The 71,796-nt window shown below is 47.5% G+C and overlaps 2 protein-coding genes across 2 annotated transcripts; both read right to left on the reverse strand.

Moving 5' to 3' along the window:
• Positions 1–1,269: 1,269 nt before the first annotated feature.
• LOC144150204 (putative transporter HI_0519) lies at positions 1,270–23,238 on the reverse strand. The gene is made up of 3 exons (XM_077682050.1): positions 23,087–23,238; positions 22,119–22,299; positions 1,270–1,590 (listed from the first exon to the last, which is right to left on the reverse strand). Exons 1-3 carry the CDS (start codon positions 23,216–23,218, stop codon positions 1,520–1,522), a joined length of 384 nt encoding a protein of 127 aa, XP_077538176.1. The 5' UTR covers positions 23,219–23,238; the 3' UTR covers positions 1,270–1,519.
• A 34,945-nt stretch (positions 23,239–58,183) lies between these two features.
• LOC144149338 (uncharacterized) lies at positions 58,184–62,752 on the reverse strand. Its single transcript, XM_077680893.1, has 4 exons — positions 62,490–62,752; positions 62,006–62,092; positions 60,988–61,111; positions 58,184–58,383 (listed from the first exon to the last, which is right to left on the reverse strand). Exons 1-4 carry the CDS (start codon positions 62,703–62,705, stop codon positions 58,334–58,336), a joined length of 477 nt encoding a protein of 158 aa, XP_077537019.1. The 5' UTR covers positions 62,706–62,752; the 3' UTR covers positions 58,184–58,333.
• Between the last annotated feature and the right edge of the window lie 9,044 nt (positions 62,753–71,796).

A 71,796-nucleotide genomic window follows, 5' to 3' on the forward strand; every position in this document is an offset into this window, starting at 1 on the left:
CTCGCGGAGTGGCTAGATATCGATTGCCGCTCTGGCCGCCAGCAGTGGTGTTGCTAAAAAAATGGCTGCTTGAGATTTTGCAAAGATGATCGCCAATTTAATGAGGGTACCAAAAAAGACGTATATCCGCTGCCTCTAAACGACAACTCCCTTCACAGCCTGTGGTACCCTGAGACTTTTTCAGTATATATTTCAAGAGCGGTTACCGGCCAATAGCGGTACACAGGCTTTTTTTAGGCTTTAGTGCCTGCAATGTTGCGCTCATGGGGGACACCATTTTGTCTGACCTGAAGTGGCAAACGTGCGTAGTGTACCTAGATGACGTTGTGCTGTTTTCGGCTGCCGTCCGTGCCCCAGGCTCAGGCTCAAGCCTCACGCCAGAGAAGTGTCATTTCGTCTATCAGGAACTCCTGTTTCTCGGCCACGTCACTAGCAGCACTGGCAACATCCCCGGCCGGACCAGCTAGCAGCAATTTGTCACTTCGAAGCACCTACTCACAAGTCTGTTCCGTTCGTTGGGGCCTCTTTGTGCGTTGGACGATTAATTGCGAACTTCATCCAGATTGAAGGCTCTTTTACGTGCTTTACTCCTAATAACGTGACTTATCTATGGTTCGGTGAACAACACAACGGCCAAACGTATGTTTGACAACAGGATACATGTAATTTTACAGTTTTAAATATTAATACTGTCTACCTTGCGTCCACTTAAAATTTCCCGAAATGACCACATATTCCCCTTATATTCCAAATGGCGGAAGGGGGCGGGGCGTAAGCGAAACATGCGTACGAATGGGAGGGGTGGTTGAAATTAACTTGAGACGGTGGGGTGGAGACTTCACAGAAGTTAGGGTTTGTTTCCGTTGCTAAATTGCCAAAGCGAACCAATGCAGCAATAATTGAAGCTGTCAGACTAAGCATAACACCGGAAAAAGGGCATCGCAGTGGAAAAACTTGTGCTGCGGAATGAGTAAAGCATCAAAGACAATTCGAAAACATGTGTGCCTTTAACAGATTTTACTGAGAAAACTCTCGGTGCTTTAAGATGCAAGGCTCAAGAAGGCTAACAATGAACTTCGATCTCTTTTGACACTTCTGGCAATACATCTTCTAGAAAAATATATTTTAGGTTTATGAAAGATTATTAAATATGCGAAAAGATTTTCAAACTTACTAATAATGGTGCATACTTTTTACAGCCATAATTTAAAAGGGAAAACGATTGTACTGCTCGGAAACCTAACAAGGGTACCTAAAGCTCCAGACAAGCACATCATATCAAACAATAACAAGTGCTCTCAAAGGTAAAGGTCCGTCCTTTTGGGACTAATCGTTAGCACAGGACACAGCATTCTACAACTACAAGGCCCAATATTAGGAAGTAAAAAAATGAAGTTTTACTCCGCAGCTAAAATAACATTTTTGCCGCAGTCCCACTCAAAACAATATCAAAAACAGGCTCTAATATAGAAATCTTGGCGTAGGGTCCTAGGATCCTGGCGTAGGGTCTGAGAAATCTTTAGCCATCCAGGAAGAGCGATCCGTCGAAAGCAGTGGCTTCTTGCTCTGCGGGGACTGGTATCATTGATGCTGCAAGGATAACAAAAAAATATACGACTGAAGTTAAGAGAGCAGTTGTGCTCGACATTTAAGACCACGTGAACCTTGGCATGGGCATTCGAAAATCTAGTTCATAATTAACAACACTAACAAAAGTAGTGTTACTAACGCTTTAACATTTCTCCCCTTTCATCTGCACTAAATTTAGCCCATTACATGCGCAAACGCCACAGAAGTTAGAATATGCTTCCTTAGCACTGGACTCTAGCCTCAATCCCAGTACAACTAGATCAGCACGTCTAAATGTTTGGCCAAAAAATCTAACCCTTTAATTTACAACACTAACAAAAGTAGTGTTACTAACGCCTTAACATTTCTCCCGTTCCATCTACACTAAAATTAGCCCATTAAATACGCAAACACCACAAAAGTTAGAATATGTTTTCTCAGCACTGGACTCTAGCCTCAGTAGCCGTATTAGAACAGCACAACTAGATCAGCACAAGTCTAAACGTTTCAATATTAGAAATTAAATCTGCGCTGCCGGTATATCTATAAGACGGATCCATTTCTTACTTCTGTGGAATCTCGCTGAAACTTTTTCCGCCTAGGCACTTTCATAAATTATACCGGCCTCCTAAAATACCGGCAAGCTTTCTCCGTGGCCGCGCTTTTTTACATGGCTTCCATCATCTAAAAAGGAATTGTGGTTTTTCAGAGCGTAACAGCCGCGCGCTCCTCCTTGCCTATCCAATTCCACGTAGAGGACAACTTTCTTAGAATGATTTAATAAGAAAACGCGACTTTTTCGAAATAACCAAAGCTGAAAGGCATACAGCTGAATAGTTTACCCAATCTTTTATTTTTGTACTTGGATGGACTGCTTTTATGCAGGCTAACCATTCAACGACTTCCTTTTGCGTTTGTGCGATCTTTGCAAATACAGTGCAGGTAACCACTATAACCACCTTCATATATTTATTAAATTCAACCTGTTGTGTCGATGCACGGCTGGTCTGGGCGCTCTCGGGTGCGAGTGCTGAGCTCGCGAGCATGTGCAGACCGGCCGTGGTCCATAAAAGCCACTGTACTCTGCGATACAGGTTGGCAAAGTGGCAAACATTCAAAAATTAAAGCAGTTCCACTGAACGTGAAAACTGTCTGAATTGCAGAGCAGTGATTGGTCAGAGAGGCTGTGGCGCCGTTATCCGCTCGTGTACACCGCCGTGGACTGGTGCCCTACAGCTTCAGGGGAATGAGCGCCGAGAGTTGAGTTGGTTAGTCGCGGGAGGTGGCGGCCAACAACTACACCAGGGTGGCCAGATAACCCAACGAGCTTTCCTAACTAAATGAACGCGGGGCTTCCGGTTAATTACACAGATTTTGCCTCAATTATACCTGCTGTTTTCTCTGCGCTAAATAATGGGTATTTGTATGACAAGCGCCAGCGTTTCAGGAGTTTCGAACGGTTATGACTATATAAACGGCTTATTTTTCGAAGCTTCTGTGATACGCCGTTACGCCGTGGGGCTCTGTTTGGGTACGTTATGTCGCTCCTTCGCCTGATTGCGGCGGTGGCTGGACATCGTGACAGAATACGAGCTACGATGACACGGCGGGACCCTACCGTGCTCTGCATTAAAAAAAGAATACATATATACATCCGTCGTGGTGGTTCAGTGGCTAAGGCGTTGTGCTGCAGAACCCAAGAACGCGGGTTCGATTCCCAGCCGAGGGGGCCGCTTTTCTGATGGAGGCGAAAACAAAAGCGCCTGTGTGCTCGAGATTTTGGCGTACGTGAAAGATCCCCACGGGTTCGAGATTAATCCAGATCCATCCACTACGGCGGGCCTCATCGCCTCTGTAGCATCGGCGCGTTGCGCTCGATAATCAATGAAAAAAAAATGTAGTTGTTTCCTCTTCCATAGGAACCGGTAAAACACGAAAGTGAAATGTGCATTCACAGGACCAGCTGAATGTTTATTGTGCATCGATATGAACTTGCACGTCGCTATTTGTATTTAGTCAGAATGGCACCGTATTTCGTCAGAATGGCATCTGCTGCCGCCGGCGCGCCTCCGGCAGCAGATCGCGGAGGCTACGCAGCACCATCTGAAAAGAAGGCTATAAGGCGCATTCGCCGTCTTGTTCACGCGTCAGCTCGTAGCGCGGTCATTGAATGCACCATGCTTCCCACGAGTGGCGGCGTCCTCGGCGTCCATGGAGGCGTCGCTTGGGGAGCCGTCGTCAATACTTGGCAGCGGGGTATCTTGCGGCTGCACCTCCGGTGCCTGAGCTGCCGCTGTTTCTTCCGTGCCCGTCGTCCCCTCAATAGCACTACCTTCGTCAATGTCCCCTTCTTCTGCTGGCGTGTCCGCCGGGATCGATGTATGCTCGTCATCCAGACCCTTGACGACCTCCTCCGTCTCCGCTTCGTCCATTATGTGCTTTCAACGCTCTTCTGTTGCTCCGGGTCCGGTGGCCGCCGCATACGTTTTCACGCAATTGGCGCCATCATGTCCGAAACGCCGGCAGACGTTGCACTTGGGGACGCGACACTCCCTCCGAATATGCCCAGTCTGTTGACACCGAGGGCACAGCGGTGGTCTTCCCGGCACGGCGACGAGAGCAAGCTCGGTTCCGATACGCAGCTGGTGCGGCCAATCGTCCCTTGCAACTTCCCCTTTCAGCCGGAGAACAACGATGCGTGTCATGGTGCTGAAATTCGCACACCCTGTCGCACGCCACTTTTCTTTCGTCACTTCAACCACAGTTCCGCACGGCGCGAACGCTTCCAAGCGGCCACGGGAGGACAGTGCTGCGGACGCTGACGCGAAGAACCTGGTGGGTATTGCCTCGAATGGGCCCACAGCGAGGAAAAAGCGCCCTGAACCAAAGACGAACATTGACGTCGGAGAGAGGAGGCCGCCAAAGCCCCCCTCGTAGCGAGATTTATGTGTGCCCAAGAACGGGGCGAACGCCTCATGCCGCATTGACCTACGCTAGCGGACGCTCACCCGCGCATTTGTCATATGTCCGAGGTGAGCGGCATGCGGTCTAGTTTTTCCAAATGGCTGTACGTTTAGAAGCTGCAATTAAAGTTGCCACGGTTGATGTGCGAGGCCCGGCAGCGAGACGGAAGCAATGCCAGCTTAGTAGGCTGTTAGCAGACCGAGAACTGGATATAATTGCGGTGCAAGAAACTAAAGGGATAGCCAGGAAATGACAGACCGCATGTTGTAACCTTTTAGAGCAAATTTTAATGTGTGTGTGTCTCGCACGCCGTGGGAACATCGGCTGGGTGTGCCCTTTTTATCAGGCGATCACTAGGGATTGTTGAACAGACCGTTGTAGCTGATTCGAGTGGCCGCTATGTGTATTGCGACTTTTCATTTTGCGATATTGAATGCAGAGTTATATGTATTTATGCACCGAACAGACAGGGTGAGCGGGAGACCTTTTTCCAAACTATTAATTAGTAAGCACCTTGAGTGCGAAAGGGTTGTTATCTTGCTTGGGGATTTCAACTGTGTGTGCATGACAGAGGACAGAGCAGCCCACGAGCGGGTTAGGGATAAAAGCGTCGAATGCTTAATGGACATAACTTCAAAATATTGTTTGGAGGACGTAGCTCTCTGTACGACTAGAGATCCAATCTGGTTTACACACTTTCAAGGTGCCAGTCACGCGAGGCTGGATAGAGTGTACATATCAAGTGAACTTGTGCCACTGTGTGACAGTTATAAGGTCGAGGCCTTGTCCTACAGCGATCATTGCCTTGTGGCTTTCTGTCTGGGCAACAAACAGAAAACCACAAAATGGAATTGGAAGTTGTGTAAATTAAATAGCCGGGTACTTAAAGATGAACCTTTTACAGCTAGGGTCAGTGAACTGTTTACTAATATGCACAGTGATGCACAGACGAGCTGGGGAGTCAAGTGGGACCTTTTTAAAGAAAAAGTTAGAATAGGTGCAGTCGAAAGAAGCACAATTATCAATAAACAGAAAAGAGAGAAGGAAAAAGAACTGCGCCAGCAGTTAAGGACTCTATTGCTAGAAGAAAGCGCAAACGCCGACGAGTTTAAGCAAGAAATAAGAGACACAAAAAATAAAATAGAAGTCATCGATACTGAGCGTTATAGGGGAGCTATCGTGCGAGCACGAGCAGATAAGATGTGGTTCGGTGAAATGCCGACAAAGCGTGCGTTGTCTGATGAAGAACGTTACGCGCAGAAAAACGAAATCAGGGAAATACGGTACAAAAATGGTGTTACGGCCCAAAAAGAAACGATTGAGCTGGCGTTCGTCGAGTATTACACTGAGCTGTTAGACAGGCACATTCCAATGAACGATGGCTTTGCTGATGAATTTTTATCGCTTATGCCCAAATTAGAACCAGAGCTTTGTGAAATAATGGAAGCACCAATTATTGTGTGGGAATTAGAAAATGCAATAGATGATCTGAACACCTGTAAGTCACCCGGGCCAGACGGGTTAAGCGCGGAATTTCACAAGGCTTTCAAAAGGGAGCTGTGGTATTTTTATATGAAATATTGGTAGAGGCTTACAAACTACATGTTCTCCCGCAGTCTTTTAAGGAGACACACATTATCTTGATACCGAAGTGTGAAGATGCAGTAAAACTGCTGTCCGTAAAGGCGTATAGGCCAATTAGTCTAGCCAACGTTGACATAAAAATTTACATGAAAGTCTTCGCCAGACGGTTGTAAAACGTAATTCAGTTTTTGGTAGGACCGCATCAAACTTGCGGCATTAAGCATCGCACGATAAGTACCAATATGCACGTCGCCAGAACTGTGGTAGAGTGCTGTGATGCCTTCTCAGGTGATGTGGCGATGGTGCAACTCGACCTTGAGAAGGCTTTTCACCGGGTGTCACATGACATACTTTTCAGAATCTTAGAATACACGAATGTGGGGTCTGTTATCTTGGATGGTATAAAGATGGCGTATGCCGGATGCAAGGCCAGTATAATCGTTAACAAAAATTTAAGCGAAAATATAAATGTTGGTTGTTCGGTCAGGCAAGGTTGTCCGTTATCGCCTCTTCTTTTTGCGCTGTATCTCGAGCCTTTCTGTTTAAAAATAATCAAGCATGAACGAATACGGGGGTTTGCATTACAGAACACTGAAGTAAAACTGCTCGCATACGCAGATGATATAGCGGTTTTCTGTCGCGATCAATAGAGCATAAGCGAAGCAGTTAAGGTGGTTAAGTCCTTTTGTGAAAAATCTGGGGCTGCAATTAACTGGGATAAATGTTCGGGATTTTGGCGCGGGAACTGGTGCTCAACCCCTGCCGTTTTTGAATGCATACAATGGACCACGGCACCATCATAATATCTAGGGGTGCCTCTGGAGCATTATAGGGATAGCCGAGACTACTGGACTAACGAGACCGAAAAATTGAGACCAAACCAGAAACTGGCAAGGGCGCAATTTTTCTATGTTTGCTCGTGCCGCTATCTGCAACCTTTTTTTGTTAGCCAAAGTGTGGTACGTGCTGCAAGTGTTGTGTATATATCACGCGCTAATGTCCAAAAAATCCACAGAGTATTTGCGGTCTTTATTTGGTCTTCCAGCTGGGAAAGAACCAGTCGCTCTAACATTTTTCGCCCAGTCAAAAAGGAGGGTCTTGGTCTTTGTCATTTATTTTTACGACAAGTTGTCGCAAGGTTTTGTTTGTGCGGGATCAAAAAGACGCCTTCTTGCGCACTGCAATTCAAGTGCGGTTGAAAAATGTGCTGCCTGACTTTGTTGTGTCTTCAAATGATATAGTGTGCAGGGGGGTGAAAGGATATTTGCGAGAAGTGGCTCTCTCTGTTGAATTTTTGAAGGTACGGTTTTCTTTCGACTACCTGTGTAGTGTTTCCAGGAAGCGCCTGTACAAAGATTTAGTGGATGTTTGTTTACCTGTGCCACCGTATAGGTCGTTATACGGTGCGGGCACAGGGCTTTATGTTTTAAGGAGGGTCAAAGATATGCCTGTGAAGCCTGCAATGAAGTCCTTTTTTTAAAACTACACAGTGAAACCCTTCCCGTAGATACTTAGTTAGCAGAAAGAGGTATTTTTGTGCCATGGACAACCGACTGCAGACTGTGTAAAAAGCCAAAAACTATTAATCACGTCTTCATCGACTGTTGGGACCCAGTGTTCCACTGGGACGTCCTCCAACGTACGTTAAAGAAAGACTTACCCATAACGCCGCGTGGAATTCGGTTCCTACCTGAAAAAAAATGAGGGCGGTGTGCCGTACGATTTGATCATGCTCCTCAGCCTTCATAGTACATGGAGGACGAGAATGGCGGTGAGGAATGCGGATATAAATGCCCGGCCTGTGAGGGAAAATTTCATTGAAAGCGTACAGAATATACGGGAAGTGTTTCGTGCTGAGGATGATCCCCCTGAGTGGTTGCCTGTGCTTGACGATTTAGTGTGTCTTAGAAAGTTTTAAAGGTAATCAGCCAAGTAGGGTTGACGGATCATTACATGACATGATGTGTGATGTGCTGTAGAAATGTCAAAGCAGGCAATAAAAAAAGGCTTGTAGCGTTGTCGGAAGAGCGTCGCGTGTTTCCCGTTGCGGCCAGAGAGGAGTCGTGGGATCGAAACCACGCGCCGCCGGCGAATCAACGGCACTTTTTCTGGCGACGTCACTTCCGTGACGGATGTCCCGTCACCAAAATCTTTGTGTAGTCGGGCATAAAACACTTTCGTGTTAAAATTCACAATGCGTGACAATAGCTAAGCAACTTCGAACAACTTTACCGGTTTTGTGTTTCTACTAATGTTGTCTCTGGAACAGTTACACCGAACCCCCTGCAAAACCGCCTGGATTCCATCCCCCAATTAAAGCAGTGTCTACTATTCCACATGCTTCTCATCCATTCTATGGCATGTTTGTTTTGATGTGCCTTTGAAGCCATTTTACAGCGAAGCCGTCTGTGGCAAGATTATCAATTTTCTACGTCTGTGGACAGAGTCCCGTCGATAAAGAAGCTTTAATCTTGAATCAAAGTAAATATTCCTGCGAAGGCTCCGGAGATCTTAACTTTATGTAGGTCGTACGTATCCTCAAGAAGTCGTATTTAAATTGGCAGCTAGGACCACTTGATCGTTACATCGTGCTTCATTTATTGGCAATAATTAACCACTGTGAAGTTGTACATGACACACAATTGCCGCCTGCTGCGTCAGTACATGACCATCTTGGGAGTCTGAATGGTTGCAGTAAACTTCTGCAACTCTTGTGTAATGCAAACTAACCCAAAAGAAAGTATATGGAAATACGACGAATCAAGACTGTAGCATTAAGCTGAGTGCCATTTCCTTCTCATGAATACTTAGTTAACAAGTACTAAACATTGTAAAATTCCCATCTGCTGCCAATGCATGGCTTGTACAGGGAAGGGGGGGGGGGGGGACGTACGGCCCAATGTTTGCCCGCTTGAAAAACATCTAGTACTCCCAAGCTACCTAAGATGCATGCCCAATCGCAATGCACAAACCGGCGTTTTGTTTTGTCCCCTGCTTCGACTGCACCCATCTGAGGTGGTCATCGGTGGTCGTCATGAAATAAAGACGAGAGGCTTTTTTTCGGCTACATAAACCCGGAAAGGTCGGTCGGTCGGTCGGTCGGTCGGTCGGTCGGTCGGTCGGTCGGTCGGTCGGTCGGTCTGTCTGTCTGTCTGTCTGTCTGTCTGTCTGTCTGTCTGTCTGTCTGTCTGTCTGTCTGTCTGTCTGTCTGTCTGTCTGTCTGTGTCTATCCGTCCCTCGGTTCAGCCATCCGGCCAGATGTTTTGATTGTTAAACGAGAAGGTAAAACTGTCGGTACCTTTCTGCCCAACTAATTCTCGAAATATACTTCATACTTCTCAAGATTGTTGAGCAAAAATACATCCGATACATCCGTGGCAAAATATCAACGCAAAACTGAAATTCGCCGGATGCTATTAATTGAAAATATGTGCGTGTTTGTATTGTGCTTGGTGTGGGCTTGGGGAAATGAACCATACCCGTTGGAAACAACATTTTCACCCAAACAAACAAAAACAGCTCGCGGGACAGGGATCCTCCTTTCTGGCCGTGCTCAAAATTCAACAGTAACAAAAGGCTGCAGAGATGGCGCGAGCAGTGGAACGCGGGAAAATTTAATGGACTTTAGCAAACCACCTCCGCATTTATTGTGGGAGGATCGAGAGGGAGGGAAAGAGCATGAGAGGAAAACGGGAGAGAGAAGCAAGGCGTTTGCGTAACACAGGTGGCAGAACACTCTTGTGCGTCGGTGACATGCGCAGCGAATTGAGCAGGCACGCGGCGACATTGTTTTATTGGTGTCAACATTTCCTCATGTCCTGAAATTTGGGATACCACATTTATTGACGAATAATAACTCCAAAGTGCTCGACTGTTTTGCGAGGAACGTCCGTGCTTTTAGCACTGCAGAATGTGTCCTTTTTCACTCAATACCACAATATTTCTGTCCTCTCAGTTATAAAAAGAGGGAAGCCATTTGTGAGGAGGCGCGTTTAAGAGCCAGGAGCCGGACGGAGAAGTGAAGACAACGAAGCGCTCGTGCTGGGGGCGCTTCGAGAGAAAAAAGAGCACGCCGGGAAGGAGGAGAAAGAAGAGGAACAGGAGGCGGAACGGAGGTAGCAACTTGAAGGCAGGAGGAACGCGGCTCTCGGCGAGTTCTCTGCTGGACGCGAACGCCCAGGAGACTCAGAGCCGAGCCACATTTCCCTCCTGGCCTTGCGGACTGGCAACGCTGTCTCTGTGGTGGCCTCGCAACAGCCTTCTTCCGGCAACTGCGAGCGCACGGGCAACAGCGCCGTGTCATCATTTGGGAGTGAAGAAGAAGACGGTTGTGGTACGAACGAGCAGGAAGAACGAGGTTCGGGGAGCGACCTGCCGGACGCTAACGTTCGGGGGAACTCCGCTTCGAGCCGCACCTTCCCCGTTGACTACCAGAAACTTTCAACCGAAGCCGACGTGTCTTCTATCGGCCGGAGCACCGACCTCAACAGGAACACCGTAGCAGCGCACCGAGCCCTGCGCACCGGGACAGCTCACCGACAGAGACCAACACGTGAGCGCGATCTATTTTGGGGCGCGGACTTTGTTGCCTAGGACATTCACTGTCTTGCCTTGATTAGGTTAATGTCGATTTATCGTTTTCGTCAGTTATTTGTCCCGTGAATACACGTTGTCCTTGTCCGCAGCCAACGGCCTCGCTTCTTCTCCGCCGGGTAAACTTTATCCTCCTCATCCAGAAAAACAACCCGCATCACACCATTATATACGTAGAGGCGTAGCACATTTTTTTGTCTGCAATAGGAAAAAATTCCCAGGCCGATCTCCAAGTTTCTTGCCTGCTCTAGGGCAAGTACGATAAATTTAAAACGGTTATGCTAGCTCCCGGTAGGACCACCATATATCCTAAAAAGATGTAAGCGCACGAATTGTGACCGACCCTCATCAATGTAACCTAATTTTATAATCCCGGGACTGATTCTGTAATGAGGCTAACGCGCCGACGCTACACAGGCGCCGAGGCGCGCCGTAGTGAAGTGCTCCGGATTAATTTTGACCACCTGGGGATTGCAACGTGCGCCGATATCTCGAACACACCGGCCTTTTTGCTCTTCAGCTTCAAAAGGAAAGTGGGCGCCACGGCCAGGAGTCCAGTGAGGCCGTGACTGAGATCAGAAGTAGTCAAACTTGCATATAACGAACTCGAAAGTGCCAAGAATAGTGGTCGTTATATCAGTAGTTCGTTGTACATGGACTATTCCTTTAAAACGCGCTCAAATTAGCGAACATTTCGAACAGCACCTTCGGCGGTAAGTTAAGCCTTTTCGTTTCATGAAGGGGCACCCGCTTCTTGCTTTCAAACGAACTAAAATGTGTTTGCGTCGAACCTGCCGCTACCTGCCCGCGAAGAAATTATATTCCGACGACTTCAAAATCTCCAGTCGCCGTATGGCTTCGAGGCAACCAGCCGCACCCGCCGCAGTGGCTCAGTGGCTAAGGCGTTGTGCTGCTGAGCCCAAGGACGCGGGTTCGATTCTCGGCCGGGCGGCCGCTTTTCTGATGGAGGCGAAAAGCAAAAATTGTCATGTTTTTGAGACTTGGGCGTACGTTAAAGATTCCCAGGTGGTAAAAATCAATACAGAGCCCTCCCCAACGGCACGCCTCGTCGCCTGTATAGTGTCCCAGCGTTAAACGCCATCGTCAATCAATCAAAGCTATCAGCCGCGCCAGGCTGAGCGTACCTGGACCTGTGTCGTTTCGGCCGGAAAAAAACGAAGTTTGAAAGTTCGATTGTCGTGAAGATTTGTTATGAGCCACTGTGCAAAAGAAGTATCCGCCAACCGCGATCTCTAGATGGCAGATAAGGAACCGCGTTCGCGTCTACTCGCGTTGCCAGATGATCGACAACCGCAATAGCAACACCTGAGCCGCAGTTCATACGGGGTACGGAACTTAACGGCTATGCTTTCGCTGGTTGATCGCCAGCTGACCATCACGTTTCATGCTTCCTATTTTTTTCGTTCCTCAGTGCCGTTCTGACTTTGCAGAAATAATTGGAAAGTGGGTTAACTCGGCGGCGGTGTTCGAAATCTGCGGGCGGTGCTAGCCGATCTAGGATATCTTCACCGCGATTAAACTGAAGCGGTGAACGCACCAGCACGCCACCTGTCTCATGTTTGAAAGTCTGGTTTTGTTGTATTTTGCTCGCTTCGTGTGTGACATTTTTTTACCGTGACCGTGTCGGAAGTGTTCGTTGTAAAGGTAGGACGCTTTGAGAAACGTACCTTATAGCTGGACGCAGTTTCAATGGGTAGAATATATATAGGAAAGCCGTAAGTGCATCGAGATATGGTCGTTATAACCTGTACATCATTATATCGGCGATCGTTATAAGGGGCTTAGACTTCAATTATAAATCCCTCCGCTAACCACATGACCACCTTCCGTGTATCTAGCACTAGGCTGCGTTACTGGTTGAGTACGAGTGATAAGCACTGGGCCTTAAACGAGGACAGTGCACCGTACCTGATTAAACACTCTGCGCAAGCTTTTGTTGTCGATTTGCTTTTACCTTTGTTGGTTTGCGTCAGGGTGTCGAACCGGAACCGGAACCGAACCGAAAACCGGAACTGAACCCGAATTTTTGCCCGGAACCGGAACTGAACCGGAACCGTATTTTTTCCGCCATTTTGGAACTGAACCCGAACCGGAACGAATTGAAGGAACCGTTCCGAACCGGTTCCGGGGCTCAAAACTGCTATTTCTAGTTTTCCATCCTGGTACCCTACCTTGCATCCGAAGATATTTTTACCATTCGCCAGACGGCACCACGCAATATTTTGCATAGTCTGCAGTTCCCAAGGCCCATAAGGTTCTCATCTTATTATTACTCTAAATTTAATGTAAAGTCCGTATACACTATTAGTTTGCTTTAGGTATTGCCCATCTCCCCGAATTATCTTTTTGCATTTACAATAACTTGAGTTAGAACGCATATTCCGTGGCAACATATCATTGGGTATTCCCGAATTATCTTTTTGCATTTACAATAACTTAAGTTAGAACGCATATTCCGTGGCAACATATCATGGGGTATTCTTTATGGTGTCTATCTGCAGTGTGTTTAAAATCGTGTGAAGTTTTCATGTTGTTAATTCGAAGGCATCCGTGTCCGCTTGTGAAGGCCTTCAGGGACACCATCAACAATAAATCCATATCTTCCACTCATTTTATTTTGAGTGGGCACTTATATAAAAACAGCACTGAGACACAAACACTCACAGTTTTCTACGTCACTATCACTTTTTCTTGTAAAGTGCCGTTGTGCCCTTTGGTTACTGGCCTAAAAGAACATGACAATTGAAAAAAAAAAGGGGGGGCCTTCTCATTTTCACTGTTAAAATAAATGTGATAGCATTTCGGTGCATGTATTTAAAGGGACACTGAAGTGATATGTAAACATTGAGGGATTACTAACGCAAATTGTAGTCCGGAGTCCCCAGGCCATATTTCGACCACTCTGGGCGCGTTTACGCGATTTTATTTAGTAGAAAAATTGATTCGAAAATGCTGCCCTCCTCTCTTTACGCTCGCCCGCTTTCTGTGGCGTTTTCGTGTGACATCGGGAGGAGCCGAGCTCGCAATTGGCTGCGCTACGGCACGGCTCCCCGGCCTTCAGACAGTCAGTCGGCCCAGCGTTTCGTCCGCCGGCCGCCGACGGGTCGTCGCAATTAGTTCGCTCAGTTGAAATGAAGCCAGGGAACGTTTGTGAATGGACGAATGTGCCTTTCTTTACTTGGTTAGTTTGTACACTGTATCTAGCTCCAAGTCAAGGTCGCTTCACACAAGCGCACATGCGACGCTTCGCCGACTGGTACGCCAGTAGGAAAACATAAGGCCTCTTGAAGGCGGGAGAAGAGTCAGCGAAGTCAATATAGGTACTAAGGAAATAAAATCAACTGATATTTTTACCGTACAGCGTAAAACTAGGGTGCGGGAAGCACTTTTTTGCGCTGGGCAAACAAGCACAGCGGCCAGCAGCACGACTACGCATCTGCGAACGCTTTTCCGTCTAAGAAATGCAATTGCTAGACGTGAGATATTGTGGAAACTTGGGGGATGCTTACTGCACGAGGGCAAAACAACAAATGTCACCTAAGCTGCTTGAAATGGTAAAACTAAATAAAAGTGTAAACTGGTTAACATTATATACCTTATATTTCCAAGGACGGCAGCGCGCGGCTGTGGCCGAGTACAATAAAGAAAAAAAAAAAAGCGGTTGTGGCCGAGTAGTTTGGAGCGCTGGGTTTTTCACCGCAAATGTTTTGCAAGTCACAAGTTCGAATCCCCGCGGGTACGTGCTTGTTTTTTTTTTATAAGTGAACTTTTTCGTTTTCCGCCGATGGTTTCTATACTGAGTTCACCTTTTTTGGTACCGCAACGTTCATTGCTCCACGAACTAGTTCACAGAACGCGCGCAGGCTGGCACTGGCGCGCTAGCGAGTTCTCGTTGGCGTGCTGTTGCCATTAGCACCGACTGCTTGTGGGCAGTGGGCACGGGCCAGAATCAACAGACCCTTGGCCTGGTGCGAACACGCTCTTTACGATACAGGCATGAGTGAGGCAAGCTCAAATATGGGGGAAAAGCGCATGGTATTTGAGCGTCTGCGGGGACGCGGAGGGCGTTCATGCACTGCGTAGGCCTCGGCTAGTGAATGCTACGATTTCAAGCCGTCCTGGGAGGCTTATCTTATGCATTTTACAGCCGACAACATGGCAGAAGCGCGGTACGATGATTACTGAGATATTGAGAATGCCATCCAACAACGCCATCGGTTGTGTTTTACAGAACCGAAACCGAAACTTGTTTGATTGCTAACCTTGGGTATCGTCCAATCACGGTGCCCCCTCCTCCCAACGTCACAGCCTTAGTTGGTGCGGCCGCCGCAAACCGCGCATGGTAGTTTTTCTTCTTTCGCGCTTTGTAAAATAATTACCGATTTGTCAACCGGATAAACGATGAAAAGGGTGCTAATTTGAGCTAGTCTACGCAGTGCAAGCAAAAACGGGAGCTTGACAAATTCACTTCAGTGTCCCTTTAAGTCGATTAACGCGGATTAGCGGGTAGACTAGGGTGGTTTAGTGAGATGAGTGAATGAACTAATGTGAATTAGTGGGACTGCGGTGTTGATTAATATTGATTAGAGGAATTAGCGGGTCAGTTTATTTATTTATGTATTTCAAAACAACCCTAAAAGCCCTCCGGCGGAGGGTATTACATAGGGTATACATCTAAACACAATAGTGAAACGATAAATCAAAATTTCATTAAAACAAAACACAAGAACAAAAAGAGCAAAGGAAAAGGCCAGTGCGTCGCGTAATAAAAGGAACTTTCGCAGAGGAAGGAAAAAAAAAAGTAGTTCTGGGAGCACCGTATCAAAATTCATACGTCACAGCACGTGTTCTAGCATGCGGAAACAAATAAGCAATAACGAGGAAACCAAATGTACAAATGTACAAATGGGAAAAAAAATAAGCAATAACGAGGAAAACAAATGCACAAACGGGGCAGTGAAATGGCGTTATGTCTGCACCCTCTTGTTTAGGGTATCTGAAAAGTTAAGGCGGATTAGAGGGTTGGAGCAAACATGATAGATTTGGGGTCCTTGGCATTTGTAAATTTTGCAGCGTTCTCGTTCTCGACCAATCAGGAAATTTAGTTACGCACAAAATAGCCGAAAAGTTGTGTGTCGACCACCTGAATGCTATAAAAGGCCTTTTTTATGCACGTATTACGCTCTTATGTTATTTCTCGCGTGAGATTTACATCTCGTACTGAATTTAAAAACTAATTGCCCAATGCATGTCTTATATTCAGCAAAAGGTTCTCAAAATGTGTATATATATGAGGTAAGACAAGGAAACAACTAAACTGAAAGAAAAAAAAAACGGAACGATCAACTGGTTTGATGCGAAAGACACCCGATAGCATTCTTCGATACCTTCTCTTTCTTCGTGGTACCGTTCTGCAGCCTTCCACAGGTTTAGCATCTCAACCCCCGAACATAGCCCCTTCCAAGCTGAGCAAGAGGCGATAGCACGTGCGCTTAGCCAAAGGGCCGCCAAAAGAGTAATAACAGACACTTATCAGGTGTGGCGCAACTTTACCAACAGTCTATTGCATGTTACAACACTTCGAATGAAAAAGCAGAGACCACCAACGAGACCAGCCAGGATTGTATGGGCACCAGCTCATACTGGCATCGCCGGCAGACAAGATCAGCAACCTCGTGGCTGGACATTTGATCCGCTTAGCCAGCTCTGATGAAGCTGAGCCCAAACGCATGCATCCTGTATACATACCAGGAAATTAATTAGCACTATAGGCTCCGTGCAGTCAAGTTTGCCGAGCGAGCGCAGCGCCATCTACCGCGTCTCCGTGCAACACTGGGTAGGCCGAGCCGCACGGTTCTGGCCGGCCGCCTGCTTTAGGCACTGTGTACGTGCCCTTGCAAAAGCGTCTATCAAGTGGTTAGGTGCGCTTAAGAGGCTTAAGTTTGCGGAATACGCTGCAACGGCGACAGGGCGGAGTGTTATCCACCGAGAGAATTTAAAAGACACAAAGCGCTGGAGGAAAGCTACCGCCTTCGCTGCCCTGAATCGTCCGAGTTGAGAAGGCACAGCATCACAGGCAGCACAAGTTTCCGTGAAATTTTTAGAAATTACAACGGTGATGGCTACCAAGCAGATTACATGCTGCTGTCAAAGTAAAATATATCGGTTTTCCAGCTGTTAATACTCGTGAGCTTACAATAAATTTCCCCTCTTCGCGAATACCGCGCGAATTGGCAGTATTTGCACAAAGGTTGGTTTCTCTGCATTGTGCATGTGTCTTCCGCGGCGTTTATAATGAAAATTCATGCGGCACGTAACACCCGGTCGTATTTTAATTTCAAGAGAACTAATAGTGTTGCAACATCCTACCCCTTTGTGGGAAAAAATATGATTGTTTTTAAACAAAGTAGGGGCATTTGTTTGAAAAAAAAAAAAAAAGCTGTCAAAATGTCGAAATACCTAGGCCAGTACAAGGTATAAAAGCAACGCATGTGGGATGTTTGCGCTGCAAAGAAATGCTGTTCAATAAAACAAAGTCGTTTTAACAGGGCTCACAACAGCAACTTCAGAGAACAATAAAAAAAACTGAGTTTATGATGCTTTTAATATTTGGAGGCCCTTCTCACCCCGTAAAAAGGGGGAGGTAGTCTCAAAATCTTTCACGGGCATTTACTGGCGGGCTTGCAGCGAAACCCGCGTGCGGTGTGAATGTATTCACGGAAAAGGAGACGGAAGGCGCAGGGGTTGCATTCTTCCTCTTGCTCCTGAGGCGACACTGCTTGACCTCGTGCATGGAGCAAGAAAACGCGCTCTCTTCGCGATCTCGGGATGGGACGAACAGGCACCGGCGCAAACGAACTGTCAGTGGCGAAGAGAAAGACGCAATCTGGGGATGTTTGGTGATAATTCAGGCCGTGAAATTGAAAATCGTGGTCGGGGTTGTTTCGCGGCCGCAGCGGCCGCTTTTCCGATAGAGGCGAAAACGCCCGTGTGTTCGAGATTCCGGGCACGTGAAAGATCCCCAGGTGGTCAAAATTAATTCCGATCCCTCCACTACGGCGCGGCTCATAGCCTGTCTGGCGTCGGCGAGTGGAACCACACAATCAATCAATCGAAAATCGCCGCCAGTTGGTGCGCAGCTCTCGATGCTTCCCACCCGCCTGATCTACATTGGAGCCCACGTATTTAAGGTAATTTTACTTGATTTGAATTCTATGCTACTAACACGTAGCGCAGCGTACAGACCGCACTACAACCAAACAATCGATCCTGTGAGACGGAGCACCGTACTCGCGAAACCACGGTGGTCCGATTTCAAGTATCCGAACAAAACTGCTTTTTTACAATGCTATGAACAGCTAATTAATTTGCGCTTTCTATCAGCAACACAAATTCACTGAAAAAACTATGCGGAAACGTGAAAACGTGCGCACGAAATGCTCCACCTTCGTTCTGGCTATGCGTGGCACGGGGAAGTCAATATCGCTTGCCCCCCTCCTCCGTACGCGTAGTCAACAGTTCAGTCTCCAGTCTATTCCTAGCCCGGTGCGGTAGAATTACTGTAGTATGTTTCTGTTGGCATAAAACTTAAAAATTGCGTATACTACAATTCATCCAGTGCCGCCAAGCAGGAGCGCAACCGAAACCCGAGCACGCTGGCGAGCGGTCGCCGACCCAGGAATTTTTTAGTCCCCGATGGCGGCGCTCGGTGTCCCGGCTCAGTGTCGCCCTCTGTTCACTGCACGGTGCCTATAGGCTCTCGCGTAGAACGTATTCCTTCCCGCACAAATCGCTAGCGATTAACCAGGAAAGATTATTCCGTGCACTGCGGATTAACACCTTCCCACACATCATCAGTCTTCACCTCTTTGACGGGACACAATTCTCCCCATTTCGTCGCTTCTGTGGGGAGCCTGGGAACCTCATACACACAGTAGGCGGCTGCGACAAGTCCACCCTAGATCCACCCAACCTACACGTTTCCATAGAGATTTGGGAGAAAGCCTTGGCCAGCTCCGGCCTGGAAGATCAGTTTCTCTTGGTGGCAACGACTGTCGACTCTACCCCTTGAATGAGGACGCCTCTGTGAAATTTTTCCTCGATTTATTTAAACTTCATTTTCTTCTCTCTGCGAGGGATAATTACTGCTGCTTGTGACTTCACTCAGCTATTATCTTTCGTAGACCCCAACCGCTCTCACCTGTCGCTGAAGTGCCATTTAGCAAGTTCCTATCTCCGCTGGTTCCCTATTCAATGCCGTCCTGTACACGGCGTCCAATGAGTCATTAAAGCCGTTCTTTCTTTCTAACTGGTACGTTAGCATATGAAATATTAGCAGAAGGAAATCGCTTTAAACGCCACCAGCCACGCTTGACAGTCGGAGGTTGACGCCGACGCGGGACTGTTTTCGACTTCTGGCGGTGCTAATGATTTCGTGTTAAAGCTAAAGCACCGTTGAAACAAGGGGTACCTGAAAAGCGTAGCAGACCAAAATAAATTCATTTAAATGCAAAATTATTTGCCTCATTGTGCGAAAACAGGGGTGCATGCGCGCGTGCGTGCCCAGACATTTGGTGGAGCCAAAAAAGATGTCGGGCGGTCAGTCTCTCCTGCCCGCCAAAAAGACGGCCCGCTCGCCAGTAAACTACCTGCCTGCCTGGCTACCTGCCAGCCAGGCGATTCCTGCGAGGATGCGTGATTTCGGGACTGGGGGCGGCCCGCCACGAGACGCCCGGGCGGAGGGGGGAGGCGGCGGAGACGCAAACTACTGTACCATGGCGACACTCCGGGGTACTAAAAAATTTCTGCAGAAATTGAAACAATTATCTACTAATGCGTAGCATTCCTAAGCCGCTTGTCCTCAATGTGAGTTTCTACAGCCATTTTGTTTGGTTTTTATAAATCCTGTCCGACCAATTATCTCAATTGACGCTGTTATAATTACAAATGGAATATTCGCGAAATCTCCATTATTGTGGAAATGCAGGCAGTTATACGGTTTTCCATTTTCTTTAATTGCTTAATATTTTTCTTATTTTATAGATTTTCAAAATTTCGTTCGACCAACTATTTCCATTTGCGCTATTATAACGATTACAGTTGTAACTCGAGAAATCTGCCTCATTGTGGAAATGCAGGGTGTTACACGGTTCGCCATTTTCCGGAATTGCTTTACATTTTTATTTTATTTTTTACATATATAAATTTTGTTCGACTAATTATCTCCAGTTACCCTATATAACGATTAGAGGTGGAAATTTCCCGAAATCCTCATTATTGTGGATATGCAGGGTGTCACACGGTTTGCCAGTTTCGGTGATTACTTTTTTTTTAGTTTTTCAGAAATTTTGTGCGACCAGTTATCTCCATTTACGCTATTATAGCGATTACAGGTGGAACTCCCGCGAAATCGGTATGTTTGTGGAAATGAAGGGGGTTACACTGTCCTTACTGTCGCAAAGAATGGTACGCATTAAAACGATTGTGGACGGACGGGTCGTCTGCTTAGTAGGACGGGGCAATAGGTAGTCTGCAGGGAGGCTGCCCATTACCAGAAGATTCTGGCGAAGATGCACCGACGGGGAGGCGTCGGAGGCACCCGTGTGCTGCCCACTGGTCAGGAGGCTACCTGTTTGCCTTTCAGAAGACTGTGGCGAGAACGCATTATTTGGAGACGATGTGCGGCCCGTCACTTGTCGGCGAAGGGAGTGGATCACACGGCTGCACAGCGGCTACGTAGAGCCATGCGTTAGAGCGCAGCCCTTAAGCACTCGCTCCTGTGGTTTCGCGTAGTCCCTCAGCGTTGGACTCGTTGTAACCGAGACAACGAAGACGCCCACCGAAGATAGAGCTAGCAGGAAAATGGAGGTTGCAAGTATGACGAAAGTGTATGGGGGAGGGCATAATTCCGTGACCGTGCGAGACGTGCTTCACAGTGGTGACCCCTTACGAGATAGCGACAGAGTATGCCGTGCGCCATCGTGCATTAGCTGATGACGCGATCACTTCCTGAGGCACAGCATCTATGCGCCGTCGCCGAGAATACAGTTCGCGCTGCACTCAAATTTTGCATTAGCGAGTGTCGTAATCGTCCGTCAATTTCTTCCTCAAGAAAACAACTGCGGGGTATAAAACTGAGGTGTTATGATCCAAGAATAAATTAAATTAAATTATAAAAATAAAAGAAACTAAATCAATAAAAATAAACCAATAAAAATAAACTTGCGGCCATAAAAAGCAGGGCTTTCAAATTCATACAAATACGCAGTCATATCGGTCCGAGCACATTTTTCATTTCGCTTCAGTTAATGTTTTAATCGTGGACCTACTATAGAAAACATTTTGCAGTACATTTTACAGTTAAATGAACTCTTCAACACTTTAGATCAACGCTCTCGCTCTTATCTTCGCATCTGGAAAGCACTGCAAAAGTTATAGCTATTGCCAGCACAGAGGAGCAGTGCGGGATTTGCTCGCCCCAGCAGATACGCCTTCCGTTCCTGCTTCGCTTTTGTGGTTTCATTTTAATGTCGCAACTTAAGGAAAGCCGGCAAATAGCCGCTACATCGCTGTAATGACGTCATTCCAGCGGTAGAAGAACGCAAAGATGGGGAAGAGAGAAAAATATTTCAAACAAGTTTGTAATTTATCTGATGGGGACAGAGCAGTACTTTTTGTCTGAGGGACTTTCCGACTCCCTGATGTAAGTACTGGATGTGTTGGTTGGCTACTTTCTGCAAGCATTCAAGATTTCGAACAAAGTTGAAAAAAGTGTTGCAGGGTTGCTTATTTTTGGCCAAAACATAACACTTCCACAAAAAATCTACAATATGGCTTCGTTTTTGACAAGGAAACCTGACAAGGAAACGAAAACCGAACACAAAAAAAAAATTGACAGAAAAAAAACACGCCTGTTTTTTTTTTTTTTTTCTCCGAACCCGTTCGAACCCGTTTGAACCGGTTCGAACCGGTTCGAACCGGAACGGAATGGTGCGCCGGAACTGAACCCGAACCGAACCCGAAAGGCTTGAACCCGAACCCGAACCGAACCCGAAAAAATTCCGGTTCGACACCCTGGTTTGCGTTCGTGCATTACATTTGATTTTGGTCCAATGGTAGAGTCACTTCTGCTTTGAATACACATGGCGTACATTGAACTCTCATTACCGTCGACTCAAGAAGATTTTAACACCTCGGCCGATACTGTCCAACCTCCAGCCCAAACACAAAAGTGTTAAGATAATGGTCTTGCTTGCCTAAAGCGGCTCCGTACAGACTAACAGCTAACAATGTGTATTGGCCCACCTATGTGCCACTGACAGACGTTAGCATCTTTACTGAGCAAATGCGCCATATAAGAAGGCATGTGCGAAAGAGTACACCCTCACCGGCCACGCATGCAGTCATGACGTCGCCGAGGATGCCGGCGACAAGAGCTCGGAGACCGAGTGTCGGGTGGTGCCGTAGGCGCTCCTGACTCCAGACAGACCAGGCGGCCAGCTGGATGCCTAATGAGCTGAGGTTCGAAAAGCCAGCCAGTGCAAACGTCGCGATGGATGCGGACCGCTCCTGCGAAAAGAAGGGCAGTGGAAGTTTTAGCCTGGGTATGGGGGGATAAATTCTTTCAGAATAATTTTCTGTGGGAGCACGCGGGAGTGAAAGCGCTGTTGGAAGGTGTCCATTGACTGGACGTGCATCAGAAAGCACACGCACAGCCCAGCAGTCTTTGGCGTTGTAGGGGCGTTAACAAAGGTATTCTATTCGAAGAATGGAAGACGGGGTTTTAAAGACATGTGTATATCATTAATAAGATTTAGAAGAGATATTTGCAAGAAATGGTTCCCCTGGAACGGTGCGCAATGTTGCTACATCCTCTCTACAGGGATCTTTAATGTTGATGCAGATAAAAGACAGACAAAATTCTCTTAAAGTAGAACCTCTATTTAGGCATAGCTCCTGCTTTTATATTGGCAAGTAAGGATTCTTAGAGTTGTGGTGAAACTTGCGGTGGGGCGCTGTAATTTAGGGAAACAATTTCACAGCCTACACTGCACCCGGTGTTCGCCGGAGCTCTCAGAATGACACGCACTAGGTCCCTAAATCAAAGTTGTTCTGATGGCAAGTGCACGCAAGTTCTTGCATCGTATAAGCGCGGAAACCAACGCAAGTATGCCAACACGGTTGAATTACAGTAGGTGCTTCATGTAAACAGGTGCCATAAGGTTTCCCATCCAAGCCACGCGAACACACCCAACTGATCTGACAAATATATTTTATCTCAAATTGGCGCAAATATTTCTTGCGGTTGCCAACATATATACCAGGTACGGTACCCGCATTCAAAGAGAAAGCGTACCGAGATGAGCCCTGTTTCGGAGTACTTCTTGAGCTCCAGGTAGGCGACCATCTCGTTCACGTACGTCTTGAGACCAATCAGCTGAGATACAGCGCCACGGTCCACGTCTGGCACGCCCACGATCAGTGACATGGGCAGGAACAAGCGGCCCACCAGCCACTGCGCACGCAATAGAGGCGCATCAGTGAATCACAGCGCTGACCGGTTAAAAAGACTCTGCAATACTTGCGATGAAGGCTTTCACTATTTCCTTCGCGCCTGGAAGCACTGCGAAAGCTATAGTTATTGCCAACGCGAAGCGACACTGCGTGTTGCTCGTTGCAGCAGATTCGCTTTCCGTTTCTGCTTTGCTTTTGTGCTTTTCTTTTTGGGTGGCTGTTGAATGCGTTCATTGCTGCAACTGAACAAAAGCCTGCCAATAGCCCCAAAACTACTGTAATGACGTAATTTCTGTGGTCTAAGATATCCGAAACCTGGAAAGAGAGAACAACTCGTTGAGCAAGTTTCTAAGTTATATGATTGGCATGTAAGAGTAATTTGTGGCGGAGGTACTTTGCGACCCCTTATTATGGCTACTCTGTGTGTTGGTCGACTATGGTCTCCAAAGATTGTGGATTTCAAAATATTTTAAAAGTGTTCCAGCCTTCAGGGTCTCTTTAGGCGGAAAAAGTAAACATGACCAACTGAGGTGGCCACACAAACGTTTACCGAACCAGTAAACTTAGCGTAACCTATTTATAAACAAATCATTCAAAGTTGTATTTTTATTGCCGCAGTGATTATTCAAGCATACGGCATTATAAAAAAAAACATCAGCTAATTCCTTCAAACCTATAGCATCAACGCACACGATTGCCTCCATCAGCAAAAATGCAATTAATTAGCACGGTCACATTGATCACAGCGCTGTTTAGTCGCCGCTGTTGCCTAGGCACTTCAAGCCATCCAAAATTGATTTCCTCGAAGTCATCCTGGGGAACAGAGCAAGTGAATAACCTTGTTTCTGTCAGTTGACTACAAAAGCAATTTTTTCTCCAAAACTGCCCTGTTACGCCACCAAACCATTAGCTCTTATCACGACGATCAGATATTGTGTAATACTGATCAAGAAAATAAAAATAAAAAAAATAACCAGAAGGACGCCATGTACAGTCGGCACGACAAAGCTTTTCTCTTTTCAGCCCGTGAGTCATTTCCTTTAACGCTAAGTAAAGATGGCCCAGTGCACGATGGACTTGCGAAAAACCGCGCTTCAGGGCTCCTGAAGCCGGAGGAGGCGTGCGCATCTAGAAGGGCCTGAGTTTTAGAAAGGAGAAGCGCGAGATGCTCCCGCATTCTTTAGGGTCCAGAAGCAGAATTTCTGAATTCTCTCACTTTTCTTTTACTTTCTTGTGTTCGCCCTCTGACTTTTTTTAAATACATAGAAAGGCGAAATTACATTCCGCGTGTTCCAATGCCATGTGCTTCTGTGTACATGTTCTTTTTAGAGGCTATGTGTTAGGGTCCTCGACCTTTAGGCCCTGACGTTGTACGAAACATGCGTACGACTCTTGCGTCCCGTGGCAACGAAAATAGCTACTAGAAATCACATTTTTTGAAAGTGGCTGTACTGACAGACTATTTGGCATGCTGATTATTGGGCATGTAGTTTATGAACGAATGAACGTCGCTCGCTTTTGCGCTTTTCCTGGCGTCTATGATACGTGTCTCTTCCTTGCTAAGCAATAAATAATATAACAATCAGCTGTTCTCTACTCATTATCCTGCCTACGTATGCGTGATTGATCGCCAGGAGGAGATACACTGTCCGAAATCACCTTGTTACATGTGCGGATCGTTTGTTTCCATTTTGGTGAAGCCATTTGTCATGCATCGCGCTTGTCTCTCACTATTTTGCTTGCTTGACAATAGCGTTATTCCCATTTGTGCAATATTACCCTATTTATGACTTTGTCAGTACGGCCGACGTTTTTATTGTACGGTAATTTCAAGTGGCAACTTGAGTACGGCTGCAACACGAGGTACGCCGTAGTGGAATGATTCAGGCCACCTGGGGGCATTTAACGTTCGCTGAAACAGCGACACACGGGCAATTTCGGTTTTCGTCTCCACCGGAGAAATTGCGTCCAAGGCCGGGACCTAACCCGCGTGCAAGGGATGAGCAGCACAACTTTTTAGCCAGTGAGACAGTGTGCCGTCTGCACCAAAGTCCCAAATGGTCTGTGATGCCGTACGGCAGTCTGTTCTGCGCCAAGAAGCGGACAGGGATAGTGTCGGGGTCAATACTTTGAAATGACAGTCCAGAAACCAGAGAAGGAATGAGAGGAATATGAGAACACGAGCGCCAACTTCCAACAACGTTTACTGCAGAAGCAGTGCAAATATGTGCACTATATACGCGGAGAATTAGTATTAAAAGAGATGAGCAACAACAAATAGTACAGCACACCGTCTCACGAGCTTATATACTTCTTCACTGGTAAGAACGACGAATGCGGGGCGTGTAGTGACAAAATGCACTACTGGACAAAATGCACTATTTGCTCTGCGAGTGTTACGTCTCTGGTGAGCCTCTTTTTGTTCCTTCAATGTAGCTCAAAAATGTGTGCTTTCAGGTGAGTGTGCTCCAATGAGAGGCGAGAAAACAGTCTCGGTGTTTGCGCCGAGGCATCCGCTTTCATCATCGAGAAGTATCGCTAATGCAGCCGCGAGGGCATCCCACTTACCGTTTTCTACGAGAGAGTACTCTGGTCATCTGCATTCTACGTCTGCTTAACAAACGGTATGTTTGTGATTATTTTTGGTCCACCCATAGTTTTCTTCTGGGCAGAAAAGGCTAACCTGGCGCTTCCCCGGGAACGTATTTGTTACAATTAAGGGGGTGTTTTCACGTTAAAGGTGGTATACAGTTCAATTGAAATACGATACGCGGAACGGGCTGGTGGCTGGGCCAATGAACAGGTACAGTAGCTCAACCGTGCGGCAACCAGTCAATCCTGGCATTTTAGGACGCTAGTCCAAAAGATTCCGCGCGACAGTAATAAGATTAAAAGACTGCATTGAATGAACATTGGCCCAGCAAAAAGTATCCTCTCATACAAGATCGCAATGGTTCTTTACAAACTATAGGCTGTAACCATAACCTGAAGGAAATCTATAACGGGAAGAAAATCTGTGCGTGTGCACGCATCACGACAGTCCTCTCCGCCTTGACGTAACTGGCTGATAAAACAAAAGTGAAATGCTCCGCAGCAAACGGAATCCGTGGGTGCAAAGGAAACACAAACAAAATTCCCCGCATCCCTTGTACAGGAGATGAAGCTTTTCAAATTACTCGATTGTAAAACCACCATTTACGTGGATCGGACTGACGGTTGCGCACATGAATTGCAATAGGAGCGCCATTGTCCGGCATCAGTCTAAGCACCGAAACACGTTCGTACGAGCAATCTCAGTAGATAGAACGCAAAAGTAAGAACGCGGGAAAATCAAATTGAATATAACCTATTGCGAATAGATGAACCGCGCGCGGTTATCTTCGAATTAAGGCAGTGTTTTAACGTTGTACCTCCTCTTCACGAGTTTCCCCTTTCAAAGCATCCGGACCTGCCAAACCTACCAGAAGAGACGGCGCGACAAGCCTCTTCCGCTTTATTCTGCTCGTTTCACACTCGGAAAAAGGGCACTCGTATATGGGATTCCATGATCTGCACAAAAATTATACCCCCACTTTAGAGGGGGCAGTTCCAGAACGCAGTGACCGAGTGGGTACAAGTGGGAGTGAGATACGTGCCTGCCTACAGGCGGTGAAGTTAAACGGCGCCAAGTGGAAACTTTGTTCGTGATTAGTGTACACGTTCGGGGATTGCACGCACATTAGTTCACGTCCACCTAATCATTAGTCGTGTTTAGGTGGCCTCGTAAATTTTATTTCTCACAAACCGGCTCATGCAATCAGTGTAATTGACTCCCATGGAACAGAACTAACAGCAGCAACGATTGGCACTACAAGCACAGAAACTGCTGAAGAACTAGCCATCGCATTGGCCGCAACTACTGCCTCCCACCAGGATGAGGAGGAATTCCTCACGATAATTACAGATTCCCAAGCAGCATGCAGAAACTGCACTATTGGCCGAATATGTCCCTCCGCGCTTAACATCATACGCTCTGCGGAGACGCTACCGCAAATCCAACTTGTCTGGACCCCCGGACACGAGTCCCTCGAGGGAAATGAAGCGGTGCACGCAGCGGCCCGCGCACATACACTCTGGGCCATTTCTCAAGAGGGCAATGCTCCAAGACCTGAGCCGCTGTTAAACTACACAGACATCTTGGCTCACTACCGCCACGAGCACAGAAGTTTCCCTGCGCCTCACCCCGAACTGACCCGCACCGAAGCCAATACTATGCGCCAATTACAAACTCATACCCGCATGGCACCATTCTACACGCAATCCACCCCACCCTCTATCCCGGAACCTGCAAATTCTGCACCCAGCCCAGCACACTATACCAGATGGTATGGGAGTGCTCACAAACCCCTAGCCTCCCCACAAACCCCAAACCCCACCTACGAGCAGTGGGCGGCCCGGCTGACCAGCTCAGACCTCTACGACCAGCGAGACCTGGTACGAAGAGCAAGAGCAGCCAGGGAGGACCTGGGCACGTTTGCCCGTACGCATAAGCCCGATTAAGTTCTCGCTTACAAATAAGACGCCAATAAGTCGAAGTCGGCCACGAAAAATAAGCCGGTTGGCAGAAAACCCTAGGGAAACGCTACCTTAACCGAGCGTTTGTATCAGTTTCGGGCACACGACTTATTACCTAGACAGCGCTGAAGTTGTAGTTTGGAACTTATTCCTATACTTATCGCGTTCGGGCAAACGGGCCCTGAATTTTCCGGACTAAAGAAGACCCCCCACAGGGAACGTGCCCCTAACATCAGCACCTAAAGCTCGTCTTAAATAAAGTTTATTCCATCCATCCATCATGTCTCGTCTATAATGCGCCGAACTTGGCACGGGCATAAAGGGTGTTGTCGAGTGGCAATGAAGCCCCGAACTTTTTACAGTCGAGCTGTTGGTGGGGACCGCAATAAGTGCGGCGTCATCAGAAAACCCCGGGTAACCGTTGCTGCCGCCCTTTACCGCGCACGTGAGCAGGCGTCTCACGCAGAGCGCCCGGCGTCGTCCAGGCTTCCGCGTGGCGCTGGCAAAAAATACCAATAAAACCGTCCACGTGCGTCCCCGTCTTAAGGATGAAAGCACAAGACAGCCCGCACTACAGGCGCCCAGTTCGCCAAGCCGGTAGCCGCCGATTCTAGAGCGTACTGAAGCGTACCACTTTGGGAGAACTGTGAAAGCCTGCGGATAAAATGACCCGGGACCGCCAGTCATGCATGAGGAAGACGACGATACAGATGGATATGACGATGACTACTAATACGACAGTGAAAAGCGATGACGGAACACGTAAACAAACAATTTCAAACCTAATGCAACGCGTGGCGGTGTGTCCTCCAGTCCTTACGTATAAAAAATCCCCCAGCTTCGCTGTGGTTCAAGCCTTGCGCGACTTAGTGCAAGCTCCGGCAATTGTTTCTGAGGGCGCCGGCACAGAAAAGTAGGAAGAACGAGCGTATGGAACTCATAAGTAATATTGTATACTTCTAAAGTATTTGTAAGCCTTTCAAGATGGCCCGCATTTGCCTCTGCAGTCATTTTTGATGTGCGCTCAGCTTTCAAGTTAATTTGTTTGTTGGTGGGCTGTTTTGTCACCGCACTGTGATGACGTGCACTAATCAGTTGAGGCCGCTGTATCACACGATGTTTGGCGGTAGCCGTTTAGTCGAAGGAATGTTCGTCATTGCACAAGACACGCGAGTACTCGCCATGTCATTGTGACCGCTGTAAAAAATGGCTGTTCTCGATGCTACTTACTCGCCGTAGCACGTTAGTCTGGTTCAATGCCTTGCCAAATCAGACGTGGTTTTTCCCTTGCCATTTGTTTCTCACTTTTTCCGCATAAATTATGCGTCTGCACTTGACCTGTAACTTGTCTGGCAGCCTTTACTCTTTTTTACGTTGTATGCGTTCTTTTTGCAACGACGAAATTGAGTTAATCCTAGTAACGTTGCCCGCTCATATTTCAGCGTGATTTAAATAAAGTATTTTGCGCTTCGTGTTGGGTGTAGGCATGTTTTTTTTCTTGCTTGCCTTGGCACCGGCTGGCATTATACTCTTGTCGGTTCAAGTCCATATGCAATGATTCATCAGACATATTTTTGATTAAGATTGGATAACGAAGTGTACCGGGTTGGTTCTGCTCTTCCAAAGGAAGGCCAAAACTAGCTAGTCTGGTATGGCTACATAACAACACAACTATCGGCAAACACGCGAAACGGTCTGCAAGGATTGTATTTCACTCTCTAGTCTATATAAGAGCCTCCACTATTAGTCAAACGTCTACGCAGGCCATACGGCGTCTCGTTACCATTCGCAGAACACGCAGGATATGCCGATGGAGCTGGTTCATAAGATATGTTGCTCTAAGCCGTCTCCTAAAAACACATATCTTTACCTAGTTGCCCAAATAGCGAGAGTGCCTTTTACCTGGACGTCGACTGGCTGCCAGTGAAGCGCTGTCATGGCCTGCTGCAGTGACAAGTTAACGATGTCCAAGAAGGAGAGGAATCCGATCAGATTGGCGCACACGATGACCATCACACGCATGTTGTTCCGCATTGCCGACAGAGCGGCCTCCAGCGGATGACGCTCCTGGCTGCGCGTGAATAATTTGTTAATTAGTAACGGCGTCTTACCTAGTTGCATACATTGCTGACTAGCGACCGGATTTTTTTAAAATAAAACTGGGTTTGTACGTTAATGCACAAGCCCTTAAAACCACCGGCACTGATATAGGAGAATTGCAAGCCAGATTTCGTTATTGTGAGTATTACGGTGATGGGAATGACCATTTCTGTGAGCTTGCACTCCCTCTATTACGGGACCCCTTTATTGACCCTGATTCCTTGGCATTAGTGGACCTTTCAAGCATGGATGACAAACTATACCCTTCATGAGTTGGAATGAAGCGCAAGTGTAGTTCACTATCGAATCTAAGCTATCTCATTCACAGAAAAGTGAATTTTTAGCAAAAATGAACATTATGATGCGATGTATTGGAAATGTTTGTCCGCAAGGAAACCAAAAAAAAAACCTTTTCAATAGAAATTGCTTGTGCTTCGCACAATATCGTAGGTTTGCTGATAACGAAATTGACACCGAAAAGTAACGGACTGCCGGAAGAATGAAGAATGTAAGCTGTCAACTTGGTGAACCATGAATATGAAGAATCATTTCATCAACTGTGAACCACTCTAACAACGGATAAGGTTATAATTATTTCCGATACTTTTTCACCCTGACTATCACAGAACGTGCGGGGAATGCTGTTAAGGTTTAACAGTGCTAACAAATAAACTCCAGCCGCAAAGTTACCGCAGGAGAGAAAACACTAGTATTGGAATCTGAGGCATTGGGTAACGGCCGGAGCATGCGTGTGCTCGTGCGCACAGTCAAACGCCAGCTCCCTACGGGAGCGGAGTTGCGCGTCTCATTACCACCAACCGCCATGCGTCCAGTTCACTACAATGGGAAAGTCCGCTTTCAGTGCTGCACAAAATGGTCGAAACTTATACGCAGATCAGAGGACACCACCGATCAGCACCGCTGCCGCCCCAGCCGGCACATCATCGCCGTGTCGACACCTCCCCGTCATTCCCACCAGCAGCACTACGGCTTTCCCCCAGGCATTTCGAGCCGAAGATGGCGGATGGACGCGCAACTGTGATCCTCTTGGGTAGCGTATACGGGAACTGTAGTTTCTGTCAGCCGGTAGTAATGTGAAAAGGGAAATGAGGGAACGCTTAAATTACGGGAGGGGTCCCGGAGAGCAGTTGTAACTATCTTCAGGTGACTCGATGCATGGCTTTAAACCCTAGTGAGGCAAAAGAATTTCCGAAATTCATGGCCGTTATTGTGATGGAGTATCCGTAACCTCTGTATAATTATCCGTGGTTCCGCTTAGACTGTTTTATATCATTTCATAGTGTATAGTGGGACCCAGGTCACAGCGAATTGGAGAGCGACGGAAGCTACGTGGGCGTATTTACTAATGCAAATAGGTGAGCTGTTTATGATCCTGTCGCGAAGAGCTCAACGAGTGTGTTTGGCACCTACTTTGGTAGTGTAGAACGACCGAGAAATTAGGTGGCGAAGTGAACGCGTAGGCATTGATACCTGTTGAACTGTTTTCTCCAATTCTCCTGTCCCGTACACACTGCGGAAACTTTATTCTTACAACTGTAGTTAAGCCGTAGGATAAAGCGTGCGCCGAGAGGACGGGGGTAAGGGCGAGGGTGACGAAACGCTAGAAACTTTCTGCCTGTAAAAAAAAAATGCCTACCGGTAATTGTTTCTGTGCGCAAAGGCTATGCACCAACCCCATGCTGCTTCGATGTATGGTCTCCCGTAACAATACTTCATTTTGCATTTCCAGTCAAGGAAAACTGAACAAAACATAGGAAATTTAAGGACAGTTATGTGGAGTACGACTTCATCTAAACGTATTTGTACATTTAATCTGTGTAAATTTTAGTTTGTCTTTTTTTTTCTCCTGCTTGCTTGTTCCTTTTTTACTTTAATCCCCTTTCATGCTTTGACTTCCCCTTGTTAAAGCAGCCTGTCCCGCCCCCCCCCCCCCCCCTCCTCCCACCTGCGCAGAATGAAATCCTGTGTACGCCACTTTAGCGCGCGCCAAACTCTGTCGACCGAGGCAGCGCGCGCTCACCCCTCGAGCCTGATGAAGCGTAGGAAGGCGCTCTCGGGCTTCTGTGTCTCTGGCAGCAGCAGCTTCGATGTGACCAGGACGGCAGGCGCCGAGAGGACGCACGCCGTAATGAGCGCTGAGACGTCCACCTGAAAGTGCAATAACAGAGGTAATACTTATCAGATATCAAAGCAGCGTGCAACCTCCTGTCTAAAACGCAGCTATTCTCAAGGGCTCATAAAAAGCGGGGACAAATGAGGGTTTTGGGTACATTGGGAGTGATGGTTACAACAGCGGTGATTGAAGCTAATGTCAGTTATAAAAGGGAGCTCAATTCATAAAGCAAGTTTCATGGCAAAATATCGGCACTAGCGAACCGGCCTATTCGTCGCTTTATTTGCTCGCTTCGAGCGCGTATCCCGATAGGTGCTAAAAGGCGTGCCCAAAAACACTCGCCATTGTTTTCCCTTCTTCTAGTATTCTAGTAGTTTTCACTTCTAGTAGTTTTCTAGTAGTTTTCACTTCTTCTAGTATTCTAGTAGTGTTTTCACTTCACTTCACTTCTTTTCTAATGTACAAGTTCACTTCTTTCATAATGTACTATTTGTCAGGTTGTAAATTAAGGCTGCAGAGTGGATACCACGTTGGAAGTCTCTAAGCGCTGAGTAACCCGGTCGAATACCGCACACAATTTTCAGGACGCAACACATCTCAAAAGTATCTACGTTTCCGAGAAAAATATAAAACAGAGCCCCAGGTAACCTTGGTGATTGTATATCCAGCTGAAAGTTCATCGAAAACTCAATTTTCTGCCTATGAAAATCAGCGCATGTAATGCGTGTGGCTTATCGGAAGCAATCATTCACGGCATTATGCACGCCAAGAAGGTGCAGCAGCACCGTTTTGCTTTGAATGCGTGAAGTTTTTCTGTGTGGAATCAGCAATGAAACTTGACTTTCCCTCAGTACCAAGATTTGTCATCTTTTAGTCGCTAAAGAGAACGTTCTATAAATAAAGTAAAAATGAAATATACGGAGATCTGAAGTGGCTGGAAAAAAGAACTTTCGCTATGGAGATTGAAACCAACGGCTGTACAGTTTGAATGCGTTTCGCTATCATAGCAACTTTTTTCCGCCGGTAGTCAAGTACCAGGAAGAGCACTTGCGGCGGGAACCGGCTGGCGCCCGCGTTCGCAACGTTACTAAGTCGGTATCGTATGCGGTAATTAGACAGCTTTAGTGTGAGAAAGGGAGGTTCGGCTGTTCTTTGGGCACCTGCATGCGGGTTACAATGTTACATCACTTCTTTAGACAAAACACGACAAAGCCTTAGAGATTCTTCTTTTCACCTGAGCGCTCTTGAAATTCCAGGTGGCAGAGTAGCCTGAAAGAAGTCATGGTATTGCGCGCGTACGCACCCCGTAGTGGATTAGCGCCGCGAACACGGCCGTCGAGATGCTTCCGAAACCCGAGGCCATGGCCGTGTGCAGCTCGGACAGCGTCATGTCAGCCACGTAGGTGCGCAGGATCCCCGGAAGCTCGTTCTGCGAAGTCCCACGTCACACCACCCCGGTTATGCGAAAGCAGTTAAACGGCCGCCCTTAATCCGGAGCCCTCCACTCATGGACGCCTCATAGCCCATGTGTAGCTTGGTCGCATTGAACCCCCGTTATCCAAATCTACACTTACACGCTTGGGTTCGAAGGCTGAAATTGTAAATTCAGTCGACATGCCGAGAGTAGCATGCATGTACAACAACACAGGCGAATGATTTCGCATGGGTACGAGCACACGTGCTGTGATACTACCCATGTGTGGTGAAGCTGCAAGTTGGTGAGTCATAAAGTTATCAGTCATGACGTTATGGCGTCTTCAGGAAACACGCTCTGTGGAAAAGCCAGTGCTGGAACAAAGCCGGCAACGTCCTTTCTTGTTGGAGAATGAACATAACCTTCCATCACCCTCTTTCATTCCGAAATGGTCCCTGCTAATGAAGCGTGCATCAGTGTTTGAGAGAACGTATACGACCCGCTAACCTCACACGGCAATCAGCGTTCACTCTCATGACCGACGTGGCCGATAACAAACGACAGGCAGGGTATTCTCTACTCACATTCGCCAGGTCGAATGGGTCGGCCTAGCCATGCGCATCAGCAGACGGCCTTTTTAGCAAGTTTTCGCTTTATTATATCCTAGAGCAGAACTGTCACTTGTGGTTGCATCGCATGATAGTCGCACTTCTTTTTTTCCATTCAGTGGCTGAATAAACACAAACAAACCATGTGCAGAACACCGGAAACAGGTTAAGACTCCGCTAGTTCTACTATGACTCCTTATCAACGCTGCGCCCCGCATCCCAATTCATATTCATTTTCGTGTCCCCCCCCCCTCCCAAAAGAAAAAAAAAAAAATTGGCTCTGGCTTAACTCAGTTATGCCTGGGTGTGGGTAGCGGAAGGTACGGTTAGTGTTTTTGCTTAGCTTGATGATTGTATACGGTTTAACGCGCCGACTCAACGCAGGTGATGAGGCGTGCCGTAGTGGAGGGCTCCGGATTAATTTTGACCACCTGGGGATCTTTAACGTGCGCCGAAATCTCGAACACATGGGGTTTTTTGCTTTTCGCCTTTATCAGAAAAGCGGCCGCATTGGCCGGGAATCGAACCCGCGACCTCGTGCTCAGCAGCGCAACGCCTTAGCCACTGAGCCAATGCGGCGGTTTTATTGCATATCTTGCTTCTCGGTACGGTTACTAAGTCTCTCGAGGCGTGCGGCTCGTTCTTCATCCGTGTCCTCGGCTCGTTGCTTCCTCTTGGTTTCGTCCCAACGGCGAAGCCTGACGACGAATCCCACCGCGCCGCCCCTTCCATACTTACGATTTTTTTCTATTTTTATGACTTTTTATTGTTATTTTTATTTTTAACTTCTCTATTCCTAATTTTTAATTTTTAATTTTAATTTTTATTTTTTATTGGTGTATTTTTTCGCGCGGCGAGCGGCTCTGCCAGCTGCGGCGGCTAGGGAATCGCTAGCTTCCCTAGCCGCCGGAGGTTCACTAGGAACTGCTGCCAGCTAGGGAACAGAGGTGCGGCCACCGGTCACAACGAAACGGCGAGAATACGGCCATTGTAGCTCTCGCTACAAAGAAGTGGAGAACAACCCCCGCACCACCAAAGCCATGGCAGGATTACATCCAATTAAATATAAACGAACAGGGGAAGTTGCAGGTGTAGGTTGATCCGAGTGTATGTTGGTAGGTCCCAGGTAGGTAAGTCCCAGGTGTAGGTTGATAAAAAAAACTAAACCCAGTTCCACCGAGTATATCTGCTGCAAAGGCAGAGCTGTGCTTCACTTTTGTCGCCTTGAACGTCAACGGGCGCTCTGCCGAGACCGGCAGCGCCTTCGCCTCGCATATTGTACGGTTCGCGCAAAGGAATCGACAGCTAAACGTCAGCGGTTGAAGGCTCCCTCCCTTCTCCCTCCCCTAGCGGGAACGAGAAGAAGCCTCCCCTTCAGACCACTGCGCTCTCTATCGGTGGGTAGGGGAACCGGTTTCTGCAAGACATCCGCTGGGTCTGGCAACCTGCAACTACGACTGCGTGACGCACTGCCTTCAGCAGACGGACGAAAACTCTTGACCTACAACAGCCCCTCTGTTAAGAAATACCGCTTTCAGTCTATCGTTTATTTTGCACAGCTAAGATCCAGCTACCAGTGTACTGGGCAATACCCCGCTACAACGTTTGTATGTGGTATAGATGGTATTCGTTGAAAAGTTTAGCGGTCAGTTTCTTCGCTTGGCAACACTGGAAACGGCCACAGACATGGCCGATGCGCCACGGACATGGACAAGTACCGCCATCCCGCGGAGCCCGACGTAACGAGTGACGGCGCACTCACATGGTTGCATGGAGGAGAAGAGGGGTCGTGCGCACAACGTCACCTAGCAACAGACGCTTGGCCACAGATATGGCGGCGCACTCGCATGGTTGCCTGTATGCATTCCACGCCATTGAATAACGGCCATACCTGCGCCGCGACGACGTTGGTGGCGACGCAGAGGGCGTCGCAGGCTGACACGCCCATGGTCCAGCTCAGCCAATTGGCAGAGGACACGATGGCCTTCCGCAGCCAGCCGTAGTAGACGGCCAGGGACAGCAGAAAGGAGAAGTAGATGGTAGCACACATGATCTGCGAGTGGTTTATGGAAATTGCTCACCGGCACTAGTGGGTGACTGCTGGGTCACAACTAACATGTGGGTTTCGGGTTATGACAGGTTAACCGAACAAAAACGCCGCCATGACTCCTTTCTACATCCCTTCAATGGGCCACGGTAATAAAATAAAACTTTGGCTCATTTCATTTTTACAAAACACCGCTTAGCAATGATAACTATTTGATCTTAAACTGCACAGGAATAGTTAAGGAAAAAACAAAGAAAAAATTATGAAGCAGTGGTGGTCACCCCCCGCCACTTCCAAGTGATATCGGTATCACACCACTGAATATTTGGGGGATTGACGGCCGCTAACCTTACTCCCGTCAAGAAATATCAATGGCCAATAGCAGGGGGCCTCGAGTTTGATTTGATCGCATCACTTGAACGTGCAACTACACTCTGATAACTACGTGTTTAGTAAGTCAGATATTACGGCACCCCTGCCCGTATTACGTCACTGTAGGGCGGCTCAGGGAGCGGCTCAACGAAGCCTTGGACATCATTGCGTTGGCTACGGCCATCAAGTCACACAGTTCCATCGACAGCTTGTTGACATTCGGCAGAATTTCACTCATGGCGCGAAGTTGGACACACGATAAAATATAAGATATTACGCGCGAAAATTGCAGCATAAGTTGTCAAGCACTCGACCGCGCAAAATGAATACCCGTTGCAGTTCTAAGATTAAACATCTGTTGGTGACTCAGCCGCCTCCCCCGAGCGTACTTCGTCTCTCCAATGATGCAGCCGCAATGCCTTGTTTTCTACCCAATACAGAAATCGAAACCCTTGCATTTCCCGCATCACGTCCACGTCGGCTATTTGTGAGGTATGCGAGAGCACAATAAAAGGACATCAGCAGAAACAGCCACCGACGAGAAACCTTTGGTGATACGGCAGCTCTGCACCGGTGTAGTGAGTGGCGACCAAGGAGGTTAAAAATTTTTTTTTTACCTCCTTGGTGGCGACTAATATGATCTGCGAACACTGATATCCCTACGACCATCTTTCGACAGTCGCATCCTCTGTGCTTTACCTCGTCTTCATGAGTGCGAAATATCCAACCCTTTAGAAATCCCGCTGCGGTGACTTGACGCGCTTGTCCGGACCTCTCCGCTGAAAGGGTAATTCGTGGGATGCCGTTTTTAGACGAACGCGCAAGAAAGTCTTACCGTCGTCGGATGTCAATTTTAGCAAGCAAAGCAGATGTGTGGCCAATTTTTCTGTTCTCGGTACTGTCTCTCATGCTTAGCACATCAGCTGCAGTACCAGACACGGACAGTAAAAATAAAAAGCTGGAAGGAGACCTGCCTTGCTGGGAACACATTGAAAAACAATTAAACATTGACACCAACTAGGTAACTTTATAAAACGGGGACGTTTCGGCTCTTGTACGGGAGCCCTAATATATTTCTTCTTATCTTTCTTGAGCGATGTCAGTTTTTTTTAGTTTTACAAAAGCCGGAACGCTTTTGGTTGTAAATTTTTGTGGATGGTGTCTTTATGTGGTGTTAACACATTGTTGATTTTGAGCTACATTGGTTAACAATGGCAACGCGTACAGAAATAATTACGAATTTTCTGCATCTAGAAAAAGCAGACTTCGTCGAATATGCTTTTTAGCGAATACTATTAAAAGATATCAATGTGTGGCAAGCCTTTAACTACGGACAGTGTTTAGATGATCGTAAGGCTTTACACGCAAAAAATCTCGAGGTACACGAAGCCAAAGTATCTGGACGTCCGTTGGGCCTAACGCATAGGCTAATATTTTCTTCAAACTTAAGATTTTTCATGGCGGCTGGGTAATTTTTGTTCGTGAATTGTGAGTGTCCCTATCCTCAGGAGTTACTGAGACCATCATTTCTGGCTATTGTCAATGTATCAAAGGCCACGCTTCCTTGCATAGAACTTATGCTCCCACTTTTTTGTCACAGTTTTGATCACTACTCTAGCAATTTTAGCGACTCCCGAGTTTATCGAGTTTGTACTCAGTGCATCAGCTCAAGCCTTAAACTCAGTCGTAATGTCCACAGGCCGAGTATTACAGCAGAGGTAGTTCAATAGCCGCTCACGTAAAAAGCGAAGACATGCGGCTGACGTGGGAGGTTTTCCCTGATGGACCCCGTAGCTACGTAGCCGAAGGTGAACTCCGCTCCGACCGTCGAGTAGTTGATCATGGTCTTCAGCTTCCCGCCGAGGCATTCCACCACGCCTCGGCCCGCACTCGACCGTACCAGGATAGCTCCCAGGACGAACTGCATCAACACGCCAGATAGCACCACCTGCCACGCAATCTGCGTGGGGCGTTGTACGACAAAATAAATAAATGCACAAATATAGATATCACAAAACAGATGTGCTTATTGAGCTTCATCGAAAGAAACCAACAGATGTACTCCCTCTCTTTTAAAGATTGGCAGGCACCAGATATACTTCAAGCCGCCGCTGCTAGCGACCGTCCAGAATACCTAGCACCACCCCGCTTTGTACGAGTGCGAACGGCTGACGAAATTTGAAGATCACGGATTGGAACCCCGGGCCGATCCCGGGTCTGTGCTGCTCTCTTGTTCTCACTTAAAGCTCCCCTAGTACACCCCTGAACTCGCGTTGAAATTGTAGCGCATGATGATTTCATAACTAGCAATACCGCGACTATATTCTCTACTGACATAAACCTCTCTGCCCTGTACTGTTCTTGGTTATACGATGCTTCCAACCGGCGACCAGTGACACCTTACCTTGCGCCTGTTAGAGGAAAAGAGGTAGCAGATTACGACGAGGACGACAACACCTCCAGCGGACCAGATGCGGTGCACGTTCGGGTAGCTGTCGAACAGGATAAAAGCTACCAGAGCGGCGTAGACCAGCGACCAGGCGATCCTGCGGGCCAAGACGCCCTATCAGTTAAAAGCTTGTTTGAAGTTGGGTGAAACTTCATTTTTTATCAACCCGTATCATTAAAACCTATGATAGCATCCAGGAATTTCGCATGGCTTGCATACGTGGAGCATAGCCTGTCGGAAAAAATTGACCACATCTTTCCGCGGGGGGAAACCATGGGGTGATGCGACGCATCTGGGCCGTGCTTGTTACGGTTGCGCCGACCATCGCGGTAGCAGACCTGTTAGTCTCCATTCAAATCAGCGGTGGTCATTAAATGTCATCGGAGCGGCGGCGATGGAGCGACTGAGCGGAGCGGCGCAGTTATCGCGTTTATATGTACCGCGCGTTAACGGTGAGGGGAATGAGAGAGAGTAGCGCATGCGTATGTGTTAACCGAGCGCTACGCGTGCTGACGCACAGCTGGCATGGCGAGGGGAGCGAGCGCTAACGCAAGATGGCGCTGCGGTGAGAGCGGCGTTACCATGCAGCTGGCGTGGCGAGGAGAATGGGGGAGAGGCGTGCGGATGGACGCCGGATGCATGCATGGAGGGACAACGCGAGTTAAAGAGATGCGTCGCATTTAAAAGATGAGACCAAAATGAATAAACGCCCAGGACGTAACATCTCGTGTACTTCTTTCAATTTCATTTTACTGTTCTCTTCAAGTATTGGGGGCGACATTGTGGCAACCCGTGGTGCTTTCACACCTCTTTTACGGCGGCAATAGCACTTATGCAGAAGTATCACTTGCCTATTGTATGTATTGACGGAAGACGAGATCAATGTTAGAGGAAAACCGATGAGAATTTTTCCAGCTCCTGTTTTTGCTTGCACTGCGTCGACTGGCTCAAAAAAAAAACCACGCTTCATCGTTTATCCCGTCGATAAGGCGGCATTATAAAAAAAATTCACGCATCTCCCCGAAGTGAATCATGAGGAGTGGATAGGGATCATTCTTACCGTAAATCACCCGTGGCATTGCCCTCTCGCGCATGTAAACGAGTGATAACGCGTGTGTACAGCATATACAATTCCCATCCAAACCAATTCAATCCAATCAAATCCAATCCAAATCCAATCTAATCCAATTCAATCCAAAGCTCCTCGTGCATGGGCAACACTGTGTACGCAGACGCCCAGAGACAAGCCACGGATAAAGCAAGGTCCTAAGGTGATTTACCCCTTACCAACTAAAGCAATGACGCCCATGTGAGGTGCTAACAGGTGATTGGACGATATCCGAGATTAGAATTCAACCCAATTTTCGTTTCGTTTCTTTGAAACAACATGCTTGGCATCCGACGTTATCGCTCTCTGGGCATTCTCGATACCTCAGTAATCGGTATACCGCGCTTCTGCCAGGTTCTCTGCTGTAAAATGCGTCAGATAAGCCTAACAGCCCGGCTTGGATTCTTAACAATCATTAGACGAGGCGTACGCAGTGGATGAACGCCCTCCACGTCAACGGAGGCGCTGAAATGCGATGCGCCTTTCCCCCCACCTTTCGAGATTTGGCTCGCGCCTGTATTGTAAGAGGCATGTTCGCACAAGGCCAAGGGTTGGCTGATTCGAGACTGTGCAGCAAGAAGTCGGTGGTTCTGGCAACACCACGCCAACTAGAACTCGCCAGCGCGTCCGTGTCAGTCTCCACACGTTCTGCGAACTCGCTCATGGAACAACGAACGTTGCAGCGCAAAAAAAAAAAAAACCGAATTCAGTATAGAAAACAATGCCAAAAAAACAAATAAATATACTTAAAAAATCATGCGCTATCAGAAATTCTAACTTGGGAATTGCAAAACAACGTACCTATTGCTCGAGGCCACTCGGCCACGCGCTAGCGCTCTCAGCAGCGCAAATATAAAGTATATAATGTATAGCCTGTTTACATTGTTATTGAGTTTGAGCATCCCAAGCATCTTAAAAAAACCATTTGTTGAATAGCGCTCGTGCAGTACGCGTCCCCCAAATTTGTACAAGTATATCATCTCTAGCGACTACGTTCTTTAGGCAGAAAAGCGACTGCAAATATATGGTCGTGCATCTGACCGCTGTGCTGGTTCCACAGCGCACGAAGTATTTTCCGAACTTTGGTTTTATGCTGTATGGTACATGTGTGGGTTGATTTTAATTCCTTAGCACCTATACTAACTTTACTGACTCTTCTCGCGCCTTCAATTGGCCTTTTATTTTTCTACTTGTGTACCAGTCAGCGAAGCGTCGCATATGCGGTTGTGTGGAGTGACGGGAACTTAGAGCTTGATAGAGTCTACAAACTAACAAATTAAAAGCACATTCCTCCAGGCACAAACGCGTCGTGGCTTAGTTTCAACTGAGTTAATTGCGACGACCCATCAGCGGCCGGCCGACTTAACGCTTGTCCGAATGATTCTGTCAGACGGTCGGCGAGCATTGCAGCGTAGTCAACCAAGCGATATCGTTTTGACGTCATACGAAACCCCACATTAAACTGACAAGGAGGATGAAGAGAGGAGGGCAACAGTTTCGATTTGGTGTTTTAACTGTATAAAGCGCCTACACGTAACAAGAGTGTTGGAAAAATGGCCTAGAAACTACAAAGTACGATTTGCGCTAGTAATCATGCAATGCTTAGAAATAACTTCAGTGCCGCTATAAGTCCTAAATCTATTATGTTCTCTGTTGGTGCGAAAGTGTCCCTGCCGTGGAGAGGGGTGGTGATCCTCTACCTCAAAATTAGAGAAGCAACGCCGTGAGTTATGCGCCTAATGACCATCACTGCATTCTGCTATTTACCCATTGCATTGTAATTCAACAATAAAATCAAAGATCATGACTTTGCTGCACTGCTGTTTTATGAGAAGTGATTGAGAAACATTTTTGCGAAAATTTTTCCCATGAAGAACTCATAGCAGCTTTTTGGGACAGCTTGCTGCGTACTTTGGCTATGCTTTGGGAAGGATCAGCCATCAACATTACAATTTTATGATTACTTTCAAAACTTGGATCCACTGCTCGACCCATTCTGCAGATTCCGGCTAGCCGCGTGAAAGAATTGTGCTAGACACTTGAAGTCGTGTGAGTCCATTTATGAAATTCCCCAACCCTCATCATGGTCGGTAGGGACCCTGCAACACTTTTATAAATTTATTTCTTAATCTTAAATGTTTCAGAACGCAGTCAACAAACACCACCAATATTTAAAATAGGGGTTGACATAGTACCTTAGCTAAAACTTACTGCTCTATGCACATCGATAACATGAAAGCCTGCTCAAAGGATTTTTCCCTCTTTCCCAAGTCTTGGCATTACTTGAGAGCTCGAAGTATGTCATTACTGCAATGCAGCGGCTTTGGGCGCTGCCTTTCAGATGCAGCAGCAAACGCAATCCATAACCTCTTTAAAAAAAAAGTGACGAAGTCGCAAAAACAAAAACAAAATTGTAAAAACGATAGGCGGATAGTTCTGCTGCAACGACGAAATCACGAAGTGCGGCTCCGTGCTGTTGGTAAGTATAGCGCTTACAATGCTTCCAGAGTGAAAGCGTTCATCGTAAGTGTTGCGGAGTCCCTTGGACTGCGCCACGTACGCAATTGTGTCGCTCTTGCCTCTGATTTATCGGCCTGCGGGAACCGATACCGGGATGTAGCTCACCTCTGCAATCCTTTCTCAGCGGCGGTGATGAGCAGCTCGTCGATCCTCGCCCGTCGGTCCTGACAGAAGCGCTTTGCGAGCCGAGCCAGGCGGACTAGGATCCACACGGAGCACAGGAAGAGCGTGGACGCCGTCATGAACTTTGGCTCCGAGCACCAGTCCGGAGCACTTGCCCATGAAATGTAGATGGCACAGCACAAGTAGGTGGCGTACAACGCCAGTAACGCCAGCCAGGCGTGGGGCCTGACGCGTCTCTTGTACCAGATAGCCCAGGCCTGCCAGCGACTCAATTGTCTGCGCGGGGGGGCCTCGGCAGTCGACAGCAACGGTTGCGAGGAGAGGTGCTGCCGGGCCGTCTCGTCGAGTGCTGCCGTTGTTGGCTGGGCATTGCGCGAACGTTACACGCGTAACTCAGGTAGCTGGTTTCGCAATCAACTGTGCCGCACTGTGCAAAGAGTGTTATACATGTCGTCGTAGGAAAAATTGAACTCATTTTCTTAATTGGGAGAAATACGGCGAAAACGCCAAGCTTGATCCCATGCAACCTCAATCAGAGTCAAAGCCAAAAAATGGAAGGTCAAAACCAGAAAAATCGATTTTGTAGAATCCAAATTTGGCGCCCTTGGAAGACCGCCTCATAGTCTCTACAATGGCAGAAAGAGGGCGCCAGGAGTCCGCTAGAAGTAGGAGTTCCTGTATAAACATCCCCCTCGCGAGGGGTACGATCAAATGCAGAGCATTTCCGGGGGCGCACGACGTTAAATAGTTTGCGTTACGTTAATGTTGTTGCACTTGTGGCAACTGCTGACGAGAGAGCGCTCGTCAGCAGTAATTTGAATGAGTCAACGATATAAGGCGCGTTAGTAGCGTCCCATTCTGTGTCGGCTTTCTGGCGCAGTGGGTAGAGTACCATGTACACTGCGTTCTGCCCGTAGGGTCGAGGGATCGAAACCTGGCGCCGGATAGTATTTTCTTTTTTATATAGTAGGGACAACGACGGTGCGGACTACGGACGTCAACGCGGGTGACAGCGTGAGTTACTGAAATGCTCTGCATTTAAAATGCAAGCGACTTCGACTGTGTAGGAATGTCGCTATCGGATAGACGTCAGCCCTAAGATGCGATAGACCCAGGTTCGTTAGCAACAAATGGGAAACGTTTTTTTTTTTCCGGGGGGGGGGGGGTCCTTTTTCTTTGTGGTAACCCATTTTGTAAGTTGGCTTTCCTGCAGTTCGACTTGCTTGGACAATGACACCATTAGTGAGACGGAAAGTATCGCTTCCAAATTCATAGCTTTTTTTGTGCCGATATCCCTACCATGCGCACCTTAGTTTGCATGGGTAAAACGCCTTTCCTTTTTACCTCCAACTCCCCTACCCTTTAAGAAAAAAATAAACGCCTGTCTGGGGATGAAGGCGGGTTCGAGTGAGATCGTACATCGCGCAATATGAGCACAAAATCTTTGGCCTAATTACCCGAGAGTCAACTACACCTTACCACTTCGTTGCCATAGTTGTTAAACGGGGACGATGGATCGTTGGCTAGCATGGCGACGAGAAAAATTGGGCAGATCGAGCTCCTGAGCCGGTGTGAACGCGCATTCCTTTTTCACTTCTTCTTCTGGAAAGATGCAGGTGGTGGTGTCACGAACTAGAATGGCGTGTTCTCGCGCAAGGGGGATTTGCCTATACGAAAAGCGCCTAGTATTTCAAAAAAGTCTGCAACTGTGAGAATATACGAAACAGAATTTAGCGTAGCGTAAAGTAACAAAATAACGAACAGAAATGATCTGGGAGGAGGGTTCTCGGGAGCAACATTGCATTCTTCTTAGTAAGCGTACTTGGCCCTCTGGTAGTGCTTCAATTATTCCGGATGACCGCATACATTCAAATCAGTGGACAAAATGCATGTATTATCTGCCAAAATTCTTACAAGGTGTAATGTAGCTGCACTACATACTGTTTCGTCCTGCCAAATGGAGACGCAAGTCAGTTCCACACTGCAAGGAAGTTTTTATTGCAGCGACTGAAGCATATATAGGCACAAGCGCTTCTTCGTCATCGTTTTCTGTGGTTCGTTTTTGCAGCGCGCCACATTCCATTGCACGCGACCACACTGGGGATAGCGGCAATGTTTGGACGGCGTAGATATACACGAGAAAGGGAGAAGTCCCTTTATTTTCCACGCAAGTTGGCTTATGACCGCGTAGTGGCTGCGAAGGCTGGTGGTGGCAGCGGCTGTTCGGTCAACTGAAAGAAGTTGCACCCTTAAATTGCGAACAGCTCAATACGCGAGGACGCGGGTTCGGTTCCTGGTTACGGCGGCCGCTTTCTGGTGTAGGAGACAAGCGGAAACGCCCTTGTGTTCGACATTTCGGCGCACGTTAAAGATCCCCAGGTGGTCAAAATTGATTCTGAGCCCTCCACTGCGGCGCGCCCGATCGCCTATGTAGCATCGCTGCGTTAAACCTCATAATCAATCAATCAATTAGCTGGATACGCGACATTTTGTTTCCTTGTGGGGCTCATGCCCCAAATTTTGGCGCGTACAGTAGCGTCAATTATATATAGTCATGAGCTGCGCCCCGTACCTAAAGTAAGGTAAAAGAAACCAACACACTCAATTTTACGAAAACAAACTGTAAGGTTGATGGTAGCACACGTATTCATGAGTATAAAAATTGCTCAAAATTATTAGATCTGCAAGGGCTTGAACCCAGACCGTCAGCGTCAGAACTCGGAGCTATATCTGCCTCAACGTCACAGAGGCTGAATGGAGGGTTCCTGTGAGCAGTTGCCCAGGAGAGTAGAGAGTAAGGAGACTGTTAAAAGCGAGCCACGAGATGGCGCCTGGTTATGCAGAAAAGGCATGGCTTTTACGTAATTACTGAGGAACCGAAAATTGTGCTTTGACCTTACGCGGGTTTTGTTTCTCCTCTGTAGAGACATTTTGAGGCAGCATAAGGAAGTCTTGAAAAATTCTTGGAATCCCTTTAAGAGTATTCCAAAGGCGAGTAGCATTCTGGTTAAAACATGGCGACTAACATTCCTATTTCGATGGCTTCACGCCAAATATGGCGAAACGCCAAGTGTGCGCTTTCACTTCCCTTCCGATGCCGCAGCCACTCAACAGGAGAAAAAGTGGCTTATCGCAGCAAACAACCGAAAAGAAGAGCGGGGGTGTATTTAATCCCGAAACACGGCTGTTGTCGGCTTCTTGACCTCAATATCCATTTAGGTGTTGAGGAATCGGGGTCTTTGCTTCTGACATAGCTCCAGCGTGTTCCCCTGAGGACTTTTCGATGGCTCTAGATTGTGTGAAGGTGCACGTATCTAAATCCACGCTGAATGCTGTTACGGTGCAGCCTTCCTTGGCGAAGGGGTGAAGCCAAGCCACTGCTATGATGAGGAGAAATCCCCCTGCATGGCATAAGGCCAACCGCGGAGGACGAGAAAGACGACGATCGGTGTGGCGCCCGGAAGGCGCTAAAATGTCTGTGATTTGCCCCATTGTGTAAATAGCGTAAATACAGCTAATTCTAACCGCGTCTTCCCCGTCTCATCTTGGTGAAGGTGCTGGGTATGAATCCCAGTGCCTGTCGCCCAATGATTTCGACCAATGATTTTTCGGAAGCCCTCGCATGAAAGGCAGCAAAAATACGTACAGTACACAACGGCGAAAGTGGAAGGAGGAAAAAGTGTAACTCTTGTCTTGTGATGATAGGTAGGATCAATCGAAGGTTCGGCTTTGGAAATAAAGGCTTTGGAATTGATTGATTGTTAGTTTTTGTGGTTTAATGCGCCGACGCTGCACAGGTGACGAGTCGCGCCGTAGCGGAGGGATCTGGGTAAATTTCGACCGACCTTGGGAGATTTAATGGGCGCTGAAATGTCAAACATACGGGCGTTTTCGCTTTCCGCCGCCATCTGAAAAGCGGCCACCCCGGCCGGGAATCCGCGTCCTTGAGCTCAGCACCACAATGCCTTAGCCACTGAATTACTGCGGCAGGTTAATGGGTTGAATAAATGCAAGAACACTGGCTTTGGCTGCAGTTGTCACGGCGGACGGGCTGACTGCACTCAACATAAACAACCGCGTGCCAAGCCGTCTAGAACCGAGTTGCAATATTCCCTCCATTTCGTATAGTAGAACCTCCAGCTCGACGCCAGCAGCCTTACAAAGCTCCGCCATCTAACGGCGGCGCTACAGGCGGCTCCGATTTTTTCGCTGTTCTGTTTTTCAAATGAATTGTGTTTCCTACGTGGTTCGAGGTTAGCTCCAGTGCAGCTCATCGCAGGCCCAAACCAAGTAAGCGAATTAGTTCACTGTAGTCAAGAGAACGCACCTTTCTAGATAATACCGTAATGGGTGATTGCATGGTCAGACCTCGTTGAATCACCTGTCTATCGTTACAATGTATCAACGTAAGACCGGGCGAAACCATGGTATAAAAGGGCCGTCTCAGCCGAGGGTAATATGTGTGCTCGATTTACTGCCACATGACACAATTTCACCTAAGCCAGGCCCTATTACGGCGTAGCTTTAGCCGGAGAGAAAAAGTAAAAACAACGTCCATTCGGCTTCCGTCGCTTCAAGCGATGAGCACAGCAGCAAGAGAGGGGGACAAGCTACGTGGTGTGGCCCTCTGGGCCACGGAAGAACCGACCGGCACTCTCGCCAGTGACAGCGGCTGGCTGGGCGTGCGGCCACTGCAGCGCCGGGCACAACAGGCTTGTGGGGGCAGACGAGAAAGTGTCCATGCCACCCATGAGCTGAGTGTCGCTGATGTAGAGGCGTGGCTTATCCCTGCTTTCGACTGCTTCACGTGCATCAACGTTGGTCATCGTGACGAGGTGGAGGATGCCTTAGCAGAGGACGAAATTCCATCTGAAGCTGCATCCGGTTCTCCCATTTTTTGGGGGATATGTGGTGGCTCTGCGAAACTGAAATATGGTGTCTTGCCCGAGATTGCCAAGGACGTGTTTCTCGTTTGCGTGCCTTCCAGCGATTTCAATTCATTTTTGGAGAGCCCGCACATGAATAGCGTTTGGTACCACTACTTGCGTACTACTGAGACGAAGGAAGTGCATGAAGAGTAACGAAATTACACGAATATAGTCACTAAAACGTATAGAGTGACAGTGTGAAGCACCATTAAGAGTGTTCGTGTAAGGAGCGCACTGCCATTGTTTCCCGGCAGGTGAACCAAAATAAAATTTCTGCATGTTGAATGGATCTTTAACGTCGACAACGTGTTTTTGTTTTTTCCGCAGTGGGATCGGATTCGGTGATGCATGGGTGGGTCGCTAGTGGGTGATCAGCGGACTCACCGGTGAACGCCGTAGAGAGATACAAGGATAAACCCCCAAGCCAGTGCCTGCGGGCACTGCAGTGCTGTGGGCCTGTGTCCAATTCCGCAGTGCTCTGGGCCTGTGTACGATTTGTCCGATTCGGGAAGCAAGTTATGGAGCAGGAGTGCTGTTGGCAGCGGCAGAAATGATTTGTACTTCCACATCATTTAGGGCAAGGAAGGGAGGGAGGGAGGGAGGGAGGAAAACTTTAATCACAGTTGAAGTGAGCGTATTTGTGGTCGGGGTCTTCAGTCCAAGACTCCGTTTGTACAGGCCGGCTGTCGTCGCACATTCCACTAGCAAAAGCTACGTTTCAGGGCAGGAGGAGAACAAGAACTCGGGGTTCCGTAAAGCTGAGGACTCAAAAGTAAACTACAACACATGAAGATTGAGCCGAACTATTCTGGATCACAGCGGAGCACTTGATGGTTCGCACAGTCTGGAAGCCAGAAATTGGTGCTTACTAGAACATTATTACCGGAAGGGGAGGGCAGACGAGCCCTCAGAGCGTGCTAAACGAGGCTAGAACGATGTCGCGGCTAACTCTGCAGCTATTACCATGGTGTTTCTGGATGAATGCTGATGACCTCTTTCCTGGACAGATCCTGGCTAAAACTGATCGACACTTCCCCTCCTCAGAATCTCAAGTTTTGCCAAATAACTCAGAATATCGAGTTTTCTGAACGAACTGAGGAATTCCCCTGTTTGTATACAAGGCCCCGGATCTTAGTAGGTTGGTGAATATCCCAGCCCGTTTCCTCTCTACCGCGTTTTGCTGCAGGGAGACAGGTGACCAGAAGCACATCTTATGGTACTGCGTCTGTGAAAACGACGTCAAGAACCACCCCGCCACGGCTTGCAGAAGCCGCGAGGAGCTACACCTACGAATATCAACACTGGGCCGTCCAGCAGGTCCTGCGGGCGCTCGAAAGGCATGACACTCGCGAGTCGGCAACGGCGAGCTCACGTCTCGGCGTCGTCACGTCTCGGACGACGCCGAGGCCCGCGTCGCGGCGCGTTAAAACGTCGTTCTGCCGGCCTAAATAAAGTTTATTCAATAAATAAATAAATAAATAAATAAATAAATAAATAAATAAATAAATAAATAAATAAATAAATAAATAAATAAATAAATCACTCTTCCCAACGCAAACGGGGATTGGCTTCCGCCGCTGTAAAGATTACTAGTAGTAGTACGAACATTTTAATTGAGCTGTGGACAACGAGCAATTTTCCTATACTGGTATCGAAGTGATGACCGGGTGACCGATGGCCCCAATGCCAGATGGTGCCGGACGTCCAGGTTGTGGCTGGTGGTCTTGTTCTCCTTTTATCTCACGAAGGCGGAGGGGGTAGGAAAAGGCGAGAGGTCTGGGTTATATGCACACTGGTATGAAAAGTGAGCTAGTATGTCTGGCGTGTAGCACGAAGTGCATTGGACCGAATATTTCGCAGGAAACAGGCCTTTCAAGGGAACTGTGCGAACGACGGTGTTTCAATCCGAGCACGAGTAGTTTCTTCTGATTTGGATATTATACGGTCAGCCTGCAGGAAACATTATCGGTCAAGTCGGTAGTGCTCTTTGATTATCTGAAATGTGACGAATGCTGTGGACTTCGTTTGTTCTTCTGGGTCCAACGGGCAGCGTGCAGCGTGATCGGTGGCGTATAAGGCGACCTCCCTGGTTATCACGATGGACGAGAGAATCGCTTTCACTGAAAAAGCCGCCCTGCCTGTCCCTATTATTTTGGTTATTTTGGAACCCTCTGGCATGCACCAGACAAGGACGAAGTGCATTCTGGACGTCCAGCAGCTCCTGGCATCCAGAGCGAAGGCTCTCTGCTCACTTGATGGATTCCCGGACTAGGGAACCACTCCCACTTTAAAAAGCTCGAATAAACGTTCTCTCTCTCTCTCTCTCTCTCTCTCTCTCTCTCTCTCTCTCTCTCTCTCTCTCTCTCTCTCTCTCTCTCTCTCTCTCTCTCTCTCTCTCTCTCTCTCTCTCTCTCTCTCTCTTTTTTTCAACATTTGTTGTATATCTAGCTTGAACAATTGAAACGTAGTTTAACTTTTTACGTCTTCTCGTCGTTCTTTGGGAATTATCCCGCTTTATGGACCATGGACCTATTATTAAACGTTGGGATAATTTAGACCTGATTTTAAACATCTCATTGCATTAGGCCAGTGATCCGCACTATTGCATCGGGAATATATAGTTCCTAAAAATAAATGTATTTTAGTGTTTCAAAAAAATATTTGAGTGTTTCAAAACACATTATTTCTATTTCCAAAGGTACTTCGACTGTCCCTCCCAAACCTTTTTCCTAGACCCAATTTTATGATATTCGCTATCTTTCTTCAGTCTCGCTTGTAGCAATGGTCGAAGGTATATTTCATATAAATGGCTGGATTACCTGTTTTTGTCCGGAGGTGCTTGGGAGCGCAGCATTTCTAATAGCCCTATTATTGCACTGAAATTACAAGCGCAGAAAATGAAAAAACAAAATTCGAATCAGACGAATGAAACCTCAGTAAGTGAAATATTCCAACTTCCGAGCGACAGAAAAAGATTAAAGAAGAAAGCGTGGTATTTTATCCTAACGAGCGACTCTTTCTTTATGCAAAGACTTTAAATATTGCAATTTCTTTTTTCCCCTCTAGAGACAATGACGTCGTCCATTCATTACAGTTTGCAACTTACGTGTAATAGTCGTAAAACGAAGCACAACAATGGGCCACTTTTAACCGATCCCGAATTGAGGGAGTGCGTTAATTAGATAAGCGTGCACTTTCAGGAGTTTCAGTATCAGGTAAACAGTGATCCTTAGCCCGAGTATACACCGTTTTGGAAAATATAAAATATTGTTGAAGCCGTAAAACATAGTGTTACATTGATGCATATAGAACGCAACAATGGCGGCACTGTAGAATGGACGGTTGATGTACAGGTTTCGCGTATAGTTTCGCGATTATTACATTGCGAAGGCTGAATTAAAGCGCTTGAGGAATAAAAACACTCACATTTTAATCGTCCATTACGACATTTTGACCCCGTTTGGGCGCTTAAGAAACAGCCGAATTTGTGGGATGCGCGCAGCTTGAGATTTTCCCGTCTTTTACCAGCAGTGCTGTTGAAACTAACTGCCTCCTCGGTTGCAGAACGGAAGGCTCGTTTCGACAATTAGAACCTTTATTTTGATACAGTTTTGCATGCGTAAATTTCGTATGGAGGCCCAAATTCAGTCGTGCAGAGCGTTGCTGCTAACGTCGACGCAGCAGCCGACCGGAACGCGCTTTATGCTCTTGCGCGCTCGCGGTGCAGCCACGGACGCCTCGGTTCTTCTTCTTGTGGCAATGGCTCTACAACAACGGTGAAAGTCTGTAGGCTATACTTGAGAAACAAATCCACCAGAACGGACCAGGTGAGGCACTCTGCCGTCAAGACGCAATCACGAATCTCCACGGCCTTATGCGGGCAGCGCGGATTCGTGCTGACGCGCCCGGCCTTGATCTGCAATGAAACCAGGTCCAGAAATCATGAGCAGAAAAAAAATTGGCCGCGTATCTGCTCCTTTCGTTGCAAATGTCGTCAAAAGACGATAGTCTTTGTAGATATTTGCCAAGGAAATGCCCCCCTTTGCTTTCCCGCACAACTCTCATGCGGTTCCTCTACCGTCGCGCTCATCCCAAGGTAAACACACTAAAGGTTTGCTCAAGGCGGGTTGAATTTACCGCGTTCCACTGCTACAGGCCGGGTTCCTTGATGCCAGCGCTGCAGTACGGCGGAGACGCGCGTGAATCGAGGGGGACGACTTCAAGGTTTATAGAACCACGTTGTCGTGCTCCACGCGCGTTCCAAGCAGAGCGTGGAATCTAGCTAGTGGAACCTTTCGTTGCTGTTGCCGCGTGATTTCTCATATGCCGCCAGGAGGTGGCGCAGGCAACTGCAGGCGGCGGTTTTCAGCAGTAGATGTATATTGTCATTTGCTGTCAAAAAACCATGCATCCATGAATTTTTTAAAATAAAGGAACACTGTAAATATCCACTGAGTATTAATTTCCGGCCCTATATTTGCGTAATGTCTTGTTCATGTTCAGCAAAGTTGACAAGTATGAACATATAATCCGGGCTTAGACGCTCACATTTGGCTGTGAGTATATAAGAGTATTGCCCAGTATGCATTTTACGTCAGCCGGGTGGCTGAATCGAGTCACAGACAGACAGGCGGACAGACAGACATGCAGACAGACCAAAATTTCTGGGTTTAAGTAGCCCAAGAAAGACTACCGTCTTTAAAATGGCGGCGTATCTGCTCCTTTCGTTGCCAATGTCGACAAAAGACGAGAGTCTATCGATTGTTGCAAAGTAAATGCCTCCCTTCGCTTTCCCGCTCATCTCTCATGTTGTTCCTCTTGCGTCGCGCTCCTCCCAAGGTAAAGACGCCAAAGGTTTGCTTAAATCATCTTAAATTTACCGCGCTCCAGGTCGGGTGTCTCGATGCCAACGCTGCCGTACGGGGGAGACGCGCGTTAATCGAGGCGCCCTACTTCAACGTTGATAGAACCACATTGCCCTACTCTATGTGCCTTCAAAGCAGAACGTGGAACCTATTTAGTGGAACTTTTCGTAACTGTTGCTGGTTGATTTCTTAAAATGGCGCCAGAAGCTATAGTGGCGCGGGCGACAGCAGGAGACGGCGGAGTGATTTTTTTTCTGCAGTTGATGAATTATTTATTTTCGCAAAAATCAAGCATGCATAATTTATATGAAGGCACACTGCAAATGTCACTTCTGTATTAATGTGTTGCCTTGTATTTGCGTAATGTCTTGTTCTTATTCGACAATGTTGAGAAGTATGAACATTACACCGGACTCAGACGGGTAGATTTAGCTGTGACTATATAAGACTATTGTGCAGGCCGTATTTTACTTTGGCCGAGTGTCTGAATCGAGTCACAGACAGATAGACAGACAGATAGACATTTCTGGGTTTAAGTAGCCCAAGAAAGACTATCGTTTTTAGAACAGGCAGCAGTCACCACTCCACATTCTTTGAGTGGAGTACACTAGAACAGACCAAAATGTAGGCATAAGCTTATAAAACTTTAGTGGCTTTTCGATGCCCATTCCACACGGTATACTTTTCCTGAAATCACTCCGTCAGCTTCTCTGCACGTACCAGAGACACGGTGGAAGCGCCACCCAATAAAATTTTTTTTAGTGCAGAGCGCTTGAATGAACCGGCCTGTCGTCGTAGCCCGTCCGGTGCCGTAACGGACACGCGCCGTAACGGACTAAAACAGGCAGAACCATTCGATACTCCTGGAACCGTTTGCACTGCCCTTTTAGTAAGTGCAGAGAAAACTACGGGTACATTTGGCGCAAAATATATGTACCTAATCGACAGTCCTCGAGTTCATTTAGTGAAGAATGCTCGTTGGGATACTTTATACGGTAGTAATAGAAAAGAACCTGGACATATCCACTTACATGAATCCTGTAGAGGGGCGAAGCATTCAGTGTATAAGTGTATGATGGCTCGGCGCCTTTAGGCCTTGGCGCACTGGCGGTTTTTGCTCACAAAGATGAAACCATTGGGGTGGAGGTACACAGCTTTGCTGTTGGTGTCTCGTGTGTTTGAAGCACGAAGCACTCTATCGCAAGGTGTTCGAAAACGGAGGCCCGGGTGTGTTATTTTAGTACTACCTGGTCCTACGCATTTTTCCCCATAGAGATGAAACGTTCTAGCGCGACGCGTTGGAAAACTAGTGTCCCGGTGGGTTCTTTTGGCACGCGTTAATTTCTAGCGCGAGGCGTTGGAAAACAAGTGCCCCGGTGTTTTAGTACATTGACTACATTGGACGCCAATTTTCCCAGCCCCTAAGGTGCTTGGCCGCTAAAAAACATCCCGGCTATCTCCATTAACGTGAAACCTGGGGAGGGGTGCGGCCTGCTTTGTGCGCCGCTGTTTTTAACAGGAAAATCGCTACTAATTTGCCATGAGAGACAGAAGACGATTTTGTTTCTCTCGCGGGCGAGCGCGCGTTCTCGCTCCCTGAGAGCTTGTAGTTCAGCGTCCATCACAGAAAAGACCTTCTTTGGTGCCAACGCGCTCCGTTGCCTCTCTATTTCCACACGGCGCGCGCCGACTTCGCGTCGGAGAAGCGCCGGTGGGAGGAGCAATCTCGCGCTTGCTGAGGCGGTGGCGCTCTCTTTTGCGTTGAACCAGATTTGAGCAATTAAATGGGAGGCAGACTAGCCGTAAGTTATCTTAACGTCACAAGCCGCGGCATACTAAGAAGTTTGCTTTACACAAGAAGGCCTCGTATTTGAAACGAATGTTGAGACGACATTTTATAAATTTTTGTTAACATTCAATAAATCCTGATAATTCATGTATTCTAAATTAGTTCGATTCATGTTAGCTCATATTGGGAAGGCTTTTTTCAAACACTTGTTTTTTGGCCATCGTTTGACAACTTGATTCACTGTGACGATATGACGCGACAAGGACAGGAAACGCTGACAGCCCGAGCCACTCAGATTGATTGTAGGGTTTAACACGCCGACGCAACGCAGGCGATGAGGCGCGCCGTAGAGAACAGCTCTGGATGAATTTTGACCACCTGGGGAGCTTTAACGTGCGCCGAAATCTCGTACACACTCGTTTTTGCTTTTCGCCTCCATCGAAAAGCGGCCGCTGCTCCCGGGAATTGAACCCGCGTCCTCGTGCTCAGCAGCGCAACGCCTTAACCACTGAGCCACCACGGCGGGTCCCGAGCCACTCAGGTGCTTCGCCCTAAAAGTGGCCGCGGAAGAAAAAAATCCCTGGCCATCTAAAGTAATGTGAAACAAGTGGAGGGGTAAAGCATGCAGTGTGTAAATGTATTATTGGCGCTTTGTCGTTTCTGCTCACGGAGATAAACCGTTGATGGCGGAGGTATATATCTCTGCTGTAACGGTCTCGTGTCTTTGAACCGCGAAGCGTTCTAGCGCGAAGCGTTGGACAACAAATGCCCCGGTGTGTTCTTTTAATGCGCGTTTTTATCCAAGGAGATAAAACGTTCTAGCCCGAGGTGTTGGAAAACGAGTGTCCCGGTGTTTTAGTACCGTGACTACATAAAACGACGACGACGACAGGAGACTCCGATATCCAGATCGGCTTAGGGACTTCGCCCCTAAAAAAATAACGCGTTCAGAATGGCGCAGTCAGAGTCCTCACAAGGGATATACAAGCAAGCACAAAAAGAAAACTCCCGCTCGTGGTGTTCCATGCAGAGGGCGTGCGAACAGCGCGATGTCCGGAAAATCGAATTGCATTGCACAATCCTCCCCTGAGTGCATAACTACAGGAGTGAGACAAAGCCGAAGAGAGTGACGGGTGTTAGCAATGAGCAGATAACGGCGTCTTGGCCCGGATGGCGAATCAGTGCTCTGCATTTCCAACAGCTTTAACGTTGACTAGAACGGCTTTAAATTTTTAATCGAAAATCTTTTCTCCACGTCTCGTCTTTTCCTCTCCTCGTGACTTTGACTCGTGCTACGCTACTCTTCTTTTATTCCCCTCCTTTCCACTCCTTGACGACTTAGAACGACTGCGGTTTGGTATAATAGAACTACAACCAAGAGATACGGCAGTACGCGTTTTGAGATACTAACGTGCGAAACGAGACGAACCTAATGTCAGCACACACTGGTCTGGAAGACAGACGCGGCGGTTGCAGATCAAGGCAACCAGTCGAAAGGGGTTAGCATCGAATAGGAAAGTATACCCGTTATTAAGGTATTGTGTATTGCAGGGCTAGGAGCTCCCCCGGATCTCTCACAAAGCAATAAAGCAGGCGATGCTTAAAGCGGGTAAACCCACGCTCCACATTTGTAGGGACCTCTGTGAGGTCCCATGGAGCCCTCTGGAACCTGCCAGCGCTCTGTGAAGATGCGCCTATACTAACCAAAGAGAAAGCCGAGAAGCAGGCTAAATTTGTTAACTGGGGCCGAATTCTCTAAAACGACGGGGCGTCGCTTTGAAACGACGGGGTAGCGCCATGCAAATCCATGTGTTCTGGGGTCGGAGCCGTCGCTTTGGGGTGTTTGCACAGGGACTGAGCCGCAGAAAAGCAGTGTGGCAAGGGCGCGAAGTGACGCCCACTGCCCCCCGTCGTTTCGCTCGTAGCTTCGCGCCCTTGCCAGACTGCTTTTCTGCGGCTCAGTCCCTGTGCAAACACCCCAAAACGACGGCCCCGACCCCAGAACACATGGATTTGCATGGCGATACCCCGTCGTTTCAAAGCGACGCCCGTTTTTTAGAGAATTCGGCCCCTGGTGTCATCCTATAACGTTCGAAGGAGGAAACACAGAATATTTCGCTTCGGAGTCTCCCGGAGGACCACGTGCCAAAAGGATTCCTCACCTGCGCTGACATGTAAAGAAATAAGAGTGCCCAGAAGCAGAGGCTGCTGACGAAGGCCGTCACCTGCTGGGCATTCTTCATGTTTCGCGAGACCGCGCGGAGCATCTTCACCGTGTGGCGCGCACTGTACACTCCCATGGCGATGTACAGGCACAGCCTGGACACTTCAAAGACCCACGTTGGGATTCCGAAGGCCAGCACCGTCTCCACAAGCCCGTCTTCCAAGCTGTCGCACAGCGAAAAGACCTGCACGCAGCCAGTGGAAGGCAATTTGGAGGATCGCGAAAACATTTTCAAGCGAAGCTTGAATTGGCTGACTCGTGTCGCCGTCAGTGTTGGCGTCTTTCGCAAAAAATACCCTCCTTAACCTAATCCCACTTTTTAGATGCGACGCTGAGAGCATCTCTTGTCGGCGGCCCTGTCCTTCCTGCGTGCGTCCGTCGTTGTTGTTGTCCGCACCGCTGCGCCCCCCCTCCTCTCGCCGTGATAGCGCGCCTTCTCCCCCAACATTTGTGGCGCGTGCAGTGCGGCGCGCTCTCTCACTCCGCCGGTGGGCGGCGCTGCGCGCGGCGCAAGCGCGCCGTGCGCATGTGCAGCGCCCTCTCACTTCGCGGTCTCCTCTCCTTCGGGCGCGCTGCGCATATACACCATTTTCCTTGCTAGAGGGCATGCGGCTAAAAGGAGGAAATTATTCCACGTTTTGATTGGCTCCTGAAACCCCTGTCAGTTGGGGACAAAAGTTAGGGACATTTAGGGAAGTTGTTGTTGCAGCGAGCAGGCTTGATGTGGCTTCCCGCGTCGCCTCCTAGGGAATTCCCTGTTAGAAGCTGAGTGCCAGCGCATCGCCTCCTCTAAAAAGAGGAGGCGATGGCCAGTGTCTAGCAGCAGACAACGCAAGAAACGGCTGGAACTGAGGCTTCCTTTTGTAATTACTTCAATTTTTCCGGGTCTCTTGCTGAACGATTTTTTTTAATGCGGAGCGTGCCTGTCTGACCGTGTCCATGGTGTCGCCCCGAGTTTATCCTGCGCTGGTTCCTTTATTCTTAAAAAACTTCAAAATTTCTTTCTCCTCTGTGTGTTATACTGGCCCGCGCCAACCAATAATCAGATTTGGAGGACGTCTCCTTCATTATTTCTCCGACACTTAATTACCTCCGCATTTAAGTTTCTGCTTCTTTCAAGAACGATGAGAAAATCAGATAAATTCCGTTCACGGCTGCGAGATTTCCTACAACCGCGCGTGTACCCGGGAGAACAGTTATCGCAATAGCAGTTTTACTTGCGCAGTGTGCCACATTTAAACAAAAAAGAAACGTAGGATAAGATACTGCCCCTTCAAGTCAGTTTCCAGATGTGGTCATTCCAAAATGCACATTTATTGGCAATAGATCGTAGCGTAGCTTATTTAGTGGCTCTAAGTCTAAACAATTTTGTGTTATTGCAGGATGCTCGATTGCTTTGACACTAGCCCTTTGTAGTAACCGATGTAAGACAAGCATTAGATTGCTTCCAACCTACAGGTTTCAAGAGCAGATGTGAAGGCCAGTATTAAAATATTCAAAATCTTTAGAACCTGATGTTGTAAGTGAACCTGCAGTGTAGCATCTCAATCTTTAATAATGTCTTCTTGTGAAGACCTTTAACATGTTCCTCAGACAAATGTCATAACTTTTCAGCTTGAGAGGTACAACTTGAATTGGTTGTGAATGTTGGCTACCAGGCAGTTCGTTTAAACTGCAGCATAAATACGAATAAGTGACCAGGGGACGATGACGTGCAAGTGCTTGGGTATTGTCCTCCACATTATTTTTCACGTTCCTGCACAATGTAAAAGGAATATACCAAATGAAGGAGACAGTTTTTAGTTTTATTTATTCCCAGTTTCACGGCCATAGAAGACAACATATCAGAGGTGCTCAGCACAAACATTGTAGGTGCATCCAGATGCTTGTTGAGACCCCTGTCACTGAAAAGTAAAAAAGAAATAGCATTTTGAAAACTGGTCAAGCACTACATATATTTCCTTAGGAGCCTCCCATTCACAATTCAAATGAACAAACAGCTTAAACACAGTACACTATTGTGTTGCTTGCGTGTATGTTTTTTAATATGCGTGTGGACACTAACGTTTCTGCTGTATCTTTTTTCCTGTATTTTTTTTCTTGTACGCACGTGGCAGAATTCTCTTATGTTATTATTCTTCGTTTAATCTGCTCAGGTAACACACCCCTCATTAATGCCCGTGGGGCCATAAGGGTATCTTGAATAAATAAACATAGAACACCAAATACATGGTGCTACATCTACAAATTAACGTTTTTGTAGCAGTTAAAAAATTTTAAAATAAATAATAAAATGGCACATTTCCACACATTTCCTAATACAAATCAAAAACACGGCCAACTCCAGCTTTCTTCAAAATTTTGTATACGAGTCTCTTTGAACCAGGCAAAAAAACTGTAAACATCTTGAAAACAATTTTATTTGCGCGTAAAATGCAGGCAGCTTAACTAGGGTGTCGCAGAAGCTGTTGTACAACAATGACTTACTTGCTCGTCTCTATTTTTCTGATTTTGCACTTCTACGAACAAGTCCCATCCTACAGTCGCAATGAGGTTGGTCGACCTGTTAACAGTTACAAAAAAAAGCTATTGTATTGTGCTTATTTCTAACATTATTTTAAAGTTCTTACTCTCACTACTGTGACACCTAAGGCTGATTCAGCTGGAGAGCACCCCTATGTTGGCAGCCAATTCTATAGTGGTATGAAGTGGCAAAGATTTGGCAAAACAAAGCCTTTTTGTGATGTAAGGATGATGCTCTACCAGGTGAGTGCAAGGGTGGAGATTGCTTCACCTTTGCACGCTAATGCATTAATCACGACTAAGTTCAGTTAGGTGTCCTCGACATTTCAAAGAAGTGCCGAGCAAAAACTGTTTTGAAGAATAACTCAGAAATACTAATGGCCAGAAATGGGCGGCCGGGTGGCCAGAATGTAACGGTCTCTCTTAACTCCAAACTAAAAACAAGTCAGCTTAAAACAAGTAAAAAATACCTTAAAGGAGTAGCACCACTATTAAACGTTCATGCATGATTAGGCTCTACTTAAAGGAGTACTTGAAATATCAAAGCTGAGATAACTATGCAAAAAGTTACCTTTGTAGCTGCAGATTTTAGTAGCAACCATTCAGTATAACATATTTTAAATCAATTTTAATATTTGCATGCACAAGAAAGCTCCGAATGAATACCCTTTCGACACTGGCATAAGCAAGATACATGGAGTGCCTCGCCATGCAGTTCGCCCCAAAATGCCGACATTAGGGCTCCAGTTAATTAGCCAACACACTGGCTGCTGATGGTGCACGCTGAACTGCCTTGTGAATCATGTCACAGTTTTGGGACTGATATCATCCAGCCCAGACGCGTGCGGCCATGGCCAGCTTGGGCCACTCTAGGGCACGCATCTAGTCTGAACATGATGCAATGAGAACAGCGACATCAAGAGTGCCATTCTCTCATGGCGGCCGCCTTGGTGTTCGTTCTGTCCAAGACAAAACTGACACGAATAAACAGGGCTCAAAATAATTATATATCCTGAGGTCGACTATCTAATGTTCCATTCTATGATTCCTGGGCTGGTAGGCACGCATAGAAATGGGAAAAATGTAACACGAAAATTTCATACCAGTACTTTTTTAGAATATTTACATAGACAAATGAACTGCAAGCTAATGACCCTTTCTGCCAGTTGTTGCCCTCATCTGTCCACCATTCCTCAGCTGAGCATGAAAGACTGGTACAATAAAGTGTCAAGTTTATATTTGACAAGTTTGCAAGCTCAGTGATTTACATTGAACTTTTTATGATCTTTCCTTACAAGGATTTAACCTATAACCACTCCTCCCTGGCTTGGCTCATGTACAATGCTTAAGCTTCACGCACATACTGTACTTGGTACAGTTTCATTTACGAAAGTGAAGCTTCCAGCCTCTCCCTGATGTGTCTGTAGTCCACCCAAAATGCACTGCAGAAAGCCAACTTTTTCTAATGATGACGATCGTGGGTGAAGTGAAAAAACATTAAAACGCTTCCCGTGATCTGAATTGAACCTGGGTCCCTCATGTTATGAAGCTGACATCTATCCCATTGCGCCATTCCAGCACAGTCGAAGCAATCTGGATTTGCATAGAAGTGGAAAATTACACAGGAAATGTACACCTCCATCTAACGACAATGGTTGTACACTACGGAAGGTCATGGATTGCCTGCATCAGTAAAGCTCTAGAGAGCACAACTGCAGTGCATCAGACCGTCCCAATAAGAAACAGGTGTTCAGTACTGGGCTGGTTAATTTGGTGTTGGACTTGGTTTCGGAAAGCTTCACATCCCCCATTTTTGTCGTTTCAACAGATGGGCAGTTGATTTTTTGTCAAGTCTTCCCATCAGTAACTAGGACACAGCTACATATTTGGTTGTCATACTACCAGGGTGGTCTGCGAGCAGACGCAGTCTGTCTGCGGCTAATTTCGAGTGTACCACAAAACGACCCACTTGTGGAGGCATTCACCTGCTTTCCATGGGTACCCAGAAAGGATGTAGACCAAGCCTTGCTCTCCAGGCCCTGCACCAACATCGTAGGGGCCAAGTCCAAGCACTTCTTTTTTTCCACTGGAAGCCCTCCTATGCAGATGCTGCAGGAACAGGATTAAATGCTGTGTCAGCACAACTGAAAATTGGGTAGGCTAATAATACATCTTTGAAAAACAAAATGCGTAAAAGATGGCGACGTGGAATAAGACCACACAGGACAACCCACTACAAGAAAAAGAACACACATACAGCGCATTGTCCTGTGTTGTTTTCTGCAAAAGCAGAAGTGGGCAATCTCTGCCGCATTGTTAACAACAAGGATTATTCAAGTAAAGGGAGGAACGAGTGCAGTGTTAACCTTGCGCAGCCTTTAGTTCATTGTACGATTGGCATGGTTTACAGAATTTCGGTGTCATGTAAGTCCGTGTATGTGGGCCAGACAGGACGCTGTGTAAGCGTCCATCTCAGAGAGCACTTGTTTACGGTAACGAAATCAACGGGAGCAAATCTTCCTGCACGTGATAAAAAGTGTGGGTGCCACCCTTTGTTTGACGAGGCTGTGGTGTGTCCCTCCTGCCTGTACGCGTTATTTGTGTGCTTTCAAATTTTCAGTGGCTTTATGCCCTGCCACATCCTATTTGTCCCATATGCAGCTTCTTCCATTCACCTTCAATGTACACTTTACTGACAGCTGCTCCTGGTGCCTCCTCATAAAGGGCACAAAATGCCGCGTAACATTCACAGCCCCTTGGACGATCTGATTCGGCCGCTGTCATTTGGTCTATCCTTTCTCTCTCCCTCTTCTGTCTTTTTTGGCTCACGATTTCACGCTTTTGTTTTTCCCTTTGGCCGCGATATCCTTACGATCTCTGTACAGAAGCGACGTTTTCCATTCATCTCCCGCAACGCAACTTAACTGCCCGAAGAGCTAGAACTCTGATGCGTGCACACGACATACTCGCGAGATTAACGCTATCAAACACATGCATACTTACGTTCGAGGCACTGCACCTCACACCAGGACTGCGCTTCGGGGAGTACACGCCACCGGTTCGTTCAAACTTGAGCAATGTTATGGGCTCCTACACAAAAGGAACAACAGTGAAACGCCTGAAACTGCGGCCGGAGTGTGTGGGGACATAGCATCGTAATTTGAATTTAGCGTGTGCTGCATACTTGGAGAAACAAGGACTGGGAAAAGACAAACCACAGGCACTTTGGCTACACGAAGCAGGTGTTGGTTTGCGGGACAACGTCTGGTTTGTCTTTTTTCATTGTCTCTTCCTCGTCCAAGTATGGAGCGCACGCTAAATTTGAATTCAAGATTAAACATCCATTGTCAAAATACTGTCGGGAACGAGAATGACAGCTAGGAGGCCGAGGCGGCCATGCAAACAAGAATCCACGCAGCTTTAGGTACACAGTACAGTGGTATAAACACAAAAACTACAACAAACATAAAATAACGACGTTACTGACCTTGCTGGGAAAATGAGCGCATAGATGCCCTCTTTTCCGCTCTTCCGCGTCTGTGACAGCAAACGCCAGAGACCGCCATGGCTGATCTACGCTGAGCTCAGGCTGCAAGTCTCTTGAAATGTGGTAGTAGTATGCAGGTAAGAAAGACACCTGATCGGATAGGAATATCGCACCAATACTAGCATTCACGGTATATTCACGCATTTGCAGCTTCATTTGATAGCAGTCAACACAAACTGACACTGACACGCTGGGTACTGACAGCGCAAATCGTTCACTCGGGAAGGACCCAGGGAAATGCTGCGACTACTTCGGCGTTGTCCCTAGGCGCTCAAAAACAAGCCCAGTGACGTCACGTTTTGATCATGTGACCCAAGGATTTCTTTCCTCCTTTCAGCCGCTCCGTGCTAGAGGTGGGCGCCGCCATTTGCTTTTTCTGACCGAACGCTAGCGCGGTCTATGAAGCGACCGCCGAAACCTCCGCGCTGGGCTGTTAAGTGCTCCGTTCTTTCCGTGCGTCTGCTCGGTATCCACGCATTACCGAGTGAACCGTAGTGGTTTGGCGTTAAGATAGCGGTTGCAGTGCTTTTGTGTGTGTGTTCTGTTTTGTTTTCATTATCTGCGGGCGGATTTTAGGTCCTAATTTGCTGCCAGAGCGGAAAATGCCGACCCCGGCTGCTGCGAGCAGCAGCAGCAGTGTGCTGGTGGTGCCGGTGGTGCTCCGCAGTTCCGCGATGCAAGCGTACCGGTATAGCACCGACTGACGTAGAAATCGATATCGGGGAGTAAATACGTGTTTTCAATGCCACTGTGCTTGTTATGTTCACAGATTAGTCATGTTTACTGAAGCGCGGACGTCGAATGCGGAACGCGCACAGCATATGTGGGTCACGGTTATTCGTGCTTGCGATGGACTTTCGACGAGGCGATTGCTACGCTGTTGACATTGCAATGCAATATAATCTTTCTTAACTAGACTTATGACGCTTACTGACGAAACGAAATTACCTGGGCGGAAAAATAACACGACCGCACAACCAGTCAAATTACTATTCGAAGGTTGAGCAGAAGGGTCGACGTTCGGGCGAGTTAATATTGGTTGATCATGATCGTGATCACGATTGACCCAACTCTGCGCAGCGCATGTGGCCTGTCCCTCGGAGCCCACCTTTGTGAAACCGCTGCTTGCACCACAAATGCTTTACGCGACCTGCAGTAACTGTTTTGTAATTGTAATACTTTAGATTCCGTGACAACGCAAAATGATTACAAGCTTTTCCATTGACCGCGTTGTGAACAGGTTGAGCTATTTTCCAAATGCAGCGTTCACGCGTATCTCGAGCTGCGTTTCCACATTGGGCTGCCTGCTTATCCTGCCATCGACCAACAGTGTGCGATGTAGAAAGTTATCCTTTCATATATCGTTTGGCAGTGTAATGCGTTGGCCTGAAAAAAAGTAAACAAAACGCCGTGATTTTAAAGGTTAGATTGGATTGTTTCATGCCAATCGGCTGTAATGACCAAACAATATATGGTATTTTAAATTGACTACAAGGAACCAGAAGTTATTGTAATGTTGTATTGCATCGGCGCTGGTGAAAGATCCCCAGGTGGTCAATATTAACCCGGAGCCCTCCACTACGTACGGCGTGCCTTATCACCCATGAAGCGTCGGGGCGTTAAACACCATAATGAATAAATCAATCAATCAACCAACCAATCAATGCTGTATTGTGAAGGATAAAGTTGCTTCTAACATTTCAGGGGGTTCCGTTCCCTGTCGCAGCTTTGCGTGTGATATTTTACTCCGTCTGCTTGCCGTCCAAGTGCACCCAACAAACCCTGGAGTTGGTCGTTGGTACAAAGTCGTTGCGATTTATCAACGGCATCCACCGATATCTCAACTCGGTGTGCGTTGGGGAGCGATGCAGCAAAAACACGCCGCAACGGCACTGCGTTTTCTCCAGGCAGTGTCGTGCACATGCGTGCTGTCAGCGACTGTTTCTCGCTTTCTCTGGTTGTTCAATAACCCACCACCGCGCAGTGCTGACCAAGCGACGTTTGCGCCTTGAACGGCATCACAGCATTGGCTAAAACAGTTGAAAGTTCCGCAAAAACTAAGCACACGGTGCGAAATACTCCGAACTACGCAGCGCAGCACACCGCGCCGAGCGATGTTAGCAGCCCAGCGCGCACAGGCAACGCTGGTCGGCCGCCGAGAGAACTGGTTTGAGAGTATTTTCCCCCTTTCCCGGCTGCTTATGGAAAATGGTGTATAAGCGGAGTGCCGCCCTCCGGCCGGTCTCTGAGTCGACGGTCGTCCGCGCTACGCTTGCTCTCTCTCTCTCTCTCTCTCTCTCTCTCTCTCTCTCTCTCTCTCTCTCTCTCTCTCTCTCTCTCTCTCTCTCTCTCTCTCTCTCTCACACACACACACACACACACATTACCCGACGATTGCTCATGCAATTCGAGTAATCGACCCAACGGAAACGCACAATGGAACCCCCTTCAGCGTCGCATCACACCAGGGTTCCCGCGAGGGAAGGTGGGCGTAATTTTGTCCTTTCTTGGAAACTGCTTGCGGCCACTGCCACAAGTGGTGCTCTGGATCATCCCATATATACTCCCAGCCAATCAAAAGCGCTTCCCGACTCCAGAGAAGGGAAAGGGCGGTCAGCCGCTCCCACAAGTGGCGCCGGCTCAAGCCATATCACACGAACTTCATGCCTCCAAAAAGGGAAAAATGAGGTTAGCGCGCTTCGCAGGCACTTCTCGTCAGCCACTTTAAGGTCAGCTGCGGCATGGGTAGGCCGCGCTTGGTTCGCTCCGTTGAAAAGGGCAGCCCTGCAGGAAGAACGGGAACGACCCCGTGAACGTGCGCGTGCTCGGCGAGCTAATGTCGAGTTTTTAGTGCGCAGTACTTTGGCGTCCACTATCGTAGTTTGACGGCGCCATTGTCCTCGTTACCGAGCTAATGAAGGGAGAACCGAGGACAAAGAAAACAGGAGAGGTGTGCTGCGAAAGTATGAGGGCGAGCGCGGTATGCCGAAGCGGTGCAAGATGCTAATCAGGGGCGACACATGGCGAAAGTATGAGGTGAAGGCAGGGAGGTGGATATGAAATGGATGCTGGGCGGTGGGGACGCACTGCGAGACGATGGCATAGCAGCGCCTGCCGGCGCGCGATCGCCGACGACGCGTTCCTGCCCGAAACGCAGATTGCGATTACTTCATGAGACGCCCTTCGCACCGCCGACGCAAAGGCTTACAACCGCTTAGATGTGCGAGAGAGGTTCAAACACTATTTACAACATGCTCAGCGGCGGCGATGGGCTCCGAGATAATGGCAGAGTACACCGCGCCGGCGTCTATTGGCTCATTAAGCATTCACTTCCTGAGACAGAGCAGCTACGCGCCGCGACCGAGAAGACTGCAGTTTGCGCCGAGCAAACATTTCTTATTTGCGAGTATAGAAATCGTGCCATTTTTCAAGTATTTCTTTAGCGTGTACATTTCACTCTGGACATAATATTAATGTAAATCAGCTTTACCGCTATGTTTGCTACAATACCACGTCAGAAAGAACACGAGAACGAGCAGTTTTCATTTCTAAGACTTAGGCCACATTAGACGCGCTACAAATGCGGTGACGCGTAACGCGTTGTTCTGTCATGACGCATATCGTAATTATGAAGACTGGGCTTCGGGATCTCATTGTGAGTCTTCCGTATTCACCATCTGACTGGGGAACTCACTTTTCACGTTGACTGGCACGCTTGAAGCCGCAGGTCACAACAAATCTTATTTGTGTTTGGTTTTTAGCGTCTCACTTTTGTTATAAAGAGGCAGCAGACATACGCGTGAAAACAAAATTAGAGCTACATTCTAAGTGTTTCAGCCAAGGACGCTCATCAGGCGCAAAACAGATACTTTCCCGTTGTATGCACCGGGCGCCTCAAACTCGTTAAAAAGAGCCCCTTGGAAATATTCATGGCCAAGCTGATGGATAAACAGCGGAGCATTAAAATTCGTGGAATGCCTTCGCAAAAATTCAGGTGCATCCACACTGTAGCCTAGTAACGATTTTTAAAATGGCTTTGTCTTGGTAAAGTAGCTTAATGCACCGTATTCCGCGCTCGCTCCCAATATGTCTGTGATAGCTGCCCGGCAATCCGGCAGTACTACTGTGCCGAGTGCACTAGAGAGCCTTGCTCGTCACTGACTACATGCCTCGGTGTAACCGAGTGGACAAAGGCGCCACCCAAGATGGACCAGGTGGACGGAAAAGGGAATCGCGGATGAAAGTATGGCGAAGGTGTGTAGGGGAGGGCGGTATGCCGATGCCGCGCGCCACACCCACGGCGGTGGCGACTCGCTGAGATATAATGCCAGAAAAGGGCGCGCCATCGTGCGTTCGCGGAGGATGCGATTACATTCTGTGACGCAGCAGCTATGCGCCATCACCGAGAACACTGCAGTTCCTGCTGCACTCAAATTTCGCGGTAGGGAGAAGCGTTATCTACAGCCATTTTTTTCCCGCGTGTCAAACAAACAGTGCGGGTGAGCGACTCTTATTAACCGCGCGTTCCAAGTGCGACGAAATAGCGTCCCGACTACGGCGCTCCTTATTGTACCGTTCCCCAAGTAGCTCTTGATCCAGACGAGACCGTGGCAGCGCATGGATCCGTGATGTTCGCTGTAGGGCTGGTTGGCAGCCGCGTGGGACAGGGTGTCGCACGGTTGGTGGGTGGAAGGGTAACCAGTGTCTCGGCAGAGCCCTCCACACCCGGCGTCCTGGCTAGACGGATGAAGAACACTAACGTCGGTACAGCTTTGAGGACCTGCGGGGCAGAAAGGTGGTGCAAGGTAATGAAATCACGAACGAAGACGAGCGAATGGACGTACGCAGATATTGTCATGACTAAAATTTATTCGATTACAGGAAAAGGCGAAGTTGTTTGAAAAAACTTGCTTCAAGAGGATGCATGCAGGTTTGTTTTGCTGTTGGAGTTAGTAAACTAAAGTTACAACACATGGATGAGGGCTAACGATCGTGCCGTTCGCTGTTTCTTCTCGTTTGGAAGCAATTTCAATATTCACCCCCCGCGCTCTGCGAAGCTCTGTTCAAAAGGCGATGTGACGTACTAAGGGGTTTAATAGAGAAGACAACGCAAATAAAACGAGAAAATGTACAAATAATTACAGTAATATAATAATTCTCGTGTTAATCGAGCAGATTTAGGGGAAATCCCCAAGGTGGAGTAAGTTTCTGTGAAGGAAAGTTTGACATCCACCTAAATGCAGCCATACGGCTACAAAGGAAAGCTATACGGCTTTCTCGGAAACTTCGCAGTTGAAGAAGGACCAGGACGAATTTTTCTTCAACTGCGAAGTTTCCGAGAAAGCTTTATAGCTTTCCTTTGTAGCCGTATGGCTGCATTTAGGTGGATGTCAAACTTTCCTTCACAAATAATTCTCGTAAACTAACGAAAACGGGAGAGAGAGAGAGCATAAAAATTTCCCTGATTTTTGTTATCCAAACAAAAGAACCAATATTTGAAATACCAGAAAAATAAAACAAAAACGATCGACAAAGTTTCATAAACATTCACCGGCCTGACAGCTACTTCCTTTCTTTTGTTATTTTTTCGCATTTTCTGGAACTTTGTTAACATAATAACCGTCGTATTTAACTCAGAAACAGCGGTTTTGTAAAGCACGTTTACGCTGCATACCTCAAAGGTGCGCACTGATCGGGCTGCACATACGTAATTTCATGGTTTTTCGCACAGTTAGACGCAGTTTAAAAGTAGATGTGATGGCATTATCTAAATATACGGACTACCGAGCACTTTACGGAGCTTTGATGTGCACGAAAACGCGTTTGTAATGGCGGAGTTGTCCTACACGAGTGACTTCCCTCCCTACATGAGCTGGAAATTCATTCCGTTTAGCCCTGAAATTCAAAACACGCTATTCTCGGCGCATTCCCACTCTCGCAGGAACCATTCCACCGACAGCGACTCTGAAGGGAACTCACCGAAGCGGAGACGAGGAGGGCTTTGTAGATTATGATGAAAGTGCTTAAGAACGTGACAAGCACATTAAAGTTAAAGTCGCCGTTGGCACCCAAGTAAAGGGCCATCCATTCCATGGCTGCAAATGCGCGAACTGGCTGCGACTCGTCAAATCAATGCTGGTTTCTTCCTCCTTCTTCTTCTTCGAGCTCGCCCTCATCCCAGTGATCTTCGTAGTTTTTGTCCTCGTCTTGAGGTCCCCTACAAGGTTTATCTCTGCACTTGCTGTTGTTAGATATTCAATGTAACACTTGAGCAGTTCATTAGCAGTGCGTACCTATTCCTTCGCGTCTTTGGCAAGGGGCCGGTCTTTGGCCACGCCGTAAGGGTGACCTACTCTGACACATCGTCCGCGCGCATTTAAGGTAGTGGTCGCCGCTTTACAGATTATTTTAAAATTTATTGTGGACCGTCGGCTGACAAAAAAAAAATCAGTCCCCCTCTTTACAATGTGGTTTTAAATTAAAAAATTATGGAACCATGAGCGTAACTTCTTCATGGCAAAGCATCAGTGTACAGTCGCTATATTTGCGGTTAGCGAAATAGCTTCATTGCGGTACCCTGGTTTGTCTATGAAAGTTTAATGTTAATGGCGGCATCTTCTAAATGTTAATGGCGACATCTTCTACGAAGACGACGGTTAGCATTGAAGTTGAAGGCGTAACAGCAAACTCTTTGGGCCGTGCATACGACTGATTGCGGGCGTTGATAATATACGATCAAAGAAAAAAACGGGGATATTCAGAAAATCGTGTGGTTATCTTAGCTATGTGACTATCGGGGTTCGGGAACGGAACGATTAGGGGTGACGCCCAAAAGACAAGTGGCGCTTCCAGACCCGGTTGTAGCATGGATAACATTTACTTAGTACACGCGAACATCTGCCTTTTGGTTCCCATTCAGCTGCGCGGAGGGGCCTGCCCAAAAGACAATTGCTGTTGTTTGATGCAAACGGTAGGTCCTGGTTAAGGCAATCTTAAACTCCTCCCCTACAGGGGCTGAGCCCGGGATTGCTGCTTTTTCTGATGGAGGCGAAAACCGAAAACGCCTGCGTTTCGAGAGTTACGTGCCCGGTAAAGCGCCCCAGGTCTTGGAAATGACCCGGGAGCCCTCCACTCCGGCGCACCTCGTAGCCTAGTTGCAGCTTCGGTGCGTTAAACTTCCAAAACACACAGTGTATTTCAACAAACTTACATTTTTTTCAGCGGGACCCTTCAAGGAGTGGCTGTGACGACAGCCTCATCTGGGATCATGTCAGGCTCTCTCTTCAACAGGTTTCTCCGTTGCGCAGGATCCGGTTGAAAGCATACAAAAATTTCAGAACTAAAAATTGGCCCCAGGGCTTTTATATTTTGATGTAGGCAAAATGTCGTCCTAGCGATTCGTTTGTGTTTAGAGTTGAAGCCGTGTTAGGGGATTGGTGCAAGGTTAGTCTTTGTAAGCTCGATATTCTGCATTGTGTTGCCCAATGAAGCATGTATATCTACAGAGGGAATGTTAGTATATAAAATGGCTCGAACTGGTGTGGGTGTCGAAAGTACCTCGAAACAACTTATATGACAATTAGCCGCCAAGCCAACGTACCATAATGCCAAGTTTTATTTTCTGGTCATAATTAGTTATGGTGCAGTTGTACACGCTTCACTGTTACGGTCTGCTGTTAATACATGACCACATACGGAGGGAGTATTATTACAGAAACCGGCTCTAAATGTTGTATCACCGAACTACTCGGAAACAAATTATATGGCAACTGCCCGCTAAGACGACTCTAACATTACAGACCACAGCTTCGCTGGCCATCATTCTTCTCGCAGTGAAAGGTTACTAAAGTGTTCTCTGTAAACTGCGTAAAGTTTCCTCTGTGGTACAATTCTTCGATGTCGCGACATTCGCATTAATTACTTTAGGGAAATTAAAAAGCAGAAATAGGGGCACGAGATGGTGCGGTGTATCTTTCTGTGGGGTTACGACTGGCGCTGCTAAATAGCCTCCGTCAGGTAACTATTTTGTACTGCGCAAAACCAGTAAATGTATGAGCTTCAAGGAATTGCGACACAACGTCTTGAAGAAGTGCCTTGTGTTCACATAAATTGTTTTGTCAGGATAAAGTTCCTGCGTTGCGTGGCACAATGACCTTGCGGGCTGAGCAGTATGTGTTGAGTACACATAAGTAAAAACCAAATGTGGTTTGTATTTTGTCAATTGATTGATCCTCAAGATCTCTCCCAGGCACAGTGTCCGCTTGTGTAGGTCGTATGCATTATAACGAACCGCAGTGTAGACATCATACGGGCGCAGTGTTGTTCTCATCCGATTCTGCGCCTGTGGTCGATATTGCTTTTGGGATCAGTCTGCACAGAATATTTGAACTGCGACCGGCTAATCTTTGTTATAAAGTCGCGACGACGAAGACAAGAGACTGCAGCAGACGTCTGCACAGTACACTGCCGTGTGTAACAACTGGGGTACTCTATTTAATGGTCCCGGACCAGACCTAGCACCTTTGCTAGGTGACTTCTATTTATCATTTCTCACAGGTCAGAACTGCTCCAGAGGATAGCCATTTTTCGCGCATAAATTTATATTGCGAGTGCATTATCTGACTGCCTTCGAACTTTGCAGAACGGCTCTTGGACCACAAATAAAAAATCCGCAGAAATTCTGGGAATTGTCTAGAATTGCGTAGCATTCCTATTCCGCTTGTAAAGAGTGTGAGTTTTACAGAATGTGTCTTTACAGCCCCATTTGGTTATGACTTGCCCCAGATGTTGGGTTACTACATTGTTTTCAAGTTTCAGTTTGTTTCTTTTTGCGAATAATGTAAATTTATACCATTAAAACGATTGAGTGCTTTTACGTCCCAAATTGCGTATTTTTCCGCAGATGCAAGGCTTAACGCAGGGTTTCTCCGTTTTTGCTATTTCTATTCGTATTTTGAACGTTTGATTCGTATTTTGAGCTTTTCTGTTTAATTTTTGGTGTATGAAGGAAATGTTGTTGCGGTTGCCCGTTCAGAAATACGGCCTCTGCTACAAAGGTCAAAAACAAATACATGCGGGATCCTACAGAATTCGAACCCGGGACTGCACTATTGCAGCCCAGTTCTCTACCAGCTCGAGTGACTGACACACAAGTCGGAGAGCCTCTTCTACAGGCACGCCACAGCCGGTTGAAGGTCGATAAATGATCCGGATATACAGCTTCAGCTACAGGGAAGGCCCATACCTG

This window comes from Haemaphysalis longicornis, unplaced genomic scaffold (genome assembly GCF_048455015.1).
Source record: "Haemaphysalis longicornis isolate Haplotype H1 unplaced genomic scaffold, Haemaphysalis longicornis Haplotype H1 scaffold_8, whole genome shotgun sequence".
Lineage (NCBI taxonomy): Eukaryota > Metazoa > Arthropoda > Arachnida > Ixodida > Ixodidae > Haemaphysalis > Haemaphysalis longicornis.

Bases quoted from the DNA above. Each gene is read 5' to 3' on its own strand.
- LOC144150204 (XM_077682050.1), bottom strand. From the start codon at position 23,218: ATGTCACTGATCGTGGGCGTGCCAGACGTGGACCGTGGCGCTGTATCT. The intron at 22,300-23,086 runs GTACGCTTTCTC...TTCTTTTCGCAG, and splicing joins CCGAAACAGGGCTCATCTCG to GAGCGGTCCGCATCCATCGC. The intron at 1,591-22,118 runs GTGAGGGTGTAC...TTATCCTTGCAG, and splicing joins CATGACTGCATGCGTGGCCG to CATCAATGATACCAGTCCCC.
- LOC144149338 (XM_077680893.1), bottom strand. From the start codon at position 62,705: ATGAAGCTGCAAATGCGTGAATATACCGTGAATGCTAGTATTGGTGCG. The intron at 61,112-62,005 runs GTAAGTATGCAT...CTGTTCCTGCAG, and splicing joins TGAGGTGCAGTGCCTCGAAC to CATCTGCATAGGAGGGCTTC. The intron at 58,384-60,987 runs GTGAATGCCTCC...TTTACTTTTCAG, and splicing joins TGGGTACCCATGGAAAGCAG to TGACAGGGGTCTCAACAAGC.